Source organism: Pinus tabuliformis, chromosome 3_1 (assembly GCF_031772625.1).
Source record: "Pinus tabuliformis cultivar Carrire ecotype Pingquan chromosome 3_1, CPIR1, whole genome shotgun sequence".
Lineage (NCBI taxonomy): Eukaryota > Viridiplantae > Streptophyta > Pinopsida > Pinales > Pinaceae > Pinus > Pinus tabuliformis.
In genome coordinates, this window is record NC_142301.1 from 729510052 (window position 1) to 729582140 (window position 72089).

A 72089-nucleotide genomic window follows, 5' to 3' on the forward strand; every position below is an offset into this window, starting at 1 on the left:
ATGGAAAAGGCATTAAAAAGGAAAAAAGACATTTTTGGCACATTTATTTATAAAAATAAAGGAATTTAGGAGAAAATGGAGGTGAAAGGTAACAGGTTGCATGTGAGGAGGAAATTCAAGGAAAATAATGGAAAATGAAGAAAGTAGAGGCCTCATTGATAAAAAGGCTTTCGTGGATTAGTTTGTAATCTTTTGTTAGTTTAGTTTTGGAGCTCTCTCATTATTATTTCTCTCTCTCTCACCCTTGGAAACTTATATTTTTCTTGGAGCACTCTATCCTTGGAGCAAGGAAGGAAAAATAAGAAAAAGTAAAGGAAGGAAAGAAAGGATCAAGCAACGAAGAGCAAGATCAAGAAACTTCAGCAGGAATACTTCCAGGTAACATATTGCATGTGTGATTTCCTAGCTAGTTTACACATGCATATCTTTGCATGTTGGTATATCGTTCTCTTGTATTTTGGTATGGTTTTTCCAGGTTATGACAGTGGCTTCCAGCCTAGCCTTTCCCTCTTCTAGATATCCATGTTGTGATGGGATTTTTTTCTCGGTTTTGAGCTTTGGAATTCCTGGATGGTTTTGGAACCCGGGATGAAGGTGGTCTCAGGAAAATCCCAAAGGCCTAGGAATCCATTGAACGGATTTGGCGGGATACACGATAAAGCTTGAGGGTGGAGTCTATATTTAGGACCTAGTGATCTGGTGTGGATTGCGGTAAATATTGAGAGACAATTAGATGGAAAATTCCTCAAGGATAGTGATGAAGTCTAGAGGCATTCTGAGCTTGGTTTGGTTTTGTGATCTCTGTGTCAGTTTTGGTGAGATCACGGTTTGGTGGGGGTGGAGGTGGTTTAACCTCTGGATTCCCTCAGTTATATTTGGATTGGTTTATCCATGATATCCCACATTCATGCTTGCAATATGGCACGGGGGTGACTAGCTAAAAGAAAGATTTGGTTCAACCATGTCTACAGTCAAGTGGTATGTGGAAGTCCCGAACCTAGTCAGATTTTCATATGTTTAATAAAAGCTAAGTTCTCTTGATTTTGTACTTGTTAATATGTGGCTTTAATGGTTGTTATTGTTGGCATTATGATACATATGTTGTACTTGATGGCAACCCACTCAGATAATAAATTATATGCAGAGAAAAGTTTATTTCATGTAGAGAAAAGTTCACGCACTTTTATGCAGAGAAAAGTTTATTTCATGTAGAGAAAAGTTCACGCACTTTATTCAGAGAAAAGTTTATTTCATGAAGAGAAAAAGTTCACGCACTTTCATGCAAGGAAAAGCGCGTATATGTTGGAGAACTTATCTTTGGTCCATGGTAGTTAGTCCTTGGTATTTGAACCTATGAGGAAAAGCGCGTATATGTTGGAGAACTTACTTTTGGTCCATGGTAGTTAGTCCTTGGTATTTGAACCTATGAGGAAAAGCGCGTATATGTTGGAGAACTTACCTTTGGTCCATGGTAGTTAGTCCTTGGTATTTGAACCTATGAGGAAAAGCGCGTATATGTTGGAGAACTTACCTTTGGTCCATGGTAGTTAGTCCTTGGTATTTGAACCTATGGTTTTGGACCATGGTACTTCATCAAAAGTGTTGATCTCACGTACTTTCATGGTTGGTTCATAGTATTAGTCCAACAGTTTTTTGATCCTATGGTTTTGGCCCGTGGTATTGTGAAAGGCCTAAGCCTATATAAAGCAAAGGAGATCACATGGCTAATTCATCCTTGCAATTGAATATCTTAAGATCTGAAATATTGGGTTATTGTTTTGAAAGTTTGATCTATGAAAGTGAAGTTGAAAGCGAATCTGTGAAGGGTGATCTCTCGAGCGCTGCAGCTGCGGAAGTGCGGAGGCGCCACAGAAGGCGCAGTGCGGAGGTGCCACAGAAGGTGCAGTGCGGAGGCGCCACAGAAGGCGCAGTGCGTAGGTGCCACAGAAGGTGCAGTGCGGAGGCGCCACAGAAGGCGCAGTGTGGAGATGCCACAGAGGCGCCACAGAAGGCGCAGTGTGGAGGCGCCACAAAGGCGCAGTGCGGAGGCGCACAGAAGGCGCAGTGCGGAGGTGCCACAGAAGGTGCAGTGCGGAGGCGCCACAGAAGGCGCAGTGCGGAGATGCCACAGAGGCGCCACAGAAGGCGCAATGCGGAGGCGCCATAGAAGGCGCAGTGCAGAGGCGCCACAGAAGGCGCAGTGTGGAGATGCCACAGAAGGCGTAGTGCGGAGGCGCCACAGAAGGCGCAGTACGGAGACACCATAGAGGCGCAGTGCGAAGGCGCCACAGAAGGCGCAGGTGCGGTGGTCGCGGCGCCACAGAAGGCGCAGGTGCGGAGGTAGTACAGATATCCGCAGATCTATACCAGTGAAGTTGCGATCCCTGCTTAAAATTTGTTTTAACTGCCTTTGACTATTCTGCAGGGTTTTGGGTGCATAACTGATGTTTGGTTACTGGTATTGAGTTCAGATAACAGCATGATTAATGAATTATCTTTATGTACTAGATCTGGTTGATAACTCTCATAATATCATTGTATATGTATGGATCTAGTGATTGGGTGATTCAAAAGGTTGTTTGATTATGAGCTTTAATGTTGTTGTTGGGTCCAGTCTGAAAATTGATGAAACGTGGTACCTGGAGGAGAGAAGATTGTAGGCCAGCGCCTATGTACTAGTATCTAAGCTAGTACAAAAGCTAAGGGAGATCTTTGGAGCATTGTAGCAGGTAGCAACCTGCGTACTAGTAAATGGATCGGCTAGTACAAGAGCAAAGGGGGTTGTAGCTCCCATACTGGTATAAGACTGCACCAGTACAAATATTGTAAAAGGATTTTCTTATTAAGAAGAAGATTGTGATGACTTGCAGCAGGTGGTTTTTCTCCCGCATTGGGTTTCCACCTTATATCATGGTGTTCATGTGTGTGCCTTATGTGTGATGATCTATTCTCTATTACGGCATCTGTTATCTGATAATATGGTTGATAATGTTCTAATGCACTCATTGAAGATCAATTAACTTAATCATAAGAAGTTGTGGAAGTAGCATATATGAATCTGATTATGGAAATGAAAAAGTTTTATTAATGTGATAATACTGATTCACCCCCCCTCTCAGTATTATTTCCAACAATTGGTATCAGAGCAGGTCCTTTGATAGAAGCTTGATCGCTTGAAGGAGATCCGTGGAACAATGGGAAAGAAGCTTAAGAAGAAAGCACCTAAGAAAAATAAGTCATCTCAGAAGAACTATGACAGTGGGAGAATCGATTGGGGATTAGGTATAAGAAGCTCTTCAGATTCAGAATCAGATTCAGAATCATTATCAGGTATGAATATATTATCCTCTGATGTTCCAGCTATCTTTCCTTTTGGAAGAGATGAAAGTGATAGCGAAACTACTGAATTTGCTCTTATGGGTGAACAAGAAAGATATCAAATAGAGGCAGAATTTAAAAGGCTGACAGACAAAATTAGAGATCAACAAGATCTATTGAACAAAAGGGAATGTGATTTCAAAGAAGAAGCTACCAAACTAAAGGCCCAACTAGAAGAAGGAAACAAGGTAAGAGAGCTACTCAAGGACAAGGAAGACCAATGTCAAAAATTGCAGCATGAAGTGACATCATTAAGAAAAGAAGTCAACGAAAGAAGCACAACCATCAAGAAACTCAAAGATAGATCCAGCTACTATGAAAATCTTGAAGCTACAATCCTCTCACTAAAAGGAGATCTTGAAGAATCAAAGAAGCAGAATACAGATATACTCCAAGCTATTGCAAAACAAGAAAACGAAGTCACCAGCTTAAAATCTCAACTAGAATGTGCCTTCCGAGTTCGTCAAATGCAGCAGGATCTGAATGAAGAACAAGAAAAGGAGATTCTCAAACTAAGGGAACAAATGGAAGAAGGAAGGAAAGCTGAAGAAGATTTGAAAAAGCAATCCCTTGAAAAGGAAGAATAGCTTTAGGTTGAGGTAAATATCTTGAAAGGTAAACTAGAAGAAAAGAATAAGCTTTTACGATTTCAAGATAGTTCTAAAGTCTTGGATGATATTCTTAGTAGTCAAAAGTCTCCTGCTATAAAGACTGGTCTTGGTTTCCATGAATCTGTTGAAGGTGAATCTAGTTCACAAGGTGAGGCAAGGAACTCTAAAGAGAAATCTAAAGTGATCAACGAAGAAATGAAAGATCAATCTCATCATCAACCAAGAAAAAAGATTCCTCAAAGAAAATCCTTTACTCCTCCTATGAATAATGTTGAATGTTATGTATGTCATAATCTTGGACATGTTGCAGCTAGATGTAGAAGAAGAAGGGTTCAAGACCATTATGCAGAAAGATCATCACATTCAAGGTACTTTTATGGATATTGCTTTGCTTGCAATATGTTTGGTCACAAAGCTGCTAATTGTTACAGGAGGAATATGAAACATGTAAGATGTTATGCATGTAACAAGCTTGGACATATAGCTAAGGAATGCAGGAACAAAGTGTGGGCACCATATCAAAAGGAGAAAATTTCATCATCACGCTTGAAGATATGGAGGAAAAAGGAAGTACAGTCAGAAAAAGGCGGCACTACACAACGTACAGACATACCAGAATCAGAGGGAGCTGAAAGTACAAAACGTCAGTGTCTTGAATCTCATATGCAAACTCCATAAAGGAAAGTTGCATATATATGCGAGTTAGTTACTGCACAGTCGCGTATATGATTGTTTGAAGAAAGGCAGTAGGGACAGATTCAAGAGAAGAATCAGTTTTGCTCTAGTTAATAATAATGATGTGTGGATATGATGGTTAGAAGTGTTTTGGTTCTAACTTGATATTGATGATGTCTTGATACTTCTTATTGATATGCATGATCAGACAGATGGCACAGGTTTAGAGGGAGCATATGGACTTAATGCATTATTGGCATTATGGTTAATAGTCCTTGGTGATGATACTTATATGGATAAATGATTCATCTTGCTATGGTTATGAGTTGTTCACATGGTTCTTGGATCAGATTTATGGTTGATTCTCTAATGATGCTTGCATGGGAAGCACTTAGCTTGAATTCACATCTTCTTGATGTTGAGTCACTCATATGCTGCTGTCGTCATATGCATAAAGATCATATATTACAGTTATGATTCCTTTCATTCTTGGCACAAATCGATGAGGATTGTTGGCTGGATACAGGGATGATTATTCAAAGTTGCATTGTTGGAGACATGATGATAATGAGCTCTTATCTATATGATGATAGGATTGTTTCATACATATGTTGATTAATGCAGATATTCCCAATTGATGATACTTGATTCATGTAGATCTGGATGGCTATGATGTTTCTCACACAGAATGTGAAATTCTATTGATGCGGACATACCTTGATGATTCATGCACTAATACAAGTTGCTGGTCTAGTTGCTGTTGACAGATACTATGGAGCAGATCATAAAGTGTTGTTGCTGATGTTCATCTTATTTAGGTGATGTCATATCAAGACTCATGATGTAATAGTGTCATCTCTTCAGGTCATGTAACGACCTATGTTGGTTTCCCCACTATGCCTGGGATGAAGATGTAATGTATTTGGTTTTCATTTTTCTGATATATCCCCACTTGGTTGGGTGATGGATGTATGTATTGAATCTTTTAGGAAGGTCATTTGTGATGTAGAACATCCTTTTGCAGACCTTGCTTACAGTCAGGGGGAGCCTGAGCATGAACAACACTATATAGCAGAGCAGACATTTCAGCTTGTTCTCAGAAAGAGCATGATCAGATTGGTGCACCATGACATATACAAAGGGGGAGCTCATTCAAAGATTTCAACAGGTACTCAGGGGGAGCTTATAATGCATTGCTGGCATTATGGAGGACGTACAGAAGGAGATCATGGATGCTGGTCTGAATATTGCTGCAATACGTCTCTATCTCTTTCATGGTCATGGATTATGGTTCTTCTTTGCAGATCTGGTTTATAGTCAGGGGGAGCATGTTCTTAGGGGGAGCATAACCCTTTGCCCTTGATGTCAAAGGGGGAGAGTGATTGGTTGTTGTTGCCATCAAGTCCAAAGAGGGAGATTGTTGGCATTATGATACATATGTTGTACTTGATGGCAACCCACTCAGATAATAAATTATATGCAGAGAAAAGTTTATTTCATGTAGAGAAAAGTGCACGCACTTTTATGCAGAGAAAAGTTTATTTCATGTAGAGAAAAGTTCACGCAATTTTATGCAGAGAAAAGTTTATTTCATGAAGAGAAAAAGTTCACGCACTTTCATGCAAGGAAAAGCGCGTATATGTTGGAGAACTTATCTTTGGTCCATGGTAGTTAGTCCTTGGTATTTGAACCTATGAGGAAAAGTGCATATATGTTGGAGAACTTACCTTTGGTCCATGGTAGTTAGTCCTTGGTATTTGAACCTATGAGGAAAATCACGTATATGTTGGAGAACTTACCTTTGGTCCATGTTAGTTAGTCCTTGGTATTTGAACCTATGAGGAAAAGCGCGTATATGTTGGAGAACTTACCTTTGGTCCATGGTAGTTAGTCCTTGGTATTTGAACCTATGGTTTTGGACCATGGTACTTCGTCAAAAGTGTTGATCTCACGTACTTTCATGGTTGGTTCATGGTATTAGTCCAACAGTTTTTTGATCCTATGGTTTTGGCCCGTGGTATTGTGAAAGGCCTAAGTCTATATAAAGCGACGGAGATCACTTGGCTAATTCATCCTTGCAATTGAATATCTTAAGATCTGAAATATTGGGTTATTGTTTTGAAAGTTTGATCTATGAAAGTGAAGTTGAAAGCGAATCTGTGAAGGGTGATCTCTCGAGCGCTGCAGCTGCGGAAGTGCGGAGGCGCCACAGAAGGCGCAGTGCGGAGACGCCACAGAGGCGCCACAGAAGGCGCAGTGTGGAGGCGCCACAGAAGGCGCAGTGCGGAGACGCCACAGAAGGTGCAGTGCGGAGGCGCCACAGAAGGCGCAGTGCGGAGACGCCACGGAGGTGCCAGAGAAGGCGCAGTGCGGAGGCGCCACAGAAGGCGCAGTGCAGAGGCGCCACAGAAGGCGCAGTGCGGAGACGCCACAGAGGCGCCACAGAAGGTGCAGTGCGGAGGCGCCACAGAAGGCGCAGTGCGGAGGCGCCACAGAAGGCGAAGTGCGGAGACGCCACAGAGGCGCCATAGAAGGCGCAGTGCGGAGGCGCCACAGAAGGCACAGGTGTGGTGGTCGCGGCGCCACAGAAGGTGCAGGTGTGGAGGTAGTACAAATATCTGCAGATCTATACCAGTGAAGTTGCGATCCCTGCTTAAAATTTGTTTTAACTGCCTTTGACTATTCTGCAGGGTTTCGGGTGCATAACTGATGTTTGGTTACTGGCATTGAGTTCAGATAACAACATGATTAATGACTTATCGTTATGTACTAGATCTGGTTGATAACTCTCATAATATCATTGTATATGTATGGATCTGGTGATTGGGTGATTCAAAAGGTTGTTTGATTATGAGCTTTAATGTTGTTGTTGGGTCCAGTATGAAAATTGGATGAAAAGTGGCCTTTCAGATTATGTGTTGTGCTTCAGTGTATCCAGTCTGAAAATTGATGAAACGTGGTACCTGGAGGAGAGAAGATTGTAGGCCAGCGCCTATGTACTAGTATCTAAGCTAGTACAAAAGCTAAGGGAGATCTTTGGAGCATTGTAGCAGGTAGCAGCCTGCGTACTAGTAAATGGATTGGCTAGTACAAGAGCAAAGGGGGTTGTAGCTCCCATACTGGTATAAGACTGCACCAATACAAATATTGTAAAAGGATTTTCTTATTAAGAAGAAGATTGAGATGACTTGTAGCAGGTGGTTTTTCTCCCGCATTGGGTTTCCACCTTATATCATGGTGTTCATGTGTGTGCCTTATGTGTGATGATCTATTCTCTATTACGACATCTGTTATCTGATAATATGGTTGATAATGTTCTAGTGCACTCATTGAAGATCAATTAACTTAATCATAAGAAGTTGTGGAAGTAGCATATATGAATCTGATTATGGACATGAAAAAGTTTTATTAATGTGATAATACTGATTCACCCCCCCTCTCAGTATTATTTCCAATAGTTATCTCATTGTTATTTTCATGGTTTAAGTTTGGTTATAAGCATGGTTATATGACTCGTTATTGTCATGATTATTTCATGTATTTACTTGTAGCTAAAAGGAAAATGGATGCAAGACCTAATTGATGTCAAAACAGTTAAAGGAAGATAGTGGTGATCCTTCTTGTCAAGTCTCATTTGAGTTATCAGTCATTTATGCTCTGTCTTATAATAATTTCCTATATATTGCATTGATGCCAAGTGTTTGAAAAAATGTCAGTCTCAGTTGGGGATGGTCGAGCCTTGTCCTAGAGTTAGTTTTTTATTTGTAAGACTTGTTATTATGTAAATTATGGATTCTGAAAGTGTCATTAAGTTTTGTGCAGTGACCTATGCTCTTGGCCTAAAAAAGTGGCTCAAATCCCATGGATGTAGGCATAGTATTGGCCAGAAAAGTACCTAGACGCTGGCAAACCCATTTTGTGTATGAGTCCAGAGGTCCTCATAAACACTCTTGCCCATATCAAGGGAGTGTCTAGGGTTTTAGAGGTATAAAAGTTTAGTTGGACCCAGGGGCTGGTTAGGGGAATGACTGGGATGTATTATGGGAGTCTTGTAGCAGGTGCAGAATGTTTGGTATGGTGTGTTTCCTTCGATTCCACTTACTTAAGGTCACTTAGGATGTTGAATCATATCATGGTAAATTCTCGTCACATGTTTACCCCGGTTGGCCAAATACTTGGGTAGATGTGGGAGGAGGGCATTACAAAGTGGTATCAGAGCATGGTTCACCCCTCGAACTAGATGGGTTGTGTGTTGGTCATGCATTCATGTCAATTGCACGTGGTTTAATCATCCTTGTGGTCTATATGCTTGTTTCATACGCATGGTGCTGGTCATGGTTGTAGTGATGTCACCATGTGAAAGAGGATGGTGTTGGTGTGAAGTTTGTCATCGTGAGTGTATGATTGGTTACAAGTTGTTTATGCATGTTAGTATTCACATGTGGTCAAGTGTACAGTGATATGGTTGTTGTTGTCATGCATAAGGTCATGGTATGTGTAGTTGATATGGTCATGAATTGTGGCTAGACTCTAGTTAGAATGATGGATATATGGTTACATACAACATGTTATATTTATATATGCTTTAATGACTATGTTATACATGTATTATGTTGATTTGTTGATATTTTAGACAAGGTGTCCTCCCTGAATTATACTAAGGTACGTTGGTTTATTATCTTTTGTTTTAAATGACATGATATACCTTGCAGGAAGAATATTAAATATGACTAGCAAGATGGTAGACTATAGTTCTCGAGACTCTCCCTATGGATCAGATGAGCAGCTTGGTGTTGGGAACTCTTCTGTTTTGGTAGAGACACTAAGAAGGTTAAAGGAATAAATACGGAGTTGTAAGGCAGACAATGACAAAATCATACTAGAACAAGAGAAACAAGAAGAGGTAAATGTAGTGATACTTCATAATTTGTGAGAATTGCAGGGACCACTTCAGATCATCCATGGGCAAGGGGAAAACAATAATGGGGCATATGGAAGTAAGTCACATGGTGAGTATAGGTTGGATGGAGAGGACACGATCAGATATGGTAGGTCCTTGGATACTCCTGATAGGAGGGGTGATAGACACAAGTACCATTCTAGTTCTTATTCAGATAGGCATTATGATCGTCATCATTATCATCCTTATAGGAGGAGTGACAAGGGGTATTTTACAGATGAGTTTAAGAGATCAAATCCACCTACATTTGAAGGAGAGATGAAGAAATCATAGGATGCAGAGGTGTGGTTTCTTGGTATGAGGAAGTTCTTTAAGTTTCATGATTATTCAAAAAACATGAAATAAAAGATAACCACTTTCAGCCTTAAAGGGAAAGAAGATATCTAGTGGGAAGATGTGAAGAATGTTATAGGTATTCATGATGATGACTTGACTTGGAATGATTTTGAGAGGCTCTTCAAGAAGAAGTATTTGTCGAAAAGGTACTATGATGACAGATCTAAGGAGTTTTATGAGTTACAAATGGGTTCCATGACAGATGATGAGTATACTAGTTGGTTCTTGGAGCTGTTGAGATATGTGCTTTACCTCAAGGAGGAGAAGGCCTGATCCAAAATCTTATTGTTATAGATGTGTTAAAGAATTACATGAATAAATTGTAGCTTAACATAGAAATTTAATGTGCACATGAGAGAAGTGGAGAAACACATAAAGCATGAAAGAAGACAACAAGACTTGATAACGGAGTTCATCCGACTTGGACTATGTCTCTGGGCCCTGCTCGATCAATGGGGAGGCCTTCATTCATTAAGTGGCATGAGAAAGAAGAGTACAAGCATTAGTTACAAAAAAGGAGTTTTATACCTCCATATTGAAAAATGGCCGAAAAATGCAAAACTCTGATGGAGAAATGGACAATGCCATTGCATTCATGGCATCGAGAAATGCTGAAACCATATAAAATTTGTCAAAATCTGACAAAGTGAAAATCTGGCCCTCCTGCAAAAATCTGCCTCAAACTACATGCGCTCCCTCCTTTGCCTGGGTGCATTGATGACCTGCGTTTAAATAAAAACTCATGGGTGGATTACACAACAATCAGTTGTGGCATAATGGTAAACTTGGAAAGTTGTTGAGGAGGGGTCGGGGGATCAAATCCCACCCCTCCCATTTTATCCATGCAATATTACATAGTTTAATTTTGGGGGGCAGGTCCATCATACATGGTGGCCTGCTCCCCCCCATTTCCATTGCCACCTTTTTATGATTGGGTGATGTGGAGGGGCAACAAGGTTGACACCCCTTGCCCCACACTATATTAATACGTTCTGTTGTGTGGGTTGTAGGGTGGCAGGGTCATGACCACCCACCCCACTTATTTATGTTGTTGGTTCCATGGGTACCAGGGACGATGTGGTCATAGCCACTTGCCCCACTATTTTTAATATGATTATGGATTGGGGTGGCAGGGTTGGTGGCCCGCTACCCCTTTTTTTTAACAATTTTTTTGTTATATTAAAATAACATGGGCATTTTTTAAAATCCTGATTTTGACCGAACGAGTCATTTTAACCAGGCAACAATTTCGCCCGGAATCTAGTTAGAGTTGGCCAGATTCCATTAGCCAGAAAATTCCAAATTGTGTCTTCATTAATCCTGCCCAGTCAGCGAAAGTCAACCGAACTTTGATTGCCTCTATCTCCTTCATTTGGACTCGGATTGGAGTTTCGTTCGCACCATTGGAATTAGGATGACGAGCATTTTGATTTGATGTCAAGTTAATCGTCTTTCCATCACTTTGAATTTTAAGCCTTTTCCATGCCACTGGTGTCTGGAGATCCACCTGGATCAATCCTCCCCACTAAGAAGCTTTTGGACCGCCAAATTATCTATCAGTTAATTGGAAAGTGAGAGAATTTGATCCAGGTGGCTCCAGAGAGACACATAGGACAAAGATGGCTCAAAAATCAAAATGTTTGGATTATGCTCGAACCAGGACTAGATCGTAGATCTCGTCATCCTGATTGTGGAGGCGTGAACAACTCGTCAAACCGAGCTCGTATGCGAAAGATAGAGATCTTCAAAGTTTGATATGATAGGGGAAAAGAGGGGCCCACAGTGTGCCACATGGCATCACAGTAAGCAGGTGGGACCCACATGGTAGCCCATTAGTCATTAACACTTGGAATTTTTTAATTGGTCTCTTAAACCTGCATAAGAGACAAAATATGGAAAATGGTTATTCATTTTTATATATAGTTATTAATATAACTATATAAAAACAATAAACCAAAATTATTATAAGGCCAACGAGCCACAACCTCCCACCGCAAAAGCGCATAAAAAAAAACAACATATATACTTGTTTGGGATCAGCAGCTATAACCCCCTCCAAACCCCTTTAACACCCCTTTAAAACAACCATCACATATTTTAAGGCCGACGGCCATAACCCCCGCCTGCCTTATCACAATTGCAACCCATAAATATATGTAACATATGTTATCGCCCGATCTTTGTGCCGATCGCCGAAACAACCATTAAAATCAGCGCCGATCAGCACCAATCACTGATATATCAGCGAAACCCCCATTATCATGCCAATTAATCTGTAGCGCTGACCGTCGATGTATGTGCCAATCGCCGATATAGATATCAGCAAAACCCTATATCTGGCATCAATATATAACCACCATTCAACAAGTCCGATTGTCGATTGCGATTAATCCGCTGATGTATATGCATTGACAATAGTTAAAGGGATTAATGTTGTTAGTCGGGGGTTTAAGGGGCAGGCCTCCCAATGTGGACCTGACCCCATTAATGTATCATTTTGGTTCAAAAGGAATTGTTGTGTATTATTTCGGGAGGGGCGGGATTTGATCCCCTAACCTCTCCTCAACCAAATTCCAAATTTTCCATTGAGCCATAACCGCTCACCTTGGGGAATCCACCCAGGGTTTTTCTATTTAAACTCAGTATTTTTTACCAGTGCACAGAGTTCGAGGAGGCAGAATGCAAGCATGGATTTTGAGACAGTGAATTAATTAATATTTTAATGCGGGAACCATGAATTTTGCAAAAGGGAAAAATTTTCACTTTGTCAGAAATTGGCAAATTTTATATGGATTTTACACCTCTCATTGCCACGAACACAATGGTGTTGTTCATTTCTTCATCAGAGTTCTGAATTTTTTGGTCATTTCCAGAATGCACGTGGAACCATGATTTCAGCAAAAACAGGGAGCAGAACCATGACCCATGAAATTTCCCCGAGGTAAAATTTTGACATTTCAGAATATAGTCAAGTTTATACTTGTTTTCCATGGTTTTCCGTAGGGATCGCAATGGTGAGATCAAATTTTCCATCTAATTTGCAAATTTTCAGTCCATCCATGGAGCAGAATCTTTGAGGAATCCCAGTGGAATCTAAAAGATTCCTTGAGCCCAGAATTCTCAACTTCTCAGAATTCGGATTTTGGATAGTCAATTCAGCACTACTCGATGCCAAAAGTCTGATGGTGTCTTCAGATTTCTTATTCTCTCATTTCTTCTTCTAGCCACTTTTCTAAGTGCCAGTGCAGATGTCCACATTCTTGTGTGAGCAGCCATCTTCATACAATCGATGCCTTGAGATCGATGGTCTGAGTAGCTTCAGAAGTGTGACATCCACTTCTTCAGATGGCCCTTGGTTGTGAGGTATATGATGTGTTCATGTACTTCTGATTTATTCATTATGTCGCAAAGATCCTTGATTTATGTTGATGCAAGATCTTGTTTATTACATGTTGTCATGATTCCTTGCTTGATTTGATGTGGAATCTTCTATGTGATGTACTTGTTGTCATAACTCTTCATGTTATGTTTTGAGATCCCTTGTTGTATGTTGCTGGGATACTCTTGTTGTCGTCATGCATGTGTTTTGTTTTGACATCCCTTTTGTGCCATGTTGGCGGGATGCTTACCATGCATGTTTTTGTGTCATACTGATAGGAGTCTTTTGATTGAGAGTTCTAGTTGAGCAACATCGCTTAGAGCCACTCCTGTGTGAGGGAATTTTTCCTTGTATGATCGAGACATCATCTCTATGTACATCACCATTATTGACAACACTTAATGCAGCGGCCTACACCATCTTGACACCGGGGCCCGGAGACGTAGTCCCTCCTAGACGAACTCCATTATCAATGCTTATGTTTTCATTTGTTGATGATTGTTATGTTCCTCTTATTTTCCACATGCAGATGTATTCATTAATTTTCTTTTAAAAAATAAATTTTAACACATCATGAAAGTAAAAGGTCTTGGAAGGGTCCTTCTTCACACCTGGACCTGGATCAAGTGGTATCGGAGCGGTCTTTGTGTTGATGTGAATTGTAGTGTGAACAATGACAAAGGATGATTGAGCGATGTATGAGACCATGCTCGACATTTCAAAGAGAGTGGAAATTATGTATGAAACTCTACAAAAAGAGACAGAGGAAAAGGAGCGATTGTAGCTTCAGTTGCAAGCCACAGAAGAGGCCATGGAAGAACTAAAGCAAAACAAACATAATCTTCAAATAGAGAATGATGAATTGAAGATGCACCTACATGAAGAGAAAGAGGAAAAACAAATTTTGCTATGACAGCTGCAAGCAAAGGATGAGGCCTTGGAAAAGCTGCAGCGTAACCCATGTGAGGTAAAAAGTAGTTCTCCATCTTCATGTATGTTTCCTGATGATGATTTCATTGTGTTTGAAAATCACACCACAGGAATTGGCTCCAAACTGTTAAAGAGAATGGGGTATGAAGGAAAAGGCTTGGGCATTAATGGCCAAGGAATTGTCAACCCCATCAAAGTAGAGGAATTACCCGATCAAGCAGGACTTGGGTATGTTAGGAAAGAAGTTGGGCAATGCACTGAGACAACAAGTGAACCACCAACAACGGATGATGAGAAGCCCTCATCAGGTCTTTCAAAATCGAAAGAGAAGGTAAAATATGTTGATTTCCTTTCGATTTCATCTTCTCATAGTATGATGTCTGTTGGAGATATGGAGATCCCAATTACAGGGACAAACATGAGGCTCCTTACAAGGATGAGGCACGAGGAGAAAGAAGAAATTGGTGTTAATAACCAAGGCATAACTCCACCTTTGGAATTTGTGCACGAATATCCATTTGCAGGCTCGAGGTACACTAAAGGAGAGTGCTCAAAGGTGTCAGATTCATCCGAGACATCGTCGAGGAAAGAGAATGATGGGAAAACATCCCCATCATCCCATGGTAGTTTCCATTGCAGGGAGAGAGCTGAGGCAAGCTCTCATCACCATACTGACATCAGAAACAGCAAAGGAAGGTATAACCATTTTCGATCTTTGAATGTTCATTTTTCTTATGATCATGTTGTTAATAATGAACGAAGATTAAGGCATCGAAAAACATGTACCTTTTGTGGTTTACCTAACCATACCTTTTCCAAGTGTTGGAAAAGAATGGCAACACTCATGAGGCGTGAAAGACCCTCTCAACAACATGAACAGAAATAGGTTAAGTAGATATCGAGGAAGAAAGCCTACTGTAGTCATTGCAACAGAAATGGCCATCAAAGAGCCACTTGCTGGAAGCTCCATCCAGAGCAACACCTTAAAGACAAAGCGTCGCTGCATGAACTAGGAAGAGTAGTTGTTCGACAAGAAAAACCACCTCAAGGAGGTGACCCATTCACCATGATAAGTGAAAAATGGTTTCTAGACATGTTGTCATTTCATGGTCATTCTTTTGTAAATCATTTGTTGCATTTTAAAGTGTAAAAGTGATGATGTGTTTTCCATCGCTTGTTTGGCAACAATGATATCTGGTCATGCTTTGAGTCATAATTTACACTCTAAAAGTGATGTTATGTTTCCAATCACTTGTCAAAATAATAGTGTTTGGCCTTATGTATGTAAATCATATGTTGCAGTGATGATGTCTTTTCCATCACTTTTTGAAGCAACAATGATATGTTGGCTTTGTTTTCATAGCTGGGGTATTGCGTCCATCTTGTTGTAAACTTGACCACCGAGTATGTGTTATAAACTTGTGGCAAGTATGGGACATTTGGGTCATTAGTTGGTCATGTCATTCAAGCATGTAATTTGCAAAACAATGTACTACAGGTTGCAGAGGTAGCAGGTGTCGGCTCGTCGCTTAAGGCTTCGAAGAACAAAGGTGAAGGAGATGGAAGCGAGACCTTTTTAGGATGCTTGTGATGCAGACAGGGTACAAAGAAAGTTGCAGAATGTTTTTTCATGCTTTTGGAGGACCAAAAGCTCCTCAGTGGGGAGGATTGATCCAGGTGGCTCCACAGAGATACATGGGACAAAGATAGCTCAAAACTCAAAGTGTTTGGATTATGCTCGAACTAGGACCAGATTGTAGATCTCGTCGTCCTGATCGCGGAGGTGCATACGGCTCGTCAAACTAAGCTCGTATGTGAAAGATAGAGCTCTTCAAAGTTTGATATGACAAGGGAAAATAGGGGCCCACAGTGGGCCACATGGCATCCCAGTAAGCAGGTGGGACCCACATGGCAGCCCATCAGCCATTAACACTTGGTGTTTTTTCATTGGTCTCCTAGACCTGCATAAGAGACAAAATATGGAAAATGGTTATTCATTTTTATATATAGTTATTAATATAACTATATAAAAACAATAAACAAAAATTATTATAAGGCCAATGGGCCACAACCTCCCACTGGCCAAATCGCACAAAAAAAAAAAACAACATATATACTTGTTTGGGATCGGTGACCATAACCCCTACCGAACCCCATTAACACCCCTTTAAAACAACCATCGCATATTTTTAGGCCGACGGCCATAACCCCCACCAACCTTATCACAATTGAAACCCATATATATATATATATATATATATATAGATAGATAGATGTAACATATGTTATTGGCTGATCTTTGCGCCGATCGTTGACACGTCTGTTACCGCGCTGATTTTATTAGCACCAATCATCACTGATTGCCATATATCAGTGAAACCCCCATTATGGCGCTGATTAATCCGCAGTGCCAATCGCCGATGTATGTGCGATCACCAATATAGATATCGGCAAAACCCTATATCTGGCGCCAAAATATAACCGCCATTCAACAAGTCTGATCGCCGATTGCGATTAATCTGCCGATGTATATGCGCCGACAACAGTTAAAGGGATTAATGTTGTTAGTGCGGGGTTTAGGAGGTGGGCCGCCCAATGTGGACCCGACCCCATTAATGTATCATTTCGGTTCAAAAGGAACTGTTGTGTATTATTTCGGGAGGGGCGGCATTTGATCCCCCGACCTCTCTTCAACCAAATTCCAAATTTGCCATTGAGCCATAACTGCTCACCTTGGTGAATCTACCCAGGGTTTTTCTATTTAAACTCAGTGCTTTTTACCAGTGCACAAATTTCGAGGAGGCAGAATGCGGGCACAGATTTCGAGATAGTGAATTAATTAATATTTTAATGCAGGAACCATGAATTTTGTGGGGGGGCAAAATTTTCACTTTGTCAGAAATTGACAAATTTTATATGGATTTTACACCTACCGTCACCACGAACACAATGGTGTTGTTCATTTATTCATTGGAGTTCTAAATTTTTAGGTCATTTCCAGAATGCGCTTGGAACCATGATTTCAGCGAAAACAGGGAGTAGAGCCATGAGCCATGAAATTTCCCCGAGGTAAAATTTTGACATTTCAGAATATAGTCAAGTTTATACTTGTTTTTCATGGTTTTCCACAAGGATCGCAATGGTCAGATCAGATTCGCCATCTGAGTTGCATATTTTTAGTCCATCCATGGTGTAAAATCTTTGAGGAATCCCAGGGGAATCTAAAAGATTCCTTGAGCCCAGAATTCTCAACTTCTCAGAATTCGGATTTTGGACAATCGATTCAGCACTACACGACAACACAAGTCTAATGGTGTCTTCAGATTTCTTATTCTTTGATTTCTTCTTCTAGTCACTTTTCTAAGTGCCAGTGCAGATGTCCACATTCTTGTGTGCGTAACCATCTTCATACAATCGATGCCTTAAGATCGATGGTCCGAGCAGCGCCAGTGGTGTGACATCCACTTCTTTAGATGGCCCTTGGTTATGAGGTATATGATGTGTTCATGTAATTCTTCTTTATGCATTGTGTAGAATAGATCCTTGATTAATGTTGATGTAGGATCTTGTTTATTACATGTTGTCATGATTCCTTGCTTGATTTGATGCGAAATCTTCTATGTGATGTACTTGCTATCATAACTCTTCATGTTATGTTTTGAGATCCCTTGTTGTATGTTGTTGGGATACTCTTATTGTTTTCATGCATTTGTTTTGTTTTGACATCCCTTTTGTGCCATGTTGGCGGGATGCTTACCATGCATGTTTTTGTGTCATACTGATAGGAGTCTTTTGTTTGAGAGTTCTAGTTGTGGAACATCTCTTAGAGCCACTCTTGGGTGAGGGAATTTTTCCTTGTATGATCAAGACATCATCTCTGTGTACATCACCATTATTTATAGAACTTAATGCAGCGGCCTACACCATCTTCACACCGGGGCCTAGAGACGTAGTCCATCCTGGACAAAATCCATTATCAACGCTTATATTTTCATGTGCTGATGATTGCTATGTTCCTGTATTCATTAATGTTCTTTTAAAAAAGAAATTTTAAGACATCACAAAAGTAAAATGTCTTGGAAGGGTCCTTCTTCACACCTAGACCTAGATCAGAATTGTTCCCTCACTCTTTCTTTTTCCAGCCATTTTGCCTTCCTAGGGTGCATCACCTTGAAACCAAATCGAAGGTATTCCACATCTCCCCATCGTGAAGTCCTAGTTCTTTTGTCAAGGATGATGTCTTCAGGGAACTCATCAAGATACTCTGGTGCAAAGTCATCAACTGTAGGAACTGTGCCCACCTCTTCAGTGTCCATAATCAATGGTGGCTCATACAACTTTAAGTTTTCCACATTGACTATGGAGTACATTTGCATATATATCGTCAAACTGAGATGGAAGGCATTGTTTCCAATCTTCTCCAAGATGGTGAATGGACCATACTAGATTGGTCGCAACTTCTTCCCTTCTCCCTTCATCCTTTCCTTTCTGATATGGAACCACACTTTGTCTCCCACTTGAAATTGATGGTCAACTTGGTGTTTGTCATGTCGAGCCTTGTACCAGGCTTGAATTTTCTCTAACTGCTCCTGTACTACTTGGTGAATCAACTAGATCTGCTAAATGAACCGCTGTGCTTTGTCCCTGTCATCATGTCCATTGGAGTCATCTTCCCTTCCAAAGACAATATCAAAAAGATCTTTTGGTAGGTAGCCAAAACATGTCTCAAATGGTGAACGATGCATAGATGACTGTACTGCTCGATTGTAGGAATGTTTGACATATGGAAGATGCTCATCCCACTACTTAGGATGTTTCCCACAATAGCCTCGCAACAAGTGTACCACGATGTGATTTACAACCTCTGTCTGTCCGTCAATCTATGGATGGAATGTCGTGCTTCTTTTCAACTTGGTGTCCATCATCTTCCACAAGCTGGTCCAAAACTCTCCGAGAAAGTGAGAGTCCTAATCTGACACAATCGATGTGGGCAACCCAAAATGGACCCAAACATGCTGAAAGAAAAGATAAGCAGTTTGCTCTGCAGTGATCTGCTTTTTACAAGGCATTAAAATACACATCTTACTAAAACATTCAACAACGACATACAAATAGTCGTAACTTTTTCTAGACAAAGGAAAACCTCCTACAAAATCCATCGACACACTTTCCCATGGACGACTCAGAATAGGGAGTGGTGTGTAGAGCCCAATTTTTCTATTAGAGGGCTTTGAAATAGAACACATCACACACCCCTTTACATAGCAAGTCACAATGTTCTTCGTATGAGGCCAAAAACAAAATCTTTGTACACGACACAAAGTTTTTTCAACACCAAAATGACTAGACACAAGGGAGGTGTGGGCCTCCCAGATTACATGTACCCTTTCTCTTGTGGGTATTCATAATTTGCCAAGGTGATACAATAGTTTTCCCTGCAAGTGATAGTTTTTCACTTGTGAACCATGGGTTAGTTTTGCATAAATCTCCTTAAATTCATCATCGTTAGCATATTGTTCAGCATAACTTTCAAAAGATAATTAAGCATTAAGCAAAATAACGAAAGCAGAGATAGGAGGGCGAGATAGCATATCGGCCACTTTGTTGCTAGTGCCCTTCTTATACTTTATTACCAGATGAAACTACAGAAGAAAACCCCTCCACTTGAAATGACGAGATTACTGCAACTTGGTTTGTGACTGAAGATACTGCAAGGGGTAATGATCCGTGTGGATGATGGTCTCCTTGCTGATCAGGTAGTGTTTCCACTTTTTCACACTCTGGACCAAGGCATATAACTCCTTGTCATAGGTGGGATAGTTTATCACAACCTGAGATAATTTCTCTGAATGGTAACATATCAACTTCATTTGTTGCATCAGTACAACTCCCATGGCATATCTACTAGCATTTGTCTCGATCTCGAATGGCTGTTGGAGATCTAGTAAGGCCAAGACTGGTGCGGTGCTGATCTTTTCCTTCAATGTTTCGAAGGACTTCTGCTGCTTTCCTCCCCGTTGAAAGACTTGCTTTACCCTTGTCAATGTGTGTAAAGGTGTTGCAATAATAGAGAAATTGGAAATAAATCTCCTCCAATACTATACTGCACCCAAAAAGTTGTGAACCTCAGTTACACTAGTAGGCTTAGGCCAATTTACAATTGCTTCAACTTTAGAAGGATCAAATTTTCGCTGATCATGACCAACAATATGACCTAGGTAAACCAAAGAGGTTTTCCCAAACTCACACTTTGACAATTTTACATAGAGTTTTTCTTTTTTCAATACATCAAGCACTTTCTTCAAATGGCATACATGTTCATTCCAACTTTTACTAAAGACAAAAATATCATCTATATACACAAGAACAAATTCATCAATGAAAGGCATAAGAGATCATTCATGAACCTCATGAAAGTGGCTCGAGCGTTGCAAATTCCGAATGGCATCACCATCTATTCGAACAACCCTTGTTTGGTCTTGAAGGTGGTTTTCCACACATCCAGTTCTGCAATTCGAACCTGGTGATAACCAATACGCAAATCCAATTTGGTGAAATAGATAGCATTCTTTAACTAATTTAATAAATCATCTATGTGGGGAAGAGGGTAACAATTTTTTACCGTGATTTTGTTTAGTGCTCGATAATCCACGCACATCCTCCATATGCCATCTTTCTTTAGCACTAAGACAATTGGTGAGCCACATGGAGAAGTGCTCGGCCTGATGACCCCTTGGTTCAATAGTTCCTGCACCTGCTTTTTGATCTCGTCCATCTCAATGGTTGACATCCTGTACATGCCAATATTCGGTAGAGGAGTGTCATGCTGCAAATGGATCTCATGTTGGATTTCCCTCTTCAGAGGTAATCCCCTTAGTTCCTGAAACATCTCATCATAGTTAGAAATTAATTCACATAATTCCTTTTTATGCACATGATCACAACCATGGAAAGCATCAGATAATTCTGCATCTTTTCCCCTTACAACCATAAGCATGCAACCCTTACTGGAATTCACCAACCTCTTCATTTGTCCTACACTTACAAGGCTGGCATTGATTTTAGTTTGATGAGCCCTTACAATATATTCTACCCCATATTTTGTGATTTGGTATTTGTTTTCATGATGGAAGAATATTTCCTTTCTATCATATAGATATGGACTCCCTAACACCATGCCATAGATATCCAATGGTATCACACCAATTTTTACCTCATCCACTAACTTAAAAGCCTGCTTAGTTACATTCAGTTTTTCTTTATCATGTATCCATCCAAGTGGGTAAGGTTTTGGATGTGGTTTGGTTTCTAAGCCTAGCTTCTTTACCAAGGACTCTGAAATTAAGTTTGCTTGGGATCTGGTATCAAATAGAGTTTCCACTTTTGTATGATTTATGATAACTCTAATATGAAATAGCTCAATTCTCTTTCATTCATTAGGAAGAGACTCATCTATTGAACTAGTGCCTTCATGTGATTCAGAATTAACATGAGGTGTAAGAGTACCTTTTGTTCCTGCTGTTGTGATCAATGCTTCATCTCCGGAATTGGATCCAAGGTCTTGCTGCATAGTTGCCACTGTCTTCTGCTTGCCTTTTCCTCCATACTTCTTTGGTCTCTTTTCTAGGTACAATTTCCAACAATGATTGTCTTCATGACCTTTCTTTTTGCAGTCTTCATCTTTCTTGGTTGATGTCGTCCTCTTCTCCTTTCCTTTTCCTTTCACTTTGGTTTGCCATTTGGAGGTTTGAAAGGTGGTTCCTTGAAAAATGATCATCTCTTTAATTTTTTCCCATGTTCTCAAGATGAATTTCCTTTACACTGGCCGAGTCAATAGTAGCTGGTTCAAACAATAATAATGAATGTCTAAGGTAACTATGTAATGATCCAATATACTTAGTTACTACTTCAAGTGAGTCAAGTGCAATGTCCAAATTAAGTGCTTGTTTTCTAAATTCCTCTGTAAAGCTTTGAACATCCTAACCTCTGCCTTGCCTTAAGTATTGCCAATCCATTAAGGCTTTTTGTTTATAACCCAAGGGATAAAATTGTTCCTTTAATGTAGAAATGAACCTCTTGAGCACTACAAATATGGGGTCAGCAGATAAGTTCTTCCACTTGATAAGATACTCTGAAATTGATCGATTTCGTAGCTGTCGAGTTCTTGTTTTTGTGACTGCTTCCGGTTCCAATATAATTTTTCCTTCCCCGTCAAGTTCTGGCAATATTGTTTGAACTGGGAGCTTGTCACCTATAACCTTCTTTAAACATGAAACATGGAAAACTGGGTGCAATCCGGAAGCTGCAGGAAGCTCCAATTTGTATGCCATAGTACCAATCTTTTGCAACACCTTGTATGGACCATAATACTTTGGTGATAATGTATTATCCTTCTTAGCTTGCTTAAGGGACATTTGCTTATATGGTTGTAGCCGTAGGAATACCCAATCACCTACATCAAAACTTCTTTCGCTACGATGTTGATCTGCCTGTTGTTTCATTCTATTTTGTGCCAACACGAGGTCATCCTTTAAGAGTTGGAGGACTTGTTCTTGATGTTCAATGTGATGTTCCACTGCTTGAACCTTAGAATTTTCTCTTAAATATGATGTGATGGATGGTGGCTGATACCCATAAAGTGCCATAAATGGGGTCATTTTTGTTGCTGTATGGAAGGAAGTGTTATACCACCATTCAGCCAGAGGCAACCATTTGACCCATTGTGTCTGTTTATCAGATACAAAGCAACGAAGATATCCTTCCAAACATCTGTTTACTATCTCAGTTTTCCCATCAGATTGAGGATGATAAGATGAGCTATGAGCTAACTGAGTACCAAGACAAGAAAATAATTCTGTCCAAAAATTTCCAGTGAAAATGGGATCTCTGTCACTTACAATAATCTTTGGGTTTCCATGTAGCTTTTGAATTGTTTCCATAAATGCAGTAGAAACTGTACTGGCTTTAAATGGATGTGATAATGCACAAAAGTTTGCATACTTGGTAAGTCTGTCAACTACCACCATGATGACACTCTTTCCCTCAGACTTGGGTAAACCTGTGATAAAATCCATTGAAACCTCCTCCCAACGTTGGCTTGGAATGGATAAAGGTTGTAATAGACGCGATGGCTTAGTTGCTTGGTATGAGGAAGTTCTTTAAGTTGCATGATGATTCAGAAAACATGAAAGAAAAGTTAACCACTTTCAGTCTTAAAGGGAAATAAGATATCTAGTGGGAAGATGTGAAGAAATTTATAGGTATTCATGATGATGAATTGACTTTGAATGATTTTGAGAGGCTCTTCAAGAAGAAGTATTTTTCGGAAAGGTACTATGATGACAGAGCTAAGGAGTTTTATGAGCTGCAAATGGGTTCCATGACAGATGATGAGTATACTAGCAGGTTCTTGGAGCTGTTGAGATATGTGCTTTACCTCAAGGAGGAGAATGCCAAGGTTCAAAGATTCATTAGTGGACTACCAGTAGAATACAGAGACTAGATTGAGTTCGATGAGCCTAGATCATTGGAGGAGATCATCCAAAATTTGAAACATTGTTATGAGAAGTCAAAGTGTAGATTTGAGCATAGGCATGACTTGAAAGGAAATGAGAAATTTAAAGGAAAATGGCCACCAAAGTGAGGAAGACCTCAAGATGCAAGTGAGAAAGAAAATGTAGTCCCTTACAAGAAGTTCAATACAACTGAGAAGGTACATGGAGAGAAACAGACTAGAAGCAATTGTAGAGCACCGTTGTAGTGTTGGATATGTGGCAATGATCATCGTAAGAGGGATTGTCCGCAGTATCAGGATGGTAGACCCCATATTTGTAGTGCTCAAGAGGTTCATACAGTTGGTTATGTTGGTCATAACATTCCTCAGATCTATGCATCTATCGATAACAATAAGGCGAACCATCAAATATTTATCATTGAAATGGACGGTAACCTTTTTGATCAAGTTGTTTCTATTTTGATTGATCCTGGATCTAATTATAGTTATATTAATCTTGATTTGGTTGATAAGTGTAGTTTGAGAAAACAAGTGCATGCAGAATCTTGATTGGCATAGTTTTCCACAAGTACAAAGAAGAGAGTTTGCCACTGGGTAAGAGCTTGTGCATTTGAGTTGAATGGTATGCCTACATCAGCACATTTGATTGTACTACCATTGGGATTGTATAATATGATTTTGGGTATGGATTGGTTGTACCTTCACAAGACCAAAGTAGATTGATTCGACAAGGCCATTAAATGTGTGGATGATAGTAGGGAAATGAGAATTTTGCAGGGAAAGAAGAATCCAACATCAATGAGGATGGTTCCGCTATGCGGGCTAAGCGTAGTTGTAGAAAAGGTTGTGTGATGTTTGCAGTGCATATATCTATTAAGAAGGGGAAGGATGTTGAGGATGCATAAATATTCAATAGGTACCCTATATTGCAGTAGTATTAGGATGTGTTTCCAACAAATATTCTATAGTTACCTCCTCATAGAAAAGTAGATTTCTCTATTGAGCTGGTGCCAGGGGCAACACCAGCATCGAAGGTACCTTACAAGATGATCAACACTCCAGAGCTAGCAGAGTTGAAATTGCAATTAAAGGGGATGCTTGAAAATGGATACATTAGGCCAAGTGTATCACCTTGGAGTGCACCAGTGTTGTTCGTAAAGAAGAAAGATGGTACTCTTAGATTTTGCATTAATTACAGTCAGCTGAACAAGGTAACGATCAAGAACATGTGTCCATTGTCGAGGATTCGTGATTTGTTTGATCAGCTGAAGGGAGTAGCAATGTTCTCTAAGATTGACTTGAGATCAGGATATCTACAAGATTGCATTCAGGACTAGCTATGGGAATTATGAGTTTGTTGTAGTTCCATTCAGTTGAATAATGACTCAAATACATTTATGTGTGTGATGAATAGTGTGTTGAGTCCTTATTTGGACAATTTTTTTATTGTATTCATTGATGACATTTTGATATAATCCAAGAATGAAGAATAGCATGCCGAGCATTTAGCAACAATATTGAGATTTCTAAAAGAGCATCAGATGTATGCCAAGCTTAGCAAGTGCAGCTTCTTGCAGACATAGGTGCATTACTTGGGACATGTTGCTTCCAGGGAAGGCATAGCACTAGATCCAGAAAAGATAAGGGCCATCATGGAGTAGGAAGATCCTAAGAAAGTAGATGAGGTGATATAGTTCATGGGATTCGAAGGTTACTATAGGAGGTTCATTAGGAACTTCTCATGCATTGCATATCCAATGACATCCTTGCAAAGGAAAGGTTAGAAGTTCAAATGGATAGAAGAATGTGCAGCTAGTTTCGAGCAGTTGAAGCAGTTATTGACCAATGATCAAGTTCTTAAGATTACAGATCCAGATAAAGAGCTTGTAGTGTGTACCGATGCATGTAAAAGAGGACTTTGTGGAGTCCTTGTGCAAGAGGGAAAGGTGGTGTGCTATGAATCTAGGAAGTTGAATGAGCATGAGCAGAACTACGTGACTCATGATCTTGATTTGCCAACTATTATTCACACCCTGAAGAAGTGGAGGAATTATCTTCTTGGAGGGAGATTTTTGTTGGTGAGCGATCATAGTGGGTTGAGATACTTGTTTGACCAACTGAACCTAAATTCCATGCAAGTTAGATGGTTGGCTACCATTATTAAGTTTGACTTCAAAATCATATACATTAAGGGAAAAGAGAAGTGGGTTACAGATGCTCTTAGAAGGAAGGTACAGGTGAATCATATAGTAGTTATGAGCTCTTATGGGACATATTTACAAGATAGGATCTTGCAGGCAGGACAACAAGATGATAGGTATATGGATATTATGAACAAGTTATAGTAGAGTACATGTATAGGTACAAGTGTAGGTACTGGTACAAGTATAGGTGTAGGTATAGGTACAAGTACAGGTGATCAGGATGCATACTATCGTATCACGTCAGATGGTTTGGTGAGATTCAGGGACATGATCTATGTGTCAAATTGCAGTGAGCTCAAGAATATTATATTGAGGGAGTTTCATGTGAAGCCATACTCGGGTCACCTAGGATATCAGAAGATGTTGACAATGATGAAGAAGTTCTACTATTGGCTAAATCTAAAGAAGGAAGTGGCAGAGTTCCTGGTTAAATGTTTGGATTATCAATAGGTAAAGGCATATTGTAAGCATCCAGGTGGTCTACTATAACCTATTGTGATTCTAGAATGGAAATGGGAGGTCATTTCCATGGATTTCATTATAAGTCTTCCGAGGATAATGAGACAACATGATTCTATTATGGTTATGGTTGGCAAGTTGAGAAAGGTATCTCACTTCATTCCAGTAAATACTACATATTTAGCTAGTGGGGTGGCATAGGTTTTCAACAGGGAGATCGTGAGATTACATGGTGTCCCGAATAATATTTTTCAAATCAGGATGCGAATTTCACTTCCAAATTTTGGAAGGAACTATTTGCAAGTTTAGGTATAGAGTTGGCCTTCAATACAGCGTATCATCCATAGACAGATGGATAGAAGGAGAGGTTCAACAGGATCTTGGAGGATATGATGAGGATGTATGTGATGCACCAGTACAGAAGATGGGAGGAGTATCTTCCATTGGTTGAGTTCACATACAACAATGGTTATTAAGAGTCATTGAGGATGAGTCCTTTCAGGGAATTGTATGGGAGAAGTTGTAATATTTCCATCAGTTGGAGTGATCCAGTTAATAAGTACTTATTGGGCTGCATATGTTGGTAGACATGGAACATGAAATACAGGTTATAAAGAAGAATCTAAAGGTAGCACATGATAGACAAAATAGTTATGCAGATCAGCAGAGGGAATTAAAGGAGTTTTACGTTGGGGAGCATGCGTATTTGTGCATCAATCCAAAGAATATCTCTTTGAGGATCAGATCATGTGCCAAGTTGGCACCACGGTATTGCAAGCATTTTGAGATCCTTGAGAGGATTGGACCAGTGGCCTATCGACTTGCACTATCTCCAACAATGAAAGTCCACGATGATTTCCATGTTTCATTTCCTAAAAGGTATATAAGGGATGTTGATCATGTTATTGATTGGTTTGTACTACAAGTGGAGAAAGAAGGGGAATTCCAACCAGAGCCTCAATACATATTGCAATGGAAGAATCTCAAGCTCAAACAAATCCATAGAGAAAGTTAAAGTGTAGTGGAAGCATTATGGGCCCGAACAAGCTACGTGGGAGATGGCGAATCAGATGTGGGCCATGTATCACCCATTATTTGTCGGTTGAGGCAAAGCAGTTTTGGTTTGATGTTTGGTATATGCTTGGCATATGTTTTGTTGATGTTTGGTATATGTACATATGTATATGGATGTAAATACTGCCATGAGATAAGTTATAAATCTCTAATAAGCGGTATGGTTGTTATCTTGTCATGTTATCATGATGTTTTGATTTTGAGCAGATCATTCATTGTAAATACTGCAATGAGATAAGTTATAAATCTCCATGGGCAATATATTTGCTTTTCAGTGGTTTTGTTGAGGTCATGGTGTGGTTTAACACCAAGGGTAGTGTTCCCCAAGGGGGAGGGTTTGTAAAAACCCCTAGTTAAAATTCCATGTAATAAAAGTTAATAAAGGCAAAATAAGACACCGGTTAAGGGACACTTATAACAAGATAAATGTTGGGAAAATATATCCTAGTGGGCATCACTAGATGTGTTTATGGCTAAGGGAAATTGGCAAAGGAAAAGGGAAAGGAAAAGAAATTAAAAAGGAAAAAAGGAATTTCTGGCACATTTGTTTATGAAACTAAAGGAAAACAGGAGAAAAGGCAGGTGAAAGGTCACAGGTTGCATGTGAGGAGGAAATTGAAGGAAAATAATGGAAAATGGAGAAAATAGAGACCTCATTAATAAAAAGGTTTTTGAGGATCAGTTTGTAACCTTTTGTCAATTCAGTTTTTGAGCTCTCTCATTACTATCTCTCTCTCTTTCTCTCTCACTCTTAGATACTTAGAGTTTTCTTGGGGTACTCTAGCCTTGGAGCAAGGAAGGAAAAAAAAACCAAAGCAAAGGAAGGGAAGCTAGGATCAAGCAAGCAAGAGTAGGATCAAGTAGCTTCAGTAGGAATACTTCTAGGTAACATACTTAATGTGTGATTTCCTAGCTGGTTTTGAGATGCATGGCTTTTCATGTTGGTGTATGGTTCTCTTATTGTTGGTGGCATGGTTTTGTCGGGTTATAACAGTGGTTATCAGCCTAGCCTTGAATTTTTATCGATAGCCATGGTGTGATGGGATTTTTTTCTCGGTTTTGATTTTTGGAATTTTCGAATGGTTTCAGAATCTAGGGCGGAGGTTGTCTTAGGAAAATCTGAAAGGCCTAGGAATCCCTTGACTGGTTTTGGTGGGATACACAATAAAGCTTGAGGGTGGCATCTCGGTTTAGGGCCTAGTGATTTGGTGTGGATTGTGGTAAATCTTAAGATACTGGTGTCTCATTTTAGGGCCTAGTGACCTGGTGTGGATTGCTGTAAAGCCTAACAGACAAGGAGACAAAAATTCCTGAATGATAGTGATGGAGTCAAGAGGAATTCCTAGCTCGATTTGGTTTTATGATCTCAGTGCCAGTGTTGGTGACATCACGGTTTGGTGAGGGTGGAAGTGGTTTAAATTTTGGATTTCCTTAGTTTTTTTTGGATTGGTTTATCCAAGAGATCCCAAATACATGCTTGGAATATGGCACGGGGGTGACTGGCTGAAAGAAATATTTTGTTTAGCCATGTCTACGGTTTGGTGGTACATGGAAGTACCAAACCTAATTGGATTTGCCTATGTTTAATAAAATCTAAGTTCTCTTTCTCTTGTACGTGTTAATATGTGACTTTAATGGTTGTCATCTCATTATTATTTCATGGTTTAATGTTGGTTATAAGCATGGTTATATGACTAGTTATTGTCATGGTTATTTCATGTATTTACTTGTAACTGAAAGGAAAATGGATGCAAGACCTAATTGATGTCAAAATAGTTAAAGGAAGAGGGTGGTGATCCTTATTGTCAAGTCTCATATGAGCTATTAGTCATTTATTCTCTGTATTGTATTCATTTCCTGTAGATTGCATTGATGTCAAGTGTTTGCAAAATGTCAATCTTGGTTGGGGATGGTCAAGCGTAGTCATGGATCCAGTTTTTGATTTGTAAGACTTATTATTATCTAAATTATGGATTCTAAAAGTATCATTGAGTTCTAGGCAGTGACCTAGGCTTTGGGCCTGAAAAGTGCTCAAATCCCGAGGACGTAGGTATAGTAATGGGCAGAAAAGTCCCTGGATATTGGCACACCCATGTTGTGCATGCATCCAGAGGTTCTTAGACACACCCTTGCCCATATCAAGGGAGCATCTAGGGTTTAGAGGTCTAAAAGTTTAGTGGGATTGAGGGGAAGGTCAGGGGAATGACTGTGATGAATTATGACAGTCTAATAGCAGGTGCAGAAGATCTAGTATGTTGTGTTTGCATCGATTCCACTTCTTTAAGGTCACGTAGGAGGTTTAATCAATCATGGTAACTTCTCATCACATGTTTACCCTGGTTGGTCGGTTACTTGGGTAGATGTGGGAGGAAGGCATTACAATTAGCCACAGGGTCAACCTCACTATGTTGTGATTTTTTAACATCTCTCACTCTCCGTTTCATAAATTCGTAACATTTTGGTAAAGCCTTTCCTTCCATGTGCTTCCTATTTATAACCTTACTAACATATGTTTCCCATGCTACAATTATCGCATCGGCTCAGGAGTCCTCTCTAGCCCCACCATGACTTTGCATTGAATCCTCATTCTTCTTCTTCTTTTTTATTATTGTAGCTTTATACCCTAGAGGCTCCCATATGTTGAGTTGTACTATTGCATTGCATATTGACCAATTGCACACCTTTTGGTAATAATTCGGCTTCATTGGACTCGTGTATAAGCCACTTTTGACCATGAATTTTCTGCAAGTTCAAACCATGCATTCATTAGCCTTTGCGACTTGACACCCTTTTCCATGTAGGGAACATCCCCTGAGTGTCAATTACTAGTATCTGCCACCTTGCATTAAGCATAGGAATGTTCCAGTCCCAAGAAATAATGCACTTTCCCTTGACACTTTTTCTCTCCACTGTACTATATGCATTATTTCATTCTTTTTTAGGATTTATAATATGAAAAAGATAATAATAATAAAATATTCCAAAAAAAGAGCAAGAATGGGACAATTTATTCATCATTTGATGGGAGAAAGAGTCAGTTGTGTTTTCCCTAAACAAAGCACTTAAAATGAGTCTTTCCTCCATTGGGATGGGACTTGATTTGAATTTAGGTAAGACATAACCTTGTTTTTAAGTTAGTCCTCCATCGGCTGGTTATACCTTCCAATAATATGGAGAGTTTTTTGATGCCTCATGCATTCCAAACTTATACAAAGTTATTTTATGTTTCCATAAAGTCACATTAAGTCGTGATTATTGTTGGAAATAATACTGAGGGGGGGGGGGGGAATCAGTATTATCTAGCAATTTACCAAATCTTCCTTATTTGATCTTTTGAAATATTCTTGCATATCAGTACCATAAAACAATGAGCATGAATAAAGAAAATAGACAGTCACACCAAAGAACACAAGATGTAAGGTGGAAACCCAATGCGGGAGAAAAACCACCTGCTGCAATAATGTCTCTATCTTCTTTCAAGAAATTCTTTTTACAATGATTTTGTACTGGTGCAGTCCTTTACCAGCACGCGGGCTGCAACCTGCAAAGAGCTACAACTCTTTCTTGTTTTCCAGACTTCTCCTGGAAGGGAGCTACAACCCCCTACTTCTTTTCAAAATGATCAACAAGAATACAACAGATACAGTCTACTACAGATATCAGATCAGTAATTACAGAAACAACCCAGAACACCTTATGAACAGAAATATACAGTTAACAGATCATCTTGAGACAGGGACGCATATTTTCTTTCTGTGGCCTGCGACTGGACGCAGTATACCTTATGCTGTTCTGCGTGCAGACGCACTGTTCCTTTTGCTTGTCTGCGACCGACGCACACATCAACACTATCGCGCCGCGTCTTTTGCTTCAGAGACGCACCCAATACCACAGTCGCGCCGCGTCCTTTGCTTCAGAGACGCACCTGATCTTTTACTGTACTGCGTCCCGGCGCACTTTCCCTTCACTGAATCTGCGTCCCTTTAGATATAGAAGATAAGAGGACTTCAGAACCAACCCAAACACTCAGATCCACAGATCTGATCATGCGCCATATAGATCGTAGTCCATTAGAAGATTTACCCTTAAAGATATGGACTAGATCACACCAAGAGATGATCAACCAAGATGATGCCTAATCCAAATGAACTCCTTTGCTTTATATAGGCAATCTTCTCCCCAAAGCGTGGAACAATACCACGAGCCGACACCAGAGAAACACGCAACCGTCGGCTAGAAACCACACAAGAAGCCCCCACGAGTTTTTCTCTACCTTGAAATGTGTGCACTGGGCGGACGCACCTTCTGAACGGCTGGCCGGCGTCCCTAGACGCGGGTTCTGTATGGAATACCTGCGGGGACGCGCTTGCTAAACAAAATTTCCTGCGTCCTTCTTGATTTACCACCTGAAGGCGTTTGCCATCAAGTACAACACCTGAATCATAATGCCAACAAACTCCCCCTTTGGACTTGATGGCAACCACATAAACTTTCAGCTTCATCATTCTCCCCCTTTGACATCAAGTGCAAAGGGTATGCTCCCCCTATGCTCATGCTTCTCCATAATTGTAACCAGAAATCCATCATGAAGAAGACAGAGACATATTGCAGCTATTTCCAAGATCTCCTTCTCCATAATGCCAACAATGCATTATGTGCTCCCCCTGAGCCTATACCATCAATAGGAAGATGGTCAACAGTGAGATGATGCATCAACAACCCCCAGCTTTTGCCTGAGGTATTCAAAAGTGTCCCTGGGCAACGGTTTGGTGAAAATATCAGCAACTTGTTCCTTAGAAGGAACATACTCCAACTTGACCTTCTGTTCAAGTACTTGTTCCCGGAGAAAATGGTACTTGATTGGTATGTGCTTGGTTTTTGAATGCATAACCGGATTCTTTGAGATGCTGATTGCACTTGTGTTGTCACATAAGATAGGAATAGGAGGTGTACAAGTGATTTGATAATCCTGCAAAGTCTGCATCATCCAAAGAAGTTGGGTGCAACAAGATGCAGCCGCAACATATTCCGCTTCAGCTGTAGACAAGGCAATTGAACTCTGTTTCTTGCTGAACCAAGATACCAGTCTAGAACCCATAAAGAATGCACCACCACTTGTGCTTTTCCTGTCATCCACGCTTCCGGCCCAATCTGCATCTGTATAAGCATGAAGAGTGAGATCTGGATCTCTAGGATACCATAGGCCATAATTTTGAGTCCCTTGAAGATATTTGAAGATTCTCTTTACTGCATGAAGATGAGTCTCCTTTGGATTTTCCTGAAACCTTCCAACTATTCCAACTGCATGCATGATGTCTGGTCGGGTACCTGTCAAATATAGTAGACTTCCAATCATAGATCTGTAGGTTGGTTGATGAACTGCTGCAGATTCGTCATTTGCACTGAGACTACATCCTGTGACCATGGGTGTACATACTGGTTTTGCATCTTCCATGCCATATTTCTTCAAAATCTGCTTGAGATACTTGGTTTGAGATAAAAGGATTCCTCCTTTCTTTTGTTGGATTTGCAAACCAAGAAAGTATGTCAGTTCTCCTAGCAAGGACATCTCAAATTCTTTCTGCATGACTGAGGCAAAGCTTTGACTCATAGCTTCTTCATTACTGCCAAAAATAATGTCATCTACATACACAACAAGTATTAGTAATTTGTCATTTTCAATTTTTATATAAAGATTGCTATCTGCTGAACCTTTTGAGAAACCTTGTTGATGAAGATATTTGTCCAACCGGTAGTACCAAGCCCTTGGAGCTTGTTTGAGACCATAGAGAGCCTTTTTTAATCGGCATACAAGATTTGGATCGTTTCCAAGAATGAAACCATCTGGCTGTTCAATGTACACTTCTTCATCCAAGTCTCCATTCAGAAAAGCTGATTTCACATCCATTTGAAATACTTTGAAGTTCTGACAACTTGAGAGAGCAAGAAACATTCGGATGGCCTCAAGTCTTGCAACAGGAGCAAAAGTTTCTTCAAAGTCTATTCCTTCTTGCTGTGCATACCCTTTACAAACAAGTCTGGCTTTGTTCCTAATTACTTCTCCATTTTCATTCAATTTATTTTTGAACACCCATTTTGTTCCGATAACATTCTTATCCTTTGGTCTAGGAACCAGCTCCCAAGTATTGTTCTTTTCGATTTGCTCAAGTTCTTCATCCATTGCTTTCACCCAACATTCATCTTTGCATGCTTCTTTCACATTTTGTGGTTCAGTAGAGGAGAGTAATGCCAAATAACTTGAAGCTTCTGCAACTGTTCTTCTAGTTTGTATACCTGCTTCCTTTTGTCCCATGATCTGAGATTCTGGATGGTTCTTTTGAACATATCTGGATGGAGTCTTTTCTTCTATTCTTGTTCTTTCTTCTGCTTCTTCGTGAGGTCCGTCTTGAAATTGTTCTTGCGGTTCTTCTTCTTCATCATTCTGTCTTTGAGGGTAGCTTTCATCTTCTTCAATGTCTTCACGATGTATTTGCCTAGGAATGTATCCTTTCTCATCAACCACTACATCAATGCTTTCAACAATTCTGCCAAGTCTTTTATTGTAGCATTTGTATGCTTTGCTATGTGGAGAGTAGCCAAGAAGAATTCCTTCATCTGCTCTAGGATCAAGTTTGCCAAGCTGCTCCTCAGTATTTTTGATATAGCATTTGCTCCCAAAGATTTTGAAGTGCTTTACTGAAGGAGTTTTACCACTCCAGAGCTCATGAGGAGTTTGAGTGCTGTTCACTCGAACATTTGTCTTGTTGAGAATAATAACCGCCGCATGTGCAGCTTCACCCCAGAAGGTTGCAGGAGTTCCTGATTCATCAAGCATAGCACGAGCCATTTGCTGGACTGTTCTGTTCATTCTTTCCACTACTCCATTTTGCTGAGGAGTTCTAGCTGTAGAAAATTCTCTCCTTATTCCATGTTCATCACAGAAATCGAAAAATTCATTTGAAGTAAATTCTCCACCTCTGTCGGATCTGAGGCACTTAATCTTGTGACCTGATTCATTTTCAGCCAAGGCTTTGAAGGATTTGAATTTTTCGAAAGCTTCATCTTTGTGCTTCATAAGTCCCAACCAAACAAACCTGGAGAAATCGTCAATAAATAATATCAAGTATTCCTCTCCTCTAGGTGTTCTTTTTCTGAATGGTCCACATACATCTGTATGTACTAGCTCCAGAGGCATACTGGCTGATCCTTCTTTCTCTGGAAAGTTAGTTCTAGTCTGTTTTCCAAACTGACATGATCTGCACATGGTGTTGTCAGGAATTTTGATATCTGGAAGATCGCGAACTGCCTGATATTTGCAAGCTTTCCTTATTTGTGAGAAACTTAGATGTCCCAATCTTCGATGCCATAACCAGTGCTCTTCATCCTTGCTTAAATAGCATTGTTGTTGTTCTTCATCAAAAATGTATAGATTATTTGAAGTTCTTTTTCCTTTGAGAACTGTTTTACCTGTATCAAGATCACGAACAAGACATCCATTTGATCTGAATATAACCTCGGTTCTTTGATCACACATCTGGCTTACACTTAGAAGATTATGCTTTAGTCCATCAACAAACAAAACATTTCCAGCCTTAACATCTTCTTTTAAAGGAGCAATACCTTTTCCTTTTATAGTTGCAGGAGTATCATTTCCAAAAGAGACTTTCTTTCCCTTTTCTAAATTAGAATAAGATTCAAGTTTTTCTTTATCACCTGTCATGTGCTTTGAACATCCACTGTCAATGTACCATAGATTTTCTTGTCCTTCTGCATAGAATGCTATCCCACATCTTTCTGTTTGAGGTTCCTTTATTTTCCATGTTTTGGTGCCTGAGGTTTGTTCCCTTTTTTGTTCTTGTACCTTTCTTTCCGGAAACCTGCTTCTGCATTCAACATCTTCATGTCCAAAATTATTGCAAATAGAGCATTCAACTTCATTTTCAAGAGCTGAAAAATTGTTATAGGTCCTTTTTGTATTCCCTGTCATGCTTCTTTGTTTTTGAGCTTCCCTAGTCATGATTGTTTTATACGCAACACATTGGGCTGCTTTGTGACCAAAGTTATGGCAAGAAAAGCATTGTCCATTGAAGAAGTTTCTGCGATTATTGAATCTACCAGCTGACTGATTGTAATTTCTATTTTCATCTATTCTTGAACCAAATTGAGAAGGTTTTACCTGTGGCTGGTTGTGGCTTTTGTTCACCCTTAAGCTGGATTGCCCCTGATAGTTTGAAGTTTGTCCCTGCTTTACCTGATGATCTTCCTTGTGTTCTTGCTCATTTCTTCTTGCGGCATCAAGATAACTTTTTGAAGTGGAAGCTTGAGAAGTTTCTCCATTGTAGCCCAGACCTGTCTTATTTAGAGGAGATCGCTGCACACTGATAATCTCATTCAACGTTTCAGATCCTTTGACAAACTTCAGATTAATAGTTTTTGTTTTCTCAATTTCTTTTCTAAGACCAACAATTTCACCTTCTAATTTTTCAAGATGTTTTTCCTTTTCATCAATCTGAAATTGTAGAGTATCAATAATCATGTTCTTTTCTTCTATACATCTCTTGAGTCTAGTAATTTCATCATAAAGGTTATCCACATCTATAGCATCCTCATAATTGTCATCTTCAAATGCCATTAACAATCTATATTTGTTACCTTGTTCATCTTCATCACTGTTTGATAAGCCATCGCTATCTTCATGGGTGTAGTAGCTTTTCTTATTTGTACCCTGTTTCTTGTTCCATCTAACTGGTTCCTTTCCTTTATCCTTATAAGAGCATTTTGCAGCATAATGACCTACTCTTCCACAAGCAAAACATTTGAAAGGTAGCTTACCTCTGAACCTTCCAGAACCCCTTTGAAGATTTCTGACAAAGTTTGATTCTTCTTCCTCTTCTTCTGGAACATGACATGCTTCATAGTGATCTTCTTTGCCTGATGCTTTAAAAGCAGCTTCCCTTCTATCTGATGGACCTCCCTTTCTCATTTCATAAGCAGTTAGAATTCCATGCAGCTGAGACATAGTGAGAACACGGAGATTTTCCTTTTCTTCTACTGCAGATACTTTAGATTCAAACTTGGGAGATAAAGATCTTAGAATCTTTTGAACTACTATAGTCTCTTTTATTTCTTCACCCAAATTTTTCATACAATTAACAATCTCATCTACTCGAAGAAAATAATTAGCCACACTTTCATCATTATACATCTTGAGAGTCTCATATTGAATCCTGAGAGTTTGAAGTTTAGCTTCTTTTACCTGTTCATCTCCTTCATAGCTAGTGATCATTTTGTCCCATATCTCTTTTGCTGATTTGAAGTGCATGACCTTCATGAACTCTGTTTGAGATATACTTCCTAATAGAGTGCTGACTGCTTTTGCATTTGTTTCATACTGCTTTTTCTCAGCTGGATCTGTAGGAGTAACTGAAGGAAAGGCATAGCCTGATTCTACAATGTTCCAAACTTCTGTACCAAGAGATTGAAGATATGCAGTAACTCTTACCTTCCAATAATTGAAGTTTGTTCCATCGAAGACGGGTGGCCTGATTGATGCTTCTCTCTCGTAGTTGCTCATGATGAACGATCTACCTTCAAGCGATCAAGCTGTTCTGAAGGACCCGCTCTGATACCAATTGTTGGAAATAATACTGAGGGGGGGGGGGGAATCAGTATTATCTAGCAATTTACCAAATCTTCCTTATTTGATCTTTTGAAATATTCTTGCATATCAGTACCATAAAACAATGAGCATGAATAAAGAAAATAGACAGTCACACCAAAGAACACAAGATGTAAGGTGGAAACCCAATGCGGGAGAAAAACCACCTGCTGCAATAATGTCTCTATCTTCTTTCAAGAAATTCTTTTTACAATGATTTTGTACTGGTGCAGTCCTTTACCAGCACGCAGGCTGCAACCTGCAAAGAGCTACAACTCTTTCTTGTTTTCCAGACTTCTCCTGGAAGGGAGCTACAACCCCCTACTTCTTTTCAAAATGATCAACAAGAATACAACAGATACAGTCTACTACAGATATCAGATCAGTAATTACAGAAACAACCCAGAACACCTTATGAACAGAAATATACAGTTAACAGATCATCTTGAGACAGGGACGCATATTTTCTTTCTGTGGCCTGCGACTGGACGCAGTATACCTTATGCTGTTCTGCGTGCAGACGCACTGTTCCTTTTGCTTGTCTGCGACCGACGCACACATCAACACTATCGCGCCGCGTCTTTTGCTTCAGAGACGCACCCAATACCACAGTCGCGCCGCGTCCTTTGCTTCAGAGACGCACCTGATCTTTTACTGTACTGCGTCCCGGCGCACTTTCCCTTCACTGAATCTGCGTCCCTTTAGATATAGAAGATAAGAGGACTTCAGAACCAACCCAAACACTCAGATCCACAGATCTGATCATGCGCCATATAGATCGTAGTCCATTAGAAGATTTACCCTTAAAGATATGGACTAGATCACACCAAGAGATGATCAACCAAGATGATGCCTAATCCAAATGAACTCCTTTGCTTTATATAGGCAATCTTCTCCCCAAAGCGTGGAACAATACCACGAGCCGACACCAGAGAAACACGCAACCGTCGGCTAGAAACCACACAAGAAGCCCCCACGAGTTTTTCTCTACCTTGAAATGTGTGCACTGGGCGGACGCACCTTCTGAACGGCTGGCCGGCGTCCCTAGACGCGGGTTCTGTATGGAATACCTGCGGGGACGCGCTTGCTAAACAAAATTTCCTGCGTCCTTCTTGATTTACCACCTGAAGGCGTTTGCCATCAAGTACAACACCTGAATCATAATGCCAACAATTATGTTCAAGGGAAGTAAAACTATTGTTAGCCATTTTGTAGTGTCTCTAGACTCATTTTCATCGGCCATACCTGATCTGTCAAGTTATGCTCAATGTCACATCAGTGAGTTGGTCCTTTACTCATGTTGGTTAGGAAGGTCCCCATTGACTTCTTACTAGTGGGGTTGATCATATAAAATCTGACAAATTACTCCGAGATTATACCTAGAGTTGCACCATGGCCCTATTTACATCATTGATAGGTGACCTTGTGCTCAACATCGATCAACATTATGGGTCTTTGACAGAGTGTTTTCCCTTGTGTTTGACGTCATCTTACATTATCACACATTGGGATTCATACAATACCTTAGCTTCTATTTGACCCTATTAGTGGATGCCTCGCCTCTATGTCAGCTTTCAATATTGGTTGTTTCAGAGGATTCCTGTCATGCGCTAGCCACATCTTGTGCATGTTGAAATGTATTTCGGAATGGTTACTTCATCTCTCTTTGTCCAAGTTCTTCCAAATTATTTGCCTCTAACTTACACTCGTGCTGGTTGATTTGGGATGCCTTAATGACATCCTTCCAGTGGACAATTTCCCATAGAATCCAACTCATTGCTCTAGGAATAAGGTCCAGAGTTGTTTTTTCAGTACCTTAGGGTTTGTAATCATTAGCAGCAGACTCCTTCACTGTCAACAGTGAGAATACATCAATGTCTCATGATTGGAATATTCTTTCAAGTGTTCAACTTCAACACATCTATTCATACTTTTTATATTGTATTGGGGTACCTTGACAGTCATTATCATTATTGGTGAGTTGTCTCACGTTTGTTAACAATATACATCAATGACCACTAATCAAACAATTTCTCATATTGTCAACTTCAGCTCGTTTATTCCCATGGTGTAGAAATGTACCATTTACATTCAGTGAAGACCTTGGGTTGTGTCAACATCTTGGTTCACTTGAAAACTCTTTTACTTGTCTTCCAGTGACACCTCTCAACTCTATATGTTGCAGTCTTTCACAACAACATCTTATATGTTACACCTGAGTTTATTCAGTACCACTATTACACCTATATGACTTGGTATTTTTATGAGGATCAGTTATGCAAAATCATTGATCATACATTCTTCTATTTGTGATATTGAGACATAACTCAACTGTGTTCTTTCATGGCTATGATCTGACAATCCATTATGTATTCTTCAACTCATTTTGTACACTTATGTATACATTTTGGATCCGAATTATACTTGATCAGTGGACATGCTTTACTACTTCTGAGCATGAGTATGCCCACCTCAGACATGAGTTTTCTTTCTGACTCCTTCCACAGGTATTCGATGGGTTGGAATATGGTGATCTCCTCTCGGGTTTTTGGATGACTCCTCTTTCTATATTTAATATATTTCAGCCACCATGTTCCCTTTTGACCTCATATATTAGAGGGCATCTGTTATAACATCTTTAACACTCTTGTAGACCTGATGCTCTTTTATGGCCCTGGGAAGTCCCTTTCCCCATGTAGACTTGCTTTTATACTAAAAAACAATATTTCAAAATCCATAGGAGACTCTTCCCATACAAAAATGCATACATTCATGGGTCCCATAATATTATACCAACATATACCTTTTAAAAAATAAAAGAAATAAAATAAAATGATATTTTTCGAGAGGGGTTTATGGGTTTTATCGAGATCCCACCTACAGGAGCTCGTGGCCTAACTAAAATAACCAATTTGATGTGGTATATATACACCCCTTTGGTAGGCCTAATTACAACATGAGAAGAAGGATATCAACATTTTACTCGATTTCTCCCAGATCAAGTCTACTTTTTCTGTGCCTCCTACACTCCCAGTCTCTAGGAAACCCTGGTTTCCTTTGTAGAGATGATCAAAATCCTTATCTAGCATATTCTTGCACCTATTAGAAAGGTTGTCTTCGTGGCTTAGGCTGGATGATTTCATAGGAAGGCTTTGTTGGTGCCTTTGGCCTGGATTAGGTTATGTCTATCCTATACTTACTTCTGTTAATCAATAAATGAGCTCATGTCTTGTTCCCGATATATGTTTTCATCTTATGAATGATAATATGAATGTTTATATATGATTATCTAACATTTTTTTATGTATGCACATTGAATTATCTATTATGTATATGCTTCTACGATTTATTTGTAGGTTTGCACATCTTGGAAGAAGCAAAGGGTTTAGACCCTATAGGAATACAATCAAATGTATGACCTTCAGATATCTCTCCAAATCCAAGTTTGATAGTTCAAATGTTTGGCATGCTTGATTGTGTGTTCTTTGTTGATTATTTTATCCTGCGTTATTGAGGCTTTCAACCCTTGCCATAGGGAAATTTTCCTGCCAACACCCTAAGATACAAATAATTAACCATCACCTTGCCATACTTCCATCCCAAGGAAGTAATGCATTAAGCCCATGTCTTTCATCTCAAATTCCCTCTCAAGATCCTCTTTGCAAGAGTGGATCAACTTCTCATCACCCGTCAATATTAAATCATCAACGTACAAAACAATAATAAGCAACTTACCATCTACCACAATGTGATAGAGGTTCACATTTGGTTCACTTTTGGTGAAGCCCAATCCACTAAGATAATTGTTGATCTGAGTGTACCATGCTCAGGGTGCATGTTTGAGACCATACAATGCTCTCTTGAGCCGGCACGCATGTGACTCCTAATCATATTTCTCAAATCCTTCTAGCCTCTCTATGTAAATTTCCTCCTCAACAAAATCATTGAGAAAGGTGGTCTTCACATCCATCTCGTGGATTTTGCACCCCATTTGCGCATCCAATGCTAGAATGGATATGATTGAGGAATATGTTGCAATTGATGCAATTTTTTTCTCAAATTCCACTCCCTCTACCTGAGAGAATCCTTTGGCCACAAATTTGGCCTTGTACTTCTCGATTCTCCCATCAATTGCATGCTTCACTTTGGAGATCCATCTGGAACCAACCACTGATTTCCCTTCTGGTCTCAAAACCACCTCCCATACATTTTTATTCATGATGGATTCATATTCTTCCACCATGGCATCAACCCAAATAGGTTGAGAAACTGCTTCCTCAAATGAAGAAGGCTTTGTCTCAATGAGCTCTGTCATGAGAGCCATGTAACCAGTGTACCTATCATCTGACATCCTTTTCGGACGTTGTGATGTAGGGGGTCCCACATTCTCCCTAACATCTCGCAAAAATCTATCAGCTCCACTGGTTCTCTTCCTGCCCTCTTTCGAAGATTCTGGTTGAGTGGGTTCCTCCACTTTGCCTCCTCTTTGCTCCACTGCATGTGGCTTCTCCAAAACCTCCTAAAGCTCATCCCATGGCTTCTCCTTTGGTGCTAGAAGCTCCTTCGTCAGTGGGATACTCAACTCTCATTATAGAGAACATCTAATAACATTCTCCTAATTTAAATTGACATCTCTTCTCATAACTATCATCCTCAGTCAAGGTAAATACACCTAGTAATTGTGTGGAGTTTTAGTGTATCCTACAAAAAATCCCAACTCTATTGTAGGCTCAAGTTTCTTCCTCAAACCCTTGGAGAAATTACAATAAACTGAAGCTCCAAAAATTATGAAATGAGACACATTAGGCTTTCTCCCAAAGAAAGATTCGTTTGGTGTGATCATGCAAAGTATTCTATGAGGACTCTAGTTCTACAAGTAGACTGTGGTATTGCATGAGTTTTCCCAGAGATGTAATGGTAGCCAATGATCATGCAATATGGAACTTGTTTCTCCCACCATGCCAATGTTCTTCCTTTCAGCTATGGGGAGCTATCAGTTCTGTTATGTTCCTATACCAATAGGTGTCATAATTTTTGAATGGCTGAGGTCAAATCTGTAATATGTACATACCTTTGATTTTTTGCAAATGTTTTCCATATTCAAAAAATCAAAAAAAATAAAAAATGTAAAGAGGGTATGTCCTAAAAGAAAAATCAGAGGACCAAAAGAATGAAAAAGGTCAAAAAAGATGAAAAATGAACCCCAAGAAAAAGAAAAAGACCATGAAAATGTGCAAGTCCAAATGCCAATGCTATTTTACTTTTTGTACAATAATGATTGTGTGCAACTTGTTATTTAGGCCATAATACATGGTAACCAAATAGTTTAATTTTGGTTATTCCATGTTTTCAATTTCATGTTTAGAGATAGAGAATAAAATCTGACCAAATTGTTTAATCTTGGCAGATAAGTAGATAGGTAGAGTAAATAAAAGGATCTCAACAGTTTAATCTGAGCCCTTGGATGTAATAAGGATAGACTTATATAGATTTCTATTGTAAAGAAAAGAAAAGTGTTTTGATAATGGTTTTCCAGCTTAAGTGCACCCTAATAAAGAGTAGAATAAATGGTAGGATGAGTAGATGGGTAAGTAGTTGGATGGTTGCAGAATTATGGTGATTGATTGGATAAAATCATGTCATTTACTTTCATCATCAAGTTTCTTAAAGTATGGATGATAATGGAATAGTTACAAAGTCAAGTGATTAATTTCCCCATTCATTTTACCTCTAATTTCACTAATTTCCCACAAGTAAAGTCAAAAGTACCTAAAACCTTAAGTTAAAGGGGCTCAGAGCATTTCTCTGACTTCTGGAGGGACCGAACCCTCGACCCAATAACTTATAGGGTCTAAGTACTAAAACCCCCTTACCAACATTCATTTCCTCCATAATACATTCATTTCACCTAAAAATCCCTTTTCCTAAGGTGAAATCATCACTTGCCTAGGGAAAGTAATTAACCCTACATAAAACCCCTTTTTCCCACAAAAAACCCACAAAAAAACATTTAGCCTAAGTTATAATGTGTAAATGTGGATATATAAATAAATGTCAATACATTATACTTAGCACATTTTCCTTCCGCCTTCATTTCATATTAACTTTAATTTTCATTATATTTATTTAACTCCCAAAAAGAAAACCCCCTTTCCTGTATATTTTATTAAAATCCCATATGTTAATATCCCGCCCCGATGGTTTGAAATATAAACCTTATTAGTAAAATAATTAAACGGATTAATTAGTCGATCCACGACTAATTAAGAGCCATAACCCTCTGCCAAACAAAAAGGGGTTAATTAATCAAACAGTGATTAATTAATAACCTGTTCCTCCAATCATATCGTCCCCGATGTCATTAAGTCACCCTAATCCGCAGTTAATATCCCGTCGGGCCCCTCCATTAACTCCCCGATCAAATCATTGCCCTGATCACCATACAATCTGACCCCTTCAGATCCAACGACTAACGCTCATATCGGGCGGCCTCCGAAGGCCGACCTTTACCCGCCCGATGTGAGCGGTTTCACTGTTCACCTTGCCGCTACATGGCGCCCGATGAATGGCAGCAAGCGACCTCTCCCCAAAACCGCTTTTCTCGAAAAGTAGTGTGATGGATCCTGCTTACCACCTCTGCTACATGAGAAAACGTCATATCCTCAGGTTGGCACCAACTATCGTTTTTCCAATGTGCCTGCCAATAACATTGACTTTACACATAAAACCAAAAAACTCATTGATTTTTCATTTTTTTATCAAGAAAAGAACATTCCGACTCCATGCAAAGCACAAAGTACGTTCAACTACCAACCTGCTACCAACCGTCAACTTTTTGAAGCTGTTGAACTCCAGACCACCTTCAAGACACGTGTGCTTCCTGCAAACAGTGCACAGTTGCCATTTCACCATTCAAACAACCAAAACCAGGTATTTAACCCATTTCCACTGAGAAACCCTATTTTCTTGCCAAACCTAAGCTTAATTTCTTTAAATACTAAGTAATTTAGTGAATTACGCCACCTGGTAGTCCTGAAATACTCTGAAATAGACCAATTGTTCCCAATTTCCCTAAAACCCTTTGCCCCATCGTTGAATCCACAAGAACCAAGGATGGAAGCCCCAATTACATTGAATATCATGCCCATTACAACTCCTCATAGGGATTTAGACCACCTTCCACTTGCAGACAAAGATTTCCAGATTAAGGACACCTCAGTCTCAAATTCCCCTCTAAAACTTTTCTGCAAATACAGAGACCAATACTTGAATCAGGCTTACCAAACTACCAGTTTCCCAGAGTGCATGTATTCCCAAAGATTGTACATTACTGTCATATGAACTATGATCCTATCCAGAGAGAAGTGAGAACCCCTAACCAGTCTGTTTTGTTCACTACTACTGTTGAATCCATTAACCAAATGCTTCAATTGTAGCCAAGTCAAAACCTAACCCCTCTTTCCATCGGAGATATGCTGAACAAATACCATACACTCACCTCAGTCTGATTGGCTCAGTTATTCTAGATTTTCATCAGAGAAGAACAGTATACCCCAAAGGACCCTCCTACTTATCTATGGATAATATTCTCTAGCCTTGGCCAAGACATCATAGACATGATATCCAGTGTGCTAGGCTACACCACTAGTGAATTTGTTGATGAGATCATAATATCCATCATGTCAATCTACTCTCCTGGCCAACCACCAACCATCATATTTGACTATGCAAAGTTTATTGCTGACAGAATGCATGATCAATTCATGAGGTTGGAAAATGAAAGAGTTTTCAAGTATTCTTCAGTTTTATATCATTTATTCTTGTATTACCAAGCTGATAGGTTTCCAATTGCCCTCCAAAAGCTTGACACCAGAGGAAACCCCAGATCAGTGATTTTTTGGACTTCATTGATCCATCAATTTGATTCTCAATATTCTTATACAGATTTCATAGACCTCTTTGTGTACCCTGTGACAACCATGCTACTAGGAAGCCCTCCACCCAGAATCAGTGCAAACATCAGGAGAATCCTATAGTTGTCAAAGCAATACAAAGTAGGGGATTGGTACTTGTACCAAAACCATACTGAAATCAGGATTTATGGATGTGAATTGCCACCTTACAAATTGCCAAAGTACCTCCCCATGAGATTATTTGATCTGGAGTACTATTGACAAATGATCAACTCAAATGAGGTGCACTTTGTAAGAGCCAAAAAGAAAGCCCAACTAAGGATAAAGGATCAACTGGGCCCATTCATTTGTAACAGTAGGGAAGCAGGAAAGGAGGCAGATGAAATATTCCAAAGGTTGAAACTGAAACAGAGTTTCATGTGGATCTATGACCCCTTAAGCTTCATCTGTAATAGGAGACAAAAGAATACACTATCTCCCTACATCCACCATAGGATCCCTGAAATAGAACAATACGCTAATCAATCTGAATGGGTGGATGGCACTTTGATAGATCGAGATAGTACACAGGTTGTTGTTGATAATGTGTTAATAGACTTAGACATAATACTTGATGAGGATTCCTTTGTATAGGTTTCAGGAGAGTCTTAGTCTGAGAGACCATCACAGGGACACAGTGGACAGTCAGCAGAGGCAGGACCATCTGGACAACCAGAATCTTCAGAACAAGTAGAGCCATCAAAGCAACCAGAACATTCAGAGCAGCCATAAGAATATAAACAGCCCAAAATTTCAAAGGAATTTGCTCAACCTGAACAAATCATGAGCAATCCTCCTATTTTGCAGACCCCTCTTAATGAGGAAAGGAACCTTAAAAGAAACAGAGAGGAGGCCACTCCTTCTAGCAGGCCTGTGGCCCAAACGTATGCTAAAAGGCAAAGGTTAAATCCATGTGCAAAGCAAGAATACATTGAGGAAACAATAGGGATTTCAGGAGCAGAAAGAACAGAAAGTGGGCATACTATTTCTTCAAGAGGAACACAAGAACCTTCCACCTCTCAAAATCAAATGTTAGAAAGGCAGCAGAGTGTGGAAGTATCCTCCTTTAAGGCTCCCACTGGATAGAGCCAAGAAATCAAAGAAAAATACAAGGAGATCAAAGCAAGAAATGAAAAGTTAAAGGTGCAAAGCTATGCACATTATCTAAGGATGGCTCCAACCAACCAAACAAGGCTAATCTCAGCCTTTGATATAAAATAAGGGAAAATGCGGATGAGATTTCTAAAGCTAACCATAGAGCAACCAAAATCAATGGCAGATTACCTTAAGACAAATTTTGATGTATTGGCAAAGGATATCCATCCTATTGACCAAATTGAGTTGCACAAAAAAACTGGAGAAATGGTCTATTCCGCCTTGACCAGCAAGGCCATAGCAGCTCACCAACTTCAGAATTCACTTAACAACATCTCAGCCCAATTCTAGTTGGAAAAGGCCTCTTCACAGGCCAAAGACACCAGAATAAAGTCCTTGGAGGACTTGGTCATAAAGCTGGGGCATGATCCCAAGGATTTGAAAGCAACAGAGCAGCTGATCAAGAAGAAAAATGATGACATAGTTGCACTGAAGAAGCAGCTTAAAATCCCTCCTCTTCATCATCCTCAAATAGAAAAAGTGTTGGAAACTCAAAAGGAGGAAGAACTTATGGACCTAGTCCTTAAGTTAGATGACCAATTGAAGGAAACTGAGAAGGAACTAGATAATTTGATATAGTGAAAGCAGAGTGAGATGGCCACCACTCATCAGACTGTAATACCTACAGTTTCCACAGCAGTACCCTCCACCTTGGCTGCTGCATTAGCACCAACAATTCCACCAGCAACTGCTTTGCCAGTGACAGGTACTTCAGCGGGCACATCTACATCGACAGCCACAGAGACACCAACAGAGAAAACTGCAGAATTGATCAAGGCCATGGAAGAAATGAGTATCCAGGCCACTGAGCTTAAGAAGCTCAGAGAACAAGTGTCAAGTTTAGAAACCAACTGTAAACTTGCACAAATACAACATAAAGAAGAAACTCAGAGGAACCTAAGGATGGCAGAAAGGATAAAAGCCCTTGAGAAGGATTTAACACTACAAGAACCATTGGGAGACATGAAAGAAATCCTTTGGGCCAACATCATTGATTCCATCAATGATGTTGGGCCTTCTATTCAGATTATTTTTGAGCAAACTGTATTAGTCAAAATGGCTATAGAGGCAATCCACAAAATAGTGGAAGAACTGGGAAATAATACAGAAGAAGCTAATCAGTTGATTACCTTTTTGAACAGAAAAAACAGATATGAACTTGATGAATTAGATATAGAGGACAGAACATCAACAATCATAGATATCAAAAAGGTTCTCACTAAAAGGAACTTAATGCTAAATTTGGAGAAAAGATGTCAGAGCATCCAAACAGACATTGATAGCTTTATGATAAAGTATGACATCTTACGAGAAAAAGGACTCCCCAGTCCTATGGTAATTCATGATAAGTTGATGACCCAAGAAGATTATGTTGACAAATTAAACAAGCTAGCCAAAAGCCAAGCTAGTACTTCAGAGGTGAAATCTTTACCCACTGGGAAAGTGCTTTATGATGGCTTGGAGAATCTGTTCTACATAGGACATGAGGTCAAGCACTTATTTACAAGCAAACCAAATTTTTCTAAATATATAGAAGCCGATGAAATCTATAGGAAAATGATCAGAATGAAGTTACCAGACAATGAATGGTGGACCGGTTTGACTGATTTACTATAAGTTACTATAGTAAATCTATGAGGTAAAAAGGTAACTGCCAGGTTAAACAGGTAAAACAAGATCAATCAGCACAAGTAAAGAGTACCAGTAGGTCAAAGATGAAAGTGATTCCAGCACATAACTACAAAGCAAACTGAAAGAGCCAAATCTGAGTCACAACAGCCAGCACAGTCACAATAAAAGGGACAGCTAGAAGACAGTTCTCCATATGTCTCTATCTTCATGTTGAAAATATTTTTTGTTTCCTAGGATAATTCTCATATGGTTATGAGATATTTTGTATCAATTTTTGTATAAATACTTCACAAATTGAAGTAATTAGGGTGGATAAAAATACATTTCTATAGACATATTATTTTTGAGCCAAGGAGCTATTGTACTCAAGACAGGACTGGTTTTATTGGAAATGAAATAAAGTTGAGGACATTTCACTGGATTCTTGTGCATAGTTGGAACAAATAAGTATCATTTTCTCATGTTTAAATATCGTTTTCTCTCTATTTTATGAAATATTCATATGTGTTTCTTATAAAATCTTAAAAGAAAACAAGGAATGATATCATCGGAATTAGCTTAAGTGCTCTCTGTTTTAACTGTTTTCTTTATTTATGTTTTCTACCAAACTGCCTTGGTCTAGGGATTCTTAGTTGCCCCCTTACTTCCATAGTTTACCCCCCCTTTGGCCCATAGTTAAGGATTCTTCATTGCCCTTTTCTACTAGCCATCCTTCCTTTCTTCATCCCAATCCCTATTAAGGATTCTTCATTGCCCTTAGCCCTGGTTAGGACTTTCACCCATTTGAACCTGCGGAATTGCTCTTGTTGTGCTAGCCTATCCTGTGGACTCTTACCTCAGTGATAGATCAAATTCAGTTAAGCTTTTCCTGATTGACTCCATAGCCCAATAGCCTAAATATTTGTTCTACCCATTTTTCTTCTTGATTCCACCATCCATTCAAAACAAACAATCTTGAACATTAAAAACTAGCCTGAAATCTTATTTAAACAAAGTTAAATTATAAAGAGAGAGCCCTCTCCAGATTTAGGTTGGCTAGAACCTGAGTCGAAAAGATTGGTTTGTGCTTACCTCAAACTATTCCTTCTTTGATAACTTCTAAAGAAAAAATCTGAGTGATAACATAGTGGCGACCATATTGGGGAATCAAAACCCTCAGTTTTAATAAACCTTTGAGAAATTCAAATTTTTATTTTTAAGCATCGTAAAGGGTTATTAGAAGTTATTTCAAAAGGTTCATAAAAGGAAAAATAATCATAAAAAGATCGAAATCTGACTTCATGGAGAACTCACTATACGAGGGCCAACCCTGATCCAAATCCTCCCCCTGTATTTGAAAATCCCAACATTTTTCCGAGGATAATCAGAAGACACGAAAGTTCAGTAAGCCCTAGACCTGTTTTTGTTGGGTTGTGTTATATTCTTTCCATGACTAACCTATGTAGTGAACCGAGGGGTTAGAGGGGGGGCAGAGCTCCCCCTTCGTTGCATCGATTGCACAGCGCGGGGGTCACAAGTGGGGTGGCATCCCCCCCTATTCAGGGGGTTTGAGGGGGGGGGGGGGTAGCCCCCTCTATGGGGTCTGGGGCAGCGCCCCAAGAAATTTTTTTTTGGACCCTATATTAAGTTGGGCAAACCTACCTATGGTTTTTGGTCCATTGTATTGGATGCTTCGGCATGTATAAATATGTATTGTAACATTGAAAGGAATATAATGAAAAAATCAAGCTAGTAGTCCCGGTTTTGGGATCCAGGGAGAAATCTATGTGTATATGTGTTTTATGTGTTATGCTCTCGCATTATTTATTTTCTGTGTTTTAGAATTCGTATGCAGGTAATTTATGTACGGGGTTAAAACCTACATTTGGTATCAGAGTTGTTTTGGCTTCAAGGGGACACCTTTGTTGCTGAGGAGTTTCGCTCGGGCCTGTGGCAGACCCTGTTCAGTGAGAGATCTACAATATTGATTCTGGTGGTGAAAGAAGATGGCAAGCAGTGGAAAGATAGAGATCAAGAAATTTAATGGTCAGAGTTTTGAGTTGTGGAAACTCAAGATGGAGGATCTGTTGGTGGATAAAGATCAGTGGATCATGGTAGATCCGGGTACTAAACCAACGGGATTGTCTGATGAATAATGGAAGAAGTTCGATCGGAAGGCAAAGAGCACAATACGATTATGTGTCTCAGATTCAGTATCGTTGAATGTATCAGGGGAAGCTACGATGAAGGCTTTGTGGGAGAAGTTAGGGACTTTGTACCAATCTAAGTCTCTGGTGAATAAACTGTTCTTGCGGCAAAAGCTGTATAACTCGAGGATGAAAGATGGAAACTCGGTGACAGAGCATCTGAACAAATTTAATACTATTGTAAGTCTGTTAGCATCTGTTGATATATTTTAGATGAAGATAAGTGCATCAGTTTGTTGTGTTCTCTACCAGATTCGTGGGATAGTCTGGTTATTGCAATAGGTAGCAATGCAACTACCTTACATTTTGATGAAATAGTTTCATCCTTGTTGATGGAGGAGATGAGACGGAAAAATATGGAGAGCCAGAATGGTGATGCCTTGTCTATACGAGGACGGTCCCAAAACAGAAACAAAAACAAGTCATCAAGTGGGAGATCTAAATCTAGAGGTAGATCTAAATCTCCAGGAAAACCTGTAAAGGTGGTGTGCTGGAAATGTGGAAAGGAAGGGTACTTCGAAAGGGACTGTAAATCTAAAGCTACTGATAAAGGAAAGGGATCTGATGATGCTCCTTCTGCAGAGGCGAAAACCACCTCAGATGAAGGTGGGGATGTGTACTTGGCTTCTTCAAGTACACATGTAGATCATGAGGCATGGTTGATTGACTTAGGTGCATCCTTTCACTTCACTCCCCATAGAGAGTGGTTCTACAAGTATGAGAAATACGATGGTGGTGATGTCTTCTTGGGGGATGACAGGAAGGCTAGAATTGTTGGTCGTGGAAAAGTAAAGTTGAAGTTGTAAGGTGGAAGGGTTAGAACACTTCTGGGTGTTCTGCATATTGCTGCATTGGCCAGAAATCTGATTTCTGTAAGCAAGTTGGATGATGCAGGTGTAAAAACAGTGTTCGAGAAAGATACCTACAAGATGGTTCGGGGAGCACTAGTATTGATGCGGGGAGTTTAGACTAGAACTCTATTAAAGCTACAAGGTAGCACTATTGTTGATGGGTGCAACAGTTCTGTGGTTCTTGAAAGTGGAGCAGAAAATCTAGTGGTCTCTAGAGAGAAGACCACGTTGTGGCATCAAAGGCTTTGACATATTAGAGAGAAGGGCCTTCGAATACTTCATGATAAAGGTATGGTAGAAGGTATGAGTAATAGCTCGCTAGACTTTGATTTCTGTGAAAATTGTGTATATGGGAAGCAGAATCGGGTGAGTTTCCCCTTTGGTGGTAAGAGGGCGAAACAGATATTAGAGCTTGTGCACAGTGATGTGTTTGGACCTATGAAGGTTCCATCACTAGGTAAGTCTGTGTACTATGTATCATTTATAGATGACTTCTCAAGGAATACATGGATATATTTCCTTAAGAAAAAATCTGAAGTCTTTGATAGGTTTAAAGAATTTAAGGCTCTGGTGGAAAACTAGATAGAGAAGAAGATAAAGGTGCTGAGGACAGATAACGGTGGAGAGTTTTTGCAGTAAGGAATTTGAAGAATTCTATAAGAAGTTTGGTATAGCACGGTAGAAGACTACTCCATATACACCTCAACAAAATGGAGTTGCAGAAAGAATGATCAAGACATTGATGCAAAGCGTAAGAAGCATGCTCAATGGTGCCAGGATAGGACAGGAATTCTGGGCAGAGGCGGTGGAGACATCATGTTACCTAGTCAACATATCACCTTCATTAGTGTTGGAGGATAAGACTCCATAAGAGGTATGGACTGGTAAGAAACCCTCTTTTTCACATCTGAGGGTATTTTGATGTTATGCATATGTACATGTTCCAAAGGAGAAACGAACCAAGTTGGATAGTAAATTTGAAAAGTGCATCTTTATCGGGTATATGGATGGTTTAAAGGGTTATAAGTTTTGGAACCCAGCAACAAGGAAGGTTGTGTACAGCTGAGATGTGGTGTTCAGAGAGGTGAAATATGTTATTAAACATGAAGTCCAACAAAAGGAACTTGAGAAGATAGAATTTGAGCTAAAGGAGGAAGAATCAGACTCTATAGCAGAGGAGGAATCAGAAGATGAAGAGCCACAAACTCTGGGTGTAAGAAAATTAGTTCGAGAAAGAAGGTAGCCAGAAAGGTATAGTCCATCTGCTTTCTATTCAAATTTTGCTTTATCTATTACTGATGATGATCCCAGAACCGTGAAGGAAGCAGTAGATTCAGAGGATGGAAAACTTTGGAAAGAGGCCATGGTTGATGAAATGGCATCTTTGCACAAAAATGAGGCTTGGGGTCTAGTGGAGTTGCTAGCTGGAAGGAAACCCATTGGAAGCAAATGGGTGTTCAAGAAGAAGACAAATGCAAAAGGAAAGGTGGAGAAATACAAAGCTTGGTTGGTAGCAAAAGGTTATTCCCAGGAGCCGGGAATTGATTTTGGTGATATTTTTTCCCCTGTTGCCAAGGTAACTTCTATTAGGTTACGTTTATCTGTTGCTGCTGCTTTTGATTTTGAGGTAGAACAGATGGATGTGAAGATAGCATTTCTTCACAGGGATCTGGAGGAGGAGATCTACATGAAGCAACCTAAAGGCTTTGAGGTGAAGGGTAAGAAAGAACTGGTATGCAAGTTAAAGAAGTCTCTATATGGGTTAAAACAGTCACCAAAGATGTGGCATCAGAAATTTGATACATTTATATGGGGACTTGGCTTCACCAGAAGAAAAGTAGATCACTGTGTGTATTTTAAATTAATTGGTGACCGTGTTATTTATCTGGTCTTGTATGTTGATGATATGTTGTTGGTTGGAAATGACAAAGAAATTATCCAAGATTTGAAGACCCAATTATCCTCCAAATTCGACATGAAAGATCTTGGTGCTGCAAACTATATTTTGGGCATGGAAATTAAAAGAGATCGAGGAAAGAGGAAGCTCTGGTTAAACTAGAGGAAGTATGTTGAGACAATACTGTAGAGGTTTAATATGCAGGATAGTAAACCAGTGAAGGTTCCTATTCCTGTAGGTGTAAAGTTATCTACTGAACAGTGTCCCAAGACACAAGAAGAGGAAGAGGATATGTCCCGTGTTCCATATGCAAGTGCAGTCGGTAGCCTGATGTATGCAATGGTCTGTACTAGACAAGACATTGCACATGCAATGGGAGTATTGAGCAAGTTTATGTCAAAACCAGGGAACGAGCACTGGACAACAGTGAAGCGAATTTTCAGGTATTTGCATGGCACTAGTGATTATGGTTTGTGCTATCAAGGAAGACCAGGATTGGATAGAGTGTTGGATATTTGTGGCTTTGTTGATGAAGACTGGGCTGGAGATCTGGATCAGAGAAGATCTACAAGTGGGTATGTGTTTAACCTATTTGGAGGTGCAGTCAGTTGGATTAGTAAGAAACAATCTGTAGTGGCACTATCAACTACAGAGGCAGAATACATGGTAGCCACTCATGCAAGCAAGGAAGCAGTTTGGTTGCAAAGATTATGTTCAAGTATGGGGTTAGTATAGGGAGCTATAAGGACAGACTGTGACAGCCAAAGTGCAATTTTCTTGGCAAAGAACCCTGCTTATCATTTAAAGACAAAGCACATTGATGTTCAATATCACTTTGTGAGGGATATGATAGAAGACAAAAAGGTGTTGCTGGTAAAGGTGGACACTTTGAAGAATATTGCAGATGCATTGACAAAATCTGTGAGCTCTAAGAAGTTCTCTTGGTTTAGAGAAACAATGGGCATTTCAAGGCTGTAAAAATGACTAAACTCTCTTGTGGCCCCTTGTGGAAAGAAAATGACAAGTGGGAGAATATTGGGTTGTGTTATATTCTTTCCATGACTAACCTACGTAGTGAACTAGGGGGTTAGAAGGGGGGCGGAGCCCCCCCTTCGTTGCACCAATTGTGCAATGGGGGGGTCACAGGGGGGTGGCAGTGCCCTGGGAAAAAAAAATTAGACCCTATATTAGGTTGGGTGAACCTACCTGTGGTTTTCGGTCCATGTTGATGGTTTTCGGTCCATGGTATTAGATGCTTTAGCATGTATAAATATGTATTGTAACATTGAAAGAAATATAATGAAAAATCAAGCTGGTAGTCATGGTTTTGGGATCCAGGTGAAAATCTCTGTGTATATGTGTTTTATGTGTTATGCTCTCGCATTGTTTATTTTCTGTGTTTTAGAATTTGTATGTAGGTAATTTCTATACAGGGTTAAAACCTACAGTTTTTAGATCCAATTCGTGCCCTGGTGTGTGGTTATTCATTGAAGACATCCCTTTTGATGAGTATCTTGACCTTTCTCTGTTCAGAACCAAGTCGAAAAGTGAACTTGTAGACACAGTCCTAGATCCAGAATTCACCAGAGAACTTGTAGTCCAATGAGCCAACTTGTCAATTGACCAGTATCTTCTGAATTCCCCTCAGTCATCCCTTACCACTGATAGACTCCCTGAACTCTCTAAAACAACTTCAACATCTTCTAGCTCACCATTGTTTCCCCACACCTCCAAAGATCAACCTTCATATTTATTCATACCTGTACTTCCCCATCAGCCCATCACTACCCCTCAAATACCCACTGCCCCAATAACCCTAACTCCCCTTGTTATTTCAAACCCACTAGTTACCCCAACTCCTATTCTCAACCCTATCCAACTTAGAGCTATGACACCCAGATATGCCCCCCTTGTAATGCCTGCTTCTCAAGGTGCCTTACCAACAGATTATCAGAGCAAAATTACTTTATTTGATGGCACTGGAACTTACATAGCACAACAGCACACAAAGAAAATGACAGATTATTTTGGACTTCATGAGATTGACATAAGAGATGTTCAGATGAGAATCTTTGTCCAAACTCTAGCTGGAAAAGTGAGAACATCGTTTAGATCTTTTCCCCCTTAGAGTATAGATAGTTTAGAATTTCTTTACCAACAATTCTTAAATAGGTGGGAGAAGAAAAAGAACCCCCTTCAAATTTTATCTGAATATGAAAACCTTAAAAGGGGACCAAACAAAATTGTTCAAGACTATTGCACTAGGTTTAATAATGTATATAGTGCAATCCTGGTTGACCTTGGGCCTCCACCTGGCTTAGCCCTGATTAAGTTTCCAGACGGATTTGACACAGATATGGCTTTTCAACATAGAGAAAGGAACCCCCCTACACTTGAAGATATGCAAAGTGTAGCAGTTAGTGTAGAAGCTAATTTGCTATCCAAAAGGGCTAGGGTTAGAAACGAAAGAAGAACACCTCTGAAAGATTAAACTTCACCCTTTGATCAGAAAATGGATGGTTTAGCTAAAGGAATGGAAAGGTTGATGGATAGAATAGAAGTCATTGAAAGGAAACCTCACTAGGATAACCAACAAGCTAATCCAGTAAGGAATCCAAATTTTCGAAAGAACTAGAACCAAAACACTGGTAAAAACGGGCCTGATCAGAACATTAGACCACCTTTCTAGGAAAATTATGCTGAAACTTCCCACCAAGAAGACCTTGAGATAGACACCCAAATCAATCTAATCGGGTTAGATGATGAAGAAACTATTTTTCTAACTTAGGATGATCAAGAATTATATATGCTTCAACATTTACAGACCCAAATTGGAGAATCTTTCGACCATAAGCAGGGGTATGACTCTGCTATTTTCGAAGTGCATAAACAGTACAATTTGAGAAGCAAGAAAAACATTGATGTTCTTGATCAGAACAAAAAAGAAATGCCTAACCAGCCTAAGAAAGTAAAGCTACAAATCAGAATCCTCAAGTTACAAAAACCCTGCAAATCCTTTCTAGAGCACATCAAAATCCTCACAGTCCCACCATTGAAGATGTAACTGATAACCAACCTTCAAATGAGCAACCTTCCACTTCAGTCCCCCTCAAAGGAACAGTGGAACAGCCTCCAGAAATTATATTAGAAAATCCAATTAAAAACACTCCTAAAAATGAAAAAGAAAAACAAACTACTCAGAACTTTTGCCCTAAAATTTCAAATGTTCAAACAGATAAAGCCCCCCCACCTTTCAATTTGGGGGCAAAGGTTGTTGGCATTATGATGCAGGTTTGGCGCTATGGCACAAGTGTTGTACTTGATGGCAACTCACTCAAGTGGCAAAACCCTGTTCTGGCTCTCAAAATGATGAAAAATAAGGGGTTCACAGGTACACCGTTCAAAAAGTGCGGACCCGTAGGCTCGCCGTTCACCAAGTGCGCTCATGTCCGCAGGTTATCCGAATAGAAGGTGCGGACCCCAGTCCACTCACTCCAATGCAGAGAAAGCGCACACACGTGGGACTTCTTATGTCTGGCCCATGGTATTTAGCTCGATGTTCATGATCCTATGGTTTTGGCCCGTGGTATAGGATCTAAATTATTGAACCCCGGTTTGGATCCCTTGTATTGGTTTTCGATGGTTTTGTCCCATGGTGTGAATAAGGGCTTGCCTATAAAAAGGAAAGGAGATCACTTGGTTAGTCACTTGTGAAATTTGAATATCTTAAGATCTAAAATTTTGGGTGATCGGTTCTAAAAGCTAGATCTAAATCAAGGTAAGGTAGTAATCTCTTGGGCGCATGATCAGATCTGTGGATCTGACTGTCTGGGGCACATTGGAGGACTGTTAATTTGGCTTTATTCAGAGGTCCGCAGGTGATCCACAGAGCAGGTGTGGGGGTCCACAGCGCAGCAGAAGGCGCAGGTGCGGGGGTCCGCAACGAAGCAGAAGGAGCTGGTGTGAGGTACGTAGCGCAGCAGAAGGAATAGTGCGGAGGTACACAGAGGAGCAGAAGGACCAGGTGTGGAGGTACGCTGTCAGGCAGACAGTGCAGGTGCGGATCTGAGCAGAGGTACGCAGTGCAGCAGAATGAGTAGGTGCGGAGGTACGCAATGCAGCAGAAGGAGTAGGTGCAGAGGTACGCAGAGCAAAAGAAGGACCAGGTGCGGATCTGCGCAGTTTAAACACAGAAGAGATGCGGATATTTGCAGGTTTCTATTGGTGAAGTTGCAGACTTTTCTTGAAATATTTATTGGCTGTCTTTTATCTATTGCTGAAGAGTTCTGGGTTTAGATTACTGGTATTGCTGTTTTGGTTACTGCATTCTAAGAAGTTATTGGTTGATTGAAAAAGGAGATTGGTTGATTCACATGTACTTGATGATTATTTGATGTTCATGGATCCAGTTTGAAAATTTATGAAAAGTGGTGCTTGGAAGAAAAGAAGTAGGTCAGCACCTACGTACTAGTAGATTAGCTAGTACAAGAGCTAAGGGGGTTGTAGCTCCCTTCTAGGAGAGACTGGAAAACGAGAGAGGGTTGTAGCTCTCAGCAGGTTGCAGCCTGCGTACTGGTAAAGGACTGCACCAGTACAAAATCATTGTAAAAGAAGTTTCTAATTGAAAGAAGATAGAGACATATTGCAGCAGGTGGTTTTCACCCACATTGGGTTTCCACCTTATATCTGGTGTTCTTTGGTGTGATTATCTGTTTTTCTTGTTCTTGCTCATTATTATATGGTACTGACATACAATCTAATGATCAATATCTGAAGAATAAATCAAAGTATAAATATGGAAGATATATTGAAAAGAATTTGATAATACTGATTCACCCCCCCTCTCAGTATTATTTCCAACAATTGGTATCAGAGCAGGTCCTTCTAAAGAAGCTTGATCGCTTGAAGGAAGATCCATCATCATGAGCAACTACGAGAGAGAAGCATCTATCAGGCCACCAATTTTTGACGGGACAAATTTCGTATATTGGAAGGTAAGAGTTACTGCCTATCTTCAATCTCTTGGTACAGAAGTCTGGGACATCATAGACACAGGGTACACTTTTCCATCAGCAACTCCTACAGATCTGGCTGAGAAGAAGAAATATGAAACAAATGCAAAGGCTGTCAATACTCTACTAGGATGTCTATCTCAATCAGAATTCATGAAGGTTATGCAGTATAAATCCGCAAAAGAAATATGGGACAAGATTGTTCTGAGCTATGAAGGAGATGATCAGGTAAAACGAGAAAAACTTCAAACCCTCAGAATTCAATATGAAAATCTTAGAATGCATAACGATGAAAGTGTGGCTAACTATTTCCTTCATGTAGATGAGATTGTTAATTGTATGAAAAATTTGGGTGAAGAAATAAAAGAGGCTGTTGTGGTTGAAAAGGTTCTAAGATCTTTGTCCCCTAGGTTTGAATCTAAAGTTTCTGCAATAGAAGAAAAAGAGAATCTACGAAACCTTACCATGTCACAGCTGCACGGAATTCTGACTGCTTATGAAATGAGGAAAGGAGGACCATCAGATAGGAGAGAAGCTGCCTTCAAGGCTTCAGGAAAAGGAGATTACTATGAGTCAGGACACGTGTCAGAAGAAGAAGAAGAATCAAATTTTATCAAAAACCTTCAATGGGGTGTTGGACGATTCCGAGGTAAGTTACCTTTCAAATGCTTTTCTTGTGGAAGAGTCGGTCACTATGCTGCCAAATGTCCTCATAAGGATAAGATTGACAAGGGGAAGGAACCTGTTAGATGGAACAAGAAATAGAATGCAAATAAGAAAAGCTATTACACTCATGAAGATAGTGATGGACTTTCAAATAGTGACGAAGATGAACGAGGTAATAATTATAAACTTTTAATGGCTTTTGAAGATGATGATTATATGGATGCTGTAGATGAAGAAGGTCTTTATGAAGAGATTTCTAATCTCAAAATTTGTTTAGAAGAGAAAAATGTGATTATTGATTCTCTGCAATGTCAACTGGCTGAAAGGGAAAAACATCACGAAAAATTGGAATGTGAAATTGTTAGTCTTAGAAAAGAGATTGAGAAAACAAAAGCTCTTAATCTTAAATTTGTTAAAGGATCTGAAACTCTGGATGAGATTATCAATGTGCAGCGTTCTCCACTAATCAAGATAGGTCTGGGATATAATGGAGAAGCATCTCAAGCATCCACCTCCAAAAGTTATCTTGATGCAGCAAGGAGGAGCGAGCAAAGGCCTAATAGAAATCATCAGGTAAATCAGGGACAATTTACCTCAAGAATGAACAAAGACTATCAAGAAAATCGGGGGCAAGCTACCTTAAGGACAAACAGAAGCTACAACCAGCCACAGGTAAAATCTTCCCAATTTGCCTCAAGAATGGATGTTAGTAGAAACTACAATCGGTTGGATAATCGCAGGAGTTTCTTCAATGGCCAATGCTTCTCTTGCCATAACTTTGGTCATAAAGCAGCTCAATGTGTTGCCTATAAGACAATCATGACTAGAGAAGCTCTAAAACAAAGAAGTATGACTCGAATCACGAAAAGGACCTATAACAACTTTTCCGCCCTTGAAAGTGAAATTGAATGTTCTATTTATAATAACTTTAGTCATGAAGAGTCTGAATGCAGGAGCAGGTTTCGGAAGACAACTCAGAAGGAACAAACCTCAAATGCCAGAACATGGAGAATAAAGGAACCGCAACCAGAAAGATGTGGGATAGCCTTATATGCAGAAGGACAGGAAAATCAATGGTACATCAACAGTGGATGTTCAAAGCATATGACAGGTGATAAAGAAAAACTTCAATCATATAGTGCTTTAGAAAAAGGAAAGAAAGTTTCTTTTGGAAATGATACCCCTGCAGTCATAAAAGGAAAAGGCATTGTTCAGTTGAAAGAGAAAGTCAAGGCTGGAAATGTTTTGTATGTTGATGGCTTGAAGGATAATCTACTGAGTGCCAGTCATATGTGTGATCAAGGAACTGAGGTAATATTTCGATCAAATGGATGTAGTGTTCGTGATCTTGATACAGGAAAAACAGTGATCAAAGTCATAAGAACTCCAAATAATTTATACATATTTGAAGAAGGACAACAACAATGCTATTTGAGCAAGAATGATGAACACTAGTTATGGCACCGGAGGTTGGGGCATCTAAGCTTTTCACAGATAAGGAAAGCATGCAAATACCAGGCAGTTCGTGGTCTTCCAGACATCAGAATTCCAGACAATACAATATGCAAATCATGTCAATTTGGTAAACAAACCAGAACTAACTTCCCTGAGAAGGAAGGATCAGCTAGCAAGCCTCTTGAGCTAGTCCATACAGATGTATGTGGACCATCTAGGAAAAGGTCACCTCGAGGAGAAGAATACTCTATATTATTCATTGACGACTTCTCCAGGATGGTTTGGATAGGACTTATGAAGCACAAAGACGAAGCCTTCGAAAAATTCAAATCTTTCAAAGAATTGGTTGAAAACGAATCAGATCACAAAATTAAGTGCCTCAGGTCTGATAGAGGTGGGGAGTTTACCTCAAATGAATTTTTCGATTTTTGTGAAGAACATGGAATAAGAAGGGAATTCTCTACAGCTAGGACTCCTCAGCAAAATGGAGTAGTGGAAAGGATGAATAGAACAGTTCAACAAATGGCTCGTGCTATGCTTGATGAATCTGGAACTCCCGCAACCTTCTGGGGTGAAGCTACATTTGCTGCGGTCGTTATTCTCAACAAAACAAATGTCCGGGTGAACAGCACTCAAACTCCTCATGAGCTCTGGTATGGTGAGACCCCTTCGGTAAAACATTTCAAAATCTTTGGAAGAAAATGTTATATTAAGAATAATGATGAACATCTTGGCAAGTTTGAACCTAGAGCAGATGAAGGGATTCTCCTTGGTTATTCTCCTCACAGCAAAGCATATAAGTGTTACAACAAAAGACTTGGAAGAATAGTTGACAGCATTGATGTAGTGGTTGATGAAGCAGGAAACATTCCTAGGCAAGTAAACTATGAAAATATCGAAGAGGATGAAGATCATCCTTCAAATCAGACTGATCATGAAGAAGAACCTCAAGAGGCACCAGAGGAATAGATAAGGATAGAAGAGAAGACTCCATCCAGGTATGTTCAAAAGAATCATCCAGAATCTCAAATCTTGGGGCAAAAGGAGGCAGGCGTACAAACAAGAAGAACAATTGCAGAAGCTTCAAGCTATTTGGCATTACTCTCCTCCACTGAACCACAAAATGTAAGAGAGGCATGCAAAGATGAATGCTGGGTCAAGGCAATGGATGAAGAACTTGAGCAGATCGAAAAGAACAACACTTGGGAGTTGGTTCCTAGACCAAAAGATAAGAATGTCATAGGGACAAAATGGATCTTCAAAAATAAGTTGAATGAAAATGGGGAAGTAATTAGAAACAAGGCCAAACTTGTTTGTAAAGGGTATGCTCAACAAGAAGGAATAGACTTTGAAGAAACTTTTGCTCCCATTGCTAGAATTGAGGCCATCCAAATGTTCCTTGCTTTCTCAAGCTTTCAGAAGTTCAAAGTATTCCAAATGGACGTGAAATCAGCCTTTCTGAATGGAGACTTAGAAGAAGAGGTGTACATTGAGCAACCAGATGGTTTCATTCTTGGGAATGATCCGAATCTTGTATGCGGACTAAAAAAGGCTCTTTATGGTCTTAAACAGGCTCCAAGGGCTTGGTACTATCGTTTGGACAAATATCTTCATCAACAAGGCTTTTCAAAGGGATTAGCAGATAGCAATCTTTATATAAAAATTGAAAATGACAAATTGCTAATACTTGTTGTGTATGTAGATGATATTATCTTTGGCAGCAATGAAGAAACTATGAGTCAAAGCTTTGCCTTGGTGATGCAGAAAGAATTCGAAATGTCATTACTTGGAGAGCTGACATATTTTCTTGGTCTACAAATCCAACAAAATGAAGGTGGTATCTTTTTGTCTCAAACCAAATACCTCAAGCAGATCTTGAAGAAGTATGGCATGGAAGATTCAAAACCAGTATGTACTCCTATGGTTACAGGATGTAGCCTCAGTGCAAATGATGAATCAGCAGCAGTGTATCAACCAACCTATAGATCCATGATTGGAAGTCTACTTTATTTGACAGGTACCCGACCAGACATCATGCATGCAGTGGGAATAGTTGGAAGATTTCAAGCAAATCCCAAGGAAACTCATCTTCAGGGAGTTAAGAGAATCTTCAAGTACCTTCAAGGAACTCAAAACTATGGCTTATGGTATCCTAGAGATACAGATCTCACACTTCATGCTTATACAGATGCAGATTGGGCCGAAAGCGTGGATGATAGGAAGAGCACAAGTGGTGGTGCATTCTTTATGGGTTCCAGATTAGTATCTTGGTTCAGCAAGAAACAGAGTTCGATTGCTTTATCTACAGCTGAAGCGGAATATGTAGCTGCTGCATCTTGCTGCACTCAACTCCTTTGGATGATGCATACCTTGCAGGATTTTCAAATCACGTGTACACCACCTATCTCCATCCTATGTGATAATACAAGTGCTATCAGCATTTCAAAGAACCCAGTCATGCATTCAAAGACCAAGCATATACCTATCAAATATCATTTTCTTCGGGAACAAGTTCTTGAACAAAAGGTCAAGTTTCAGTATGTTCCTTCTAAGGAACAAGTTGCTGATATACTCACCAAACCATTGCCTAGGGAGACCTTTGAATACCTCAGGCAAAAGCTGGGGGTAGTTGATGCATCATCTTGTTGTTGAATCTCATCTGTTTCAAAGATTGTTGGTTGTACGCGAGTTTCATATGGGTTATACGCGTACATTTGTTGGGTTATGGATTGGTCGAAGATCGAATGGCACAGGTTCAGGGGGAGGATATATTCTTCTAATAATGCATTGTTGGCATTATGGTAGAAGATCTTGGAGGAGAAAGTACAGAAGGAGAACATGGATGCTGATCTAAATATTGCTACTAATATGTCTCTATCTCTCTTGTCAAGGTCATGTATGGTGTATAGTAGATTATGGTTCTTCTTGAAGAATTTTTCTTTTGCAGATCTGGTCTATAGTCAGGGGGAGCTCATTCAGAAATTTCAGCAGGCACTCAGGGGGAGTATGGACAGCAAAGGAAGAGAATATCTTGGTTCGCCCTTTGCCCTTGATGTCAAAGGGGGAGAATGACTTTGAGGATCTTAGGGTTGCCATCAAGTCCAAAGGGGGAGATTGTTGGCATTATGATTCAGGTTTGGCGCTATGGCACAAGTGTTGTACTTGATGGCAACTCACTCAAGTGGCAAAACCCTATTCTAGCTCTCAAAATGATGAAAAATAAGGGGTTCGCAGGTACACCGTTCAAAAAGTGCGGACCCGCAGGCTCGCCGTTCACCAAGTGCAGTCATGTCCGCAGGTTATCCGAATAGAAGGTGTCGACCCCAGTCCACTCACTCCAATGCAGAGAAAGCGCGCACACATGGGAATTCTTATGTCTGGCCCATGGTATTTAGCTCGACATTCATGATCCTATGGTTTTGGCCCGTGGTATAGGATCTAAATTATTGAACCCCGGTTTGGATCCCTTGTATTGGTTTTCAATGGTTTTGTCCCATGGTGTGAATAAGGGCTTGCCTATAAAAAGGAAAGGAGATCACTTGGCCAGTCACTTGTGAAATTTGAATATCTTAAGATCTGAAATTTTGGGTGATCGGTTCTAAAAGCTAGATCTAAATCAAGGTAAGGTAGTAATCTCTCAGGCGCATGATCAGATCTGTGGATCTGACTGTCTGGGGCACATTGGAGGACTGTTAATTTGGCTTTATTCAGAGGTCTGCAGGCGATCCACAGAGCAGGTGCGGGGGTCCGCAGCGCAGCAGACAGCGCAGGTGCGGGGGTCCGCAGCGAAGCAGAAGGAGCTGGTGTGAGGTACGCAACGCAGTAGAAGGAACAGTGCAGAGGTACGTAGAGGAACAGAAGGACCAGGTGCAGAGGTACGCTGTCAGGCAGACAGTGTAGGTGCGGATCTGAGCAGAGGTACGCAGTGCAGCAGAAGGAGTACGTGCGGAGGTACGCAAAGTAGAAGAAGGACCAGGTGTGGATCTGCACAGTTTAAACACAGAAGAGCTACAGATATTCACAGGTTTCTATTGGTGAAGTTGCGGACTTTTCTTGAAATATTTATTGGCTGTCTTTTATCTATTGTTGAAGAGTTCTGGGTTTGGATTACTGGTATTGTTGTTCTGGTTACTGCATTTTGAGAAGTTATTGGTTGATTCATTGGTTGATTGAAAAAGGAGATTGGTTGATTCACATGTACTTGATGATTATTTGATGTTCATGGATCCAGTTTGAAAATTTATGAAAAGTGGTCCTTGGAAGAAAAGAAGTAGGTCAGCACCTACGTACTAGTAGATTAGCTAGTACAAGAGTTAAGGGGGTTGTAGCTCCCTTCCAGGAGAGACTGGAAAATGAGAGAGGGTTGTAGCTCTCAGCAGGTTGCAACCTGCGTACTGGTAAAGGACTGCACCAGTACAAAATCATTGTAAAAGAAGTTTCTAATTGAAAGAAGATAGAGACATATTGCAGCAGGTGGTTTTCACCCACATTGGGTTTCCACCTTATATCTGGTGTTCTTTGGTGTGATTATCTATTTTTCTTGTTCTTGCTCATTATTATATGGTACTGACAAACAATCTAATGATCAATATCTGAAGAATAAATCAAAGTATAAATCTGGAAGATATATTGAAAAGAATTTGATAATACTGATTCATCCCCCCCTCTCAGTATTATTTCCAACAAAGGTGGCCAAACTTAAAATCTCAGTGCCTATGACAGAATTGGTCAAACATGAAACTTACAAATCTCAAATTAGTAAATCCTTAAACTTCCTTGAAAATGAAGACTCTACGAATCTGTTTGATTACCAACTTGAGTTAATTTTCGGACCAGATGTTAATGGAAAGCCAGTGGAAGGAGGGATACCACCCTTTTATATCAACCTTAACATCCACGATAAAATCTTACATAATGCCATGCTTGACTTTGGGGCTTCACATAATCTCATGCCTAAGTCTGTGATGGAAAAACTTAACTTGGATATCACCAGGGCTTACAAGGATCTGTTTTCCTTTGATTCAAGCCAAGTTAAGTGTTTAGGGCTAATAAAAGATTCGTGTGTTTCCCTAGTTCAGTACCCTACCAAAACCATACTTATGGACATAGTTGTTGCTGATATACCCCCTAAGTATGGTATGCTGTTGTCTAGATCTTGGGGTGCCAAACTCCACGGATCTCTGCAACTGGACATGTCATATGCTACCATATCAGTCTTTGGACATCCCAAGAAACTGTATAGAGAGACTTTGATGAAGTATGTAGTGAGTACCCAAGAGAGACCTCAGAACTTTCCCATATATTCAGTACATTCTGATATTGATTCTTTCATACTTTATAATGCTGAAACTAATCAAGAAGACACTTCAAGCAACATAACAGCAGAACCAAAAGAAATTACAGTATTAAAAGAAAACCAAAATGTCCAAACTCATGAAATTTCAAATAAAAAAGATGACCTAGATACCTTAGTCAAGAAATATTTCACTACCCCAGATGAAAATTATGAGCATGAAATCCTATGGCATCTTGAGTTTGATGGGTTAGTAAACAAACTAGGTGCAGGAGCAGGTGTATGGATTTATAACTTAGAAAATGATCATGCAGAAGGTCATGCCTACCGACTGAACTTTAAATGTACAAATAATATGGCAGAATATGAAGCACTTCTGTTAGGTCTGAAATTGGTCAAAAGGTTAGGAGCCATAAGAGTCTCTATTATGGGAGATTCTGAGTTGGTAATCAAACAAATTAAAGCTATTTATAAGACTAAGGATCCTAGGTTAGGATTTTACAGAGGAACAATGATAGAGATACTAAATACTTTTTTAGAAACCAAGCTTGTTGTTATCCCTAGAAAACACAACATGCAAGCTCACAGCTTAGCCATGTTTGCTAGTACTTGTAAGCTGCCTTTCCAGCCCAACCATCAGTACACTGCTGAGGTTAGGCACAGACCTTCCGTTCTTGACAACTTAAAGAACTGGAAAGTGATCAACAAATTAACAATTTTCTAACTTTAGATAATGAATTTGTAAATAGCAATATAGACACAGACATAGCAGAAGATTTTGATCGCTCTGATGAAGTAGAAATTTACAAACTAGAAGATGATCAAATAGATAGATTTTATCCTACAAAGTTTACAGAAGCAGACAGTCGAAACCTAAAACAAATGGAAATTGATGAAACAATTGATGAGGAAACTAAAGTCATAAACTTTAAAGACAATTTTTCACCCAAAGGATTAACTCCTTTGGAGGACTTATTCGATTCAAACGATATTCCTAAAAAGCCTAAAATGGAACCCTTGAAATTAGACATTGAGGAATGTAATATAGGACCTGAAGAGAATCCCAAACTAATAAAGCTGTCAAAATCATTACCTCCCAATGAAAAACTGAAATATATGGAAATGCTAAAACAATTCCAAGATGTTTTTGCCTAGAGTTATGAGAACCTGAAATCCTATGATACTAGCATAATACAACACACCATTCCATTAAAAGAAGATCAAAATCCTTTTAGATAGAAGCTTAGAAGAATCAACCCTGCTCTACTGCCTTCTATTGAAAAGGAGATCAAAAGAATGTATGAAGCTGGAATTATTGCACCTATCAGGTTCTCATACTAGGTTTCCAATCTGGGACCCACTAGAAAGAAAATTGGCGAAATTAGGTTGTGTGTTGACCTTAGGAATTTGAATAAAGTTTCACTTAAGGATAACTATCCTCTTCCTAAAATGGATCACATATTACAGAGGGTAGTAGGTTCCTCCAGAATCTCACTGCTAGATGGGTTCTCTGGTTATAACCAAATCCTAGTCCACCCAGACGATCAGGCAAAGACTGCATTCACAACTCCATGGGGCACTTTCATGTATGTGAAGATGCTGGAAAAATGCAGGGGCCACCTTTTAAAGAGAAATTGGCATAGCCTTTGCCAAAGAAGTCCATGACTTCCTGGTAATATACCTTGATGACCTCACAGTATTCTCTAAATCAGATCAACAACACCTGGATCATCTTAGGCAGGTCTTTACTAAATGCAGGAAATATGGAATTTCTCTGAATCCTAAAAAATCTCTATTTGGGTTGGAAGAGGGGAAATTATTAGGCCATATTATCTCCAAAGCTGGTATCAAGATTGACCCAACAAGAATTGAAGCTATTTTGAAAATACCACATCCCAGGAATATCAAAGAACTTCAAGCATTTCTAGGTAAAATAAACTTTTTGAGGAGATTTATCTCTAATTTAGCTGAGTTAATTAGATTATTAAACAACATGTTAAAGAAAGATTCGACTATTAAATGGACTCTAGAGGCTAAAAAGTCATTTGAAGATATAAAGTTAGCCTTAACACAAACACCAGTCCTCATCAATCCAATGTTTGATAGGGAATTTATCATATTTTCTTTTGCTTCAGAACACACAATTATTGCAGTACTCTTGCAGAAAAATGATCAGGGTTTTGAACAGCCAATAGCCTTCTTTAGTAAAGCCCTGAAAGATGCACCTTTGAAGTACAATATAATGGAAACACAGGCTTTTGCTTTGGTTAAAGCTATTAAATATTTTAGAATTTATATTTTGTACTCCCATATAGTAGCATATGTCCCCAATGTTGTAGTTAAAGACATTTTAACTCAAGATGGACCTGATGGAAAAAGAGGAAAGTGGATAGCTACAATATTAGAGTATGATTTAGAGATTAAACCTACCAAATTGATCAAAGGCCAAGGTTTGGCTAAGCTAATGGCTGAATCAAACTATCAGGCCCTAGACATAAACTTCATTGCAGAACTGGATAATGAAGAGGAGATGGTGACTCCACAGATCAGCCAAGCCTTTACAGATTCACCATGGTATGTTGATATAATATATGTTCTACAAAACCTTCAAGCTCCTCCAGAGCTATCCAGGACTAAAAGTAGGTTCTTAAAGATGAAATCTTTAAAGTTTTGCATAATTGATAATGCCTTATTTTGGAAAAATCATGAAGGCATCTTTCTGAATTGTTTATTAAAGGAGGAATCTGATAAAATTTTGCAAGAGTTCCATGCACGTGACTGTGGGGGAAATATTTATTGAAAGACAACAACTGATAAGATCTTAAGGGCTGGTTTTTACTGGCCCACTCTGTTTTCTAATGTGAAAAAATTTGTAACCTCATGCCACAAATGTCAAATTTTTGAAGGAAAAAGAAAATTACTGCCATTACCTTTGAAACCTATATCAACTGAAACACCATTTCAATAGTGGGGTCTTGACTTCATTGGTGAAATTCACCCCGATTCCTCTACCTAGCATAGATGAATCCTAATTGCCACAGATTATTTTACAAAGTGAATAGAAGCTATCCCCTCAAGACAAGCCACTGACACTGTCATAATAGGTTTTCTTGAGTCCAACATTCTGTCGAGATTCGGTTGCCTCACCAAAATCATTAGAAACAATGCTGCAACCTTTAAATCAAAGAGGATGATTGACTTTTGTAACAAATATCACATAACCCTTGGTCATTCCACAACCTACTATCCCCAAGGAAATGGACTTGCAGAGTCATCCAATAAGAGCTTAATGAATATTATTAAAAAATTGTTGGAAGACAATAAGAAAACCTGGAACAAGAAACTAGTGAATGCTTTGCAGGCAGACAGGCTGACTACAAAGAAATCTATTGGTACCAGTCCTTATCAGCTAGTCCATGGAATGGAGGTAGTCTTCCCATCTTCTTTGGGAACTCCAATGATGAGATTACTCCAAGAAGCACAGGTTGAGCCCGATGATATTCAGGGAAGGATCAACCAGACAATTCATCTACAACAAACCAGGGAGCAAGTATACATTAGGTCCCAAGTTGTGTAGGATAAAATTAAGAAAGCATTTGACAAAAGAACCAAGGTAGAAGATTTCTATCTAGGGGATAAAGTCTTGAAATGGGACTCAAGAAGGGAAGATAAAGGAAAACATGGGAAGTTTGACTTCCTGTGGAAAGGTCCTTACATTATTTATGCTTTCAGAGGTAATAATGCCTATTTCCTTAAAGAACTGGATGGGGCAGAAGTAGAAGGAGGACCAGTCAATGTTCGAATGCTTAAGCACTATATAGATCCCGGTTACTAATTCCACTAATTACTTGTACATACTATATCCTTTATAAAGTTTAGTGTGGATTGGATGGTAAACATTGGAGTTGAAGACTGAAGAGAAGGCCTTAAGCTTTAAAAGTTTCACTGTCAGTAAATATCAATAAAGCAGCAAAGTAAAACAGAAGTTGCAGAGTAAAATCACAGAAATTCAAAAGGCAATTGATCTACTAGTTCTTGACATTTCACCAGGAAATTCCATCCCTAAGTGGAGCCACTGTTATGTTCCTATACCAATTGGTGTCATAATTTTTTAATGGCTTAGGTCAAATCTGTAATATGTACATACCTTTGCTTTTCTGCAAATGTTTCCATATTCAAAAAATCAAAAAAATAAAAAAATGTAAAGAGGGTATGTCCTAAAAGAAAAATCAAAGGACAAAAAGAATGAAAAAGGTCAAAAAAGATGAAAAATGAACCCCAAGAAAAAGAAAAAGACCATGAAAGTGTGCAAGTCCAAATGCCACTGCTATTTTACTTTTTGTACAATAATGATTGTGTGCAACTTGTTATTTAGGCCACAATCCATGGTAACCAAACAGTTTAATCTTGGTTATTCCATGTTTTCAATTTCATGTTTAGAGATAGAGAATAAAATCTGACCAAACTGTTTAATCTTGGCAGATAAGTAGATAGGTAAAGTAAATGAAAGGAGCTCAACAATTTAATCTGAGCCCTTAGATGTAATAAGGATAGACTTAGATAGATTTCTATTGTAAAGAAAAGGAAAAAAAATTGATAAGGGTTTTCCAGCTTAAGTGCACCCTAATAAAGAGTAGAAAAAATGGTAGGATGAGTAGATGGGTAAGTAGTTGGATGGTTGCATAATTATGGTGATTGATTGGATAAAATCATGTCATTTACTTTCATCATTAAGTTTCTTAAAGTATGGATGATAATGGAACAGTCACAAAGTCAAGCGATTAATTTCTCCATTCATTTTACCTCTAGTTTCACTAATTTCCCCACAAGTAAAGTCAAAAGTACCTAAAACCTTAAGTTAAAGGGGCTCAGAGCATTTCTCTGACTTCTGGAGGGACTGGACCCTCGGCCCAATAAATTTTAGGGTCTAAGTACTAAAACCCCCTTACCAACATTCATTTCCTCCATAATACATTCATTTCACCTAAAAATCGCTTTTCCTAGGGTTCATCATTTGCCTAGGAAAAGTAATTAACCCTACATAAAACCCCTTTTTTCCACAAAAAAGCATTTAGCCTAAGTTATAATGTGTAAATGTGGATATATAAATAAATGTCAATGCATTATACTTAGCGCATTTTCCTTTCGCCTTCATTTCATATTAATTTTAATTTTCATTATATTTATTTAACTCCCAAAAAGAAAACCCCCTTTCCCATATATTTTATTAAAATCCCATATGTTAATATCCTACCCCAATGGTTTGAAATATAAACCTTATTAGTAAAATAATTAAACGAATTAATTAGTCGATCCGTGACTAGTTAAGAGCCATAACACTCCGCCAAACAAAAAGGGGTTAATTAATCAAACCGTGATTAATTAATAACCTGTTCATCCAATCATATCGCCCCCGACGTCATTAAGCCGCCCTAACCCGCAATTAATATCCCATCGGACCCCTCTATTAACTCCCTGATCAAATCATTGCCCCGATCACTATACGATCTGACCCCTTCAGATCCAATGGCTGATGCTCATATCAGGCAGCCTCTGAAGGCCGACCTTTACCCGCCCAATTTGAGCAGTTTCACTATTCACCCCGCCTCTACGTGGCACCCGATGAATGGCATCGGGTGGCCTCTCCCCAAAACGACTTTTCTCGAAAAGCAGTGCGATGGATCCCGCTTACCGCCTCCGCTACACGACAAAACGTCACATCCTCTGATTGGCACCAACTATTGTTTTTCCAATGTAACCGCCAATAACATTGACTTTACACCTAAAACCAAAAAATTCATTGTTTTTTTGTTTTTTATCAAGAAAATAACATTCTGACTCCATGCAAAGCATAGAGTACATTCAACTACCAACATACTACCAACTGTCAACTTTCCGAAGCCGTTGAACCCCAGACCACCTTCAAGACTGGTGCGCTTCCTACAAACAGTGCATAGTCGCCATTTCACCATTCAAACAGCCGAAACCAGGTATTTACCCCATTTCCACTGAGAAACCCTATTTTCTTGCCAAACCTAAGCTAAATTTCTTTAAATATTAAGTAATTTAGTGAATTAAGCCACCTGGTAGTCCTGAAATACTCTGAAATAGACCAATTGTTCCCAATTTCCCTGAAACCCTTTGCCCCATCCTTGAATCCACAAGAACCAAGGATGGAAGCCCCAATTGCACTAAATGTCATGCCCATTACAACTCCTCACAGGGATTTAGACCACCTTCCACTTGCAAAGAAAGATTTCCAGATTAAGGACACCTCAGTCTCAAAATCCCCTCTAAAACTTTTTTGCAAATACAGAGACCAGTACTTGAACCAAGAAGACTCCATTGGACTTTGGGAATCAGGCTTACCAAAGTACCAGTTTCCCAGAGTGCATGTATTCCCAAAGATTGTACATTACTGTCATATGAATTATGATCCTATCCAGAGAGCAATGAGAACCCCTGACCAATCTATTTTGTTCACTATTACTGCTGAATCCATTAACCAAATGCTTCAATTGCAACCAAGTCAAAACCTAACCCCTCTTTCCATCAGAGATATGCTGAACAAATACCCTACACTCACCTTAGTCCGATTGGCTCAGTTATTCCATATTTTCATAAGAGAAGAACAGTATACCCCAAACAACCCTCCTCGTTATCTGTGGACAATATTCTCCAGCATTGGCCAAGACATCATAAACATGATATCTAGTGTGCTAGGCTGCACCACTAGTGAATTTGTTGATGAGATCATAATATCCATCATGTCAATCTACTCTCTTGGCCAACCACCAACCATCATATTTGAC